Source organism: Vigna unguiculata, chromosome 1 (assembly GCF_037176805.1).
Source record: "Vigna unguiculata cultivar grain cowpea cultivar isolate G323 ecotype 2 chromosome 1, ASM3717680v1, whole genome shotgun sequence".
Taxonomy (NCBI): domain Eukaryota; kingdom Viridiplantae; phylum Streptophyta; class Magnoliopsida; order Fabales; family Fabaceae; genus Vigna; species Vigna unguiculata.
Window position 1 is genome coordinate 2830399 of NC_140792.1, and position 72089 is coordinate 2902487.

The 72089-nt window shown below is 32.9% G+C and overlaps 4 protein-coding genes and 1 pseudogene across 5 annotated transcripts; 3 read left to right on the plus strand and 2 right to left on the minus strand.

The window, feature by feature from the left end:
- Positions 1 to 19997: 19997 nt before the first annotated feature.
- LOC114194488 (DNA-directed RNA polymerase subunit beta (Protein of unknown function, DUF642)) lies at positions 19998 to 22429 on the plus strand. The gene is made up of 3 exons (XM_028084747.2): positions 19998 to 20257; positions 20679 to 21173; positions 21720 to 22429. Exons 1-3 carry the CDS (start codon positions 20170 to 20172, stop codon positions 22238 to 22240), a joined length of 1104 nt encoding a protein of 367 aa, XP_027940548.1. The 5' UTR covers positions 19998 to 20169; the 3' UTR covers positions 22241 to 22429.
- Positions 22430 to 30827: 8398 nt separating this feature from the next.
- Positions 30828 to 31809, plus strand: LOC146888596 (uncharacterized; annotated as a pseudogene).
- Positions 31810 to 35244: 3435 nt separating this feature from the next.
- Positions 35245 to 42319, plus strand: TOPII (topoisomerase II). The gene is made up of 19 exons (XM_028083407.2): positions 35245 to 35868; positions 36475 to 36767; positions 36852 to 36918; positions 37013 to 37283; positions 37362 to 37561; positions 37785 to 37994; positions 38082 to 38195; positions 38298 to 38405; positions 38507 to 38671; positions 38805 to 39146; positions 39242 to 39375; positions 39469 to 39817; positions 39919 to 40105; positions 40195 to 40244; positions 40337 to 40774; positions 40860 to 41040; positions 41223 to 41284; positions 41357 to 41435; positions 41522 to 42319. The coding sequence occupies exons 1-19, from the start codon at positions 35308 to 35310 to the stop codon at positions 42151 to 42153; spliced, it is 4443 nt and encodes a 1480-aa protein (XP_027939208.2). The 5' UTR covers positions 35245 to 35307; the 3' UTR covers positions 42154 to 42319.
- Positions 42320 to 43974: 1655 nt separating this feature from the next.
- On the minus strand, positions 43975 to 47326 carry LOC114193582 (cation/H(+) antiporter 28-like). 2 transcript variants are annotated; one of them, XM_028083443.2, is made up of 4 exons: positions 46950 to 47326; positions 45829 to 46827; positions 45094 to 45690; positions 43975 to 44757 (listed from the first exon to the last, which is right to left on the minus strand). In XM_028083443.2, the coding sequence occupies exons 1-4, from the start codon at positions 47127 to 47129 to the stop codon at positions 44155 to 44157; spliced, it is 2379 nt and encodes a 792-aa protein (XP_027939244.1). In that variant the 5' UTR covers positions 47130 to 47326; the 3' UTR covers positions 43975 to 44154. The 2 variants fall into 2 exon arrangements, with proteins under 2 accessions (XP_027939244.1, XP_085521313.1); XM_085665187.1 differs by having other exon boundaries at positions 47072 to 47325.
- A 2689-nt stretch (positions 47327 to 50015) lies between these two features.
- On the minus strand, positions 50016 to 50690 carry LOC114182233 (uncharacterized). Its single transcript, XM_028069052.2, has one exon. It carries the CDS (start codon positions 50688 to 50690, stop codon positions 50016 to 50018), a length of 675 nt encoding a protein of 224 aa, XP_027924853.2.
- Positions 50691 to 72089: the final 21399 nt, after the last annotated feature.

A 72089-nucleotide genomic window follows, 5' to 3' on the forward strand; every position in this document is an offset into this window, starting at 1 on the left:
TTTAGAATTGGAAAAAGAAATTTAAGTTTATAAATACATTATAAATAAAAAAAAAGTGTGCATTAAGTTTTGTGCAGTAAAATTAGTTAAAAAAATATTATAAGATCATATATGAATTTAATATAATAAAATTTGTTGGTGTGAAGATCTAGAAAATAGTTTAATAATAGATATGAATTTATAAATGATCATTAAATATTTTGTTTAAAGATTAAAATATAAATAGAATTGATTAAAATGAGTTTTATTTTATAAAAACCTTCATTTATGTAAAACTTCATCTCTAAACCTCTTATATCATCTATCTAAGATTATGACTTCATCTCTCATCTCTCTCAAAATCTACACGTACCTTAGTACTCTTAGCATTGAGAATAATACATATGTCTGATCATATTTGTGATTAAAGTAAGTCCCCTTTTTGCTTTTCTTTTTCTTGAGCCAATTTTGATCATATTGCATGTGACCTTTGATATTTGTTTGTGACTTTAGGTTGTCCAATTTGTTTCTTTACTTTTTTGTGGTCATGAAGGTGTGTTCAGATCATTTATCTGAGTTTTCTTTGTGTAGTTAGAGCTACTTGTGATGATTGTTTTGTATGAAGTCTCTTTGAGAGATAACTCTTATTTTGAGGTGAGAGAAGCTAGTTTAATGTCAGAAATATGATGTCTTGAATTATGTGAATGATGAAGATAGTTTGTGATGAGAAATATGATATGATGAGAGTGCAGTGACTTTAGTTGAGTTTATGGTGTATTTGAGAGGAATTTGAGGATATTATCTTGACTCTTAATATTCAACCCGCATAGGAAAAGATATTTAGTTGTGAGAGTCGAGGGAGACTCCTATAATATAGTGCTTCAATATTAAACATGATCGAACCACACAAATATAAGAAATTTACTCTATCATACCTCAAGGGAAATTGATCCTAGTTTATTGTTCTATAGGAGCGGACCCCTTGGGAGTGTGACATGATATGATAGGTGCAAATTTTTTTAGTTTACTCAATATACATGTTTTTTAGAAGTAGAGTCAAATGTCTAAGTCTTCTAAATCATGAAGCTTGTGATTATATTTTATTTGAAAGTATTTGATGAAAATTACACTAGTTTACCTTGTGTTTGGTTTATCGCTTGTCCAATTGTTGTAATCCTATTTTATACGTGTGTAGAGAATGTTGTAAGTGCGAATATGAATCAACAATCAAACTGTGAATGGATTGTCAAGAGTCTAGTTTACTTTTTTATTTACATACTTGTATTTTGGATGCACTCATCTTAATGTAAATGTTTTTATTTAAAAAAAAATAATACTAATGATATTTTGAAAAACACTAGAAAATTGTAATACAATGTATAAATTAAATGAATATTTATGTTTAACATTTGAATTGCAATACTCTAATTAGTAATGCTATTTATACTAATATCGGGAGTTACAGTGGATCTACATAAAATCATTTTACATTTGAAATGTATTATTTTCAACGTAAGGAAGATGAAAAATATTTCAACATTATCTATAAATATGACAAAAATAAAATAAATACCTAGTAGTTTTATAAATTGAGTTAAATTTAAATTTAACTTTCTATCAAGATATAAAAAAAATTGTAATGCCAATCTTAAGTAAAATGGAATATCAGTTCTGTGACTTATTTGTAACTCTTCATATATATTTGTAACATGACTTAAAATGGAATATAAGTAAAGAATTATTTTAAGGAAATTAAAAGATCATGTTGTAAGAATCATGTTAAAATATATACTAGATAAACTAATAAATAAGTAATATTAAATTATTTTCAATCTCGTGTTTATATATTATTTAGTTAATTAATATATTCTTTTTTGCTTCGGAATTCGGGTATGACTATTAAAATTTACAATTAATAAAAATGGACCACTAAATTTCTGTCTATCGATATCTTTTTCTCTATCTATCTATTTACCTATTTATCTATCTATCAATATATATATATATATATATATATATATATATATATATATATATATATATATATATATATAATAGTCTTACTTATTCATTTACGATTATAATATAACTTTGACACCTTACTATATTACAAACAAATATTTAATCAAAGTTATTGTCAAGTTATTCCTGTTTTCGTTGTTTAATATATTTTTTTTTCTAGCAAGATTGTTTAAAAACAATCAATAAGTTATTAACTCAAGTATATAATTATATGGAACTTAATTATTTTTTAAGTTTCTTCAGCACAAATTAACCTATTCGTCGTTTTCAAAATAATTTTGTTATAAGTTAGCGTAAGTTAGAGTTTATTTTGTAATTTATTTTGACCAATTAAGTATATTTTTAAATAATGTAACATATATTGTCATTTCTAGAATTTGACACGTGGGTTAAATTTGTAATTTTATAACTAGACCATTTGATATTTAATTGCATACAGGTTTCAAATTTTAATTTCAGTACTGGTAAAATAAAGTTGTTCCTTATTTTCAGTCTTTCTATTTTAAAATATGTCAATTTTAGTTCTTCAAGATTAGTTAAACTATTTTATTTTCTCTATAAAAAGTAAAAGGTAAAAACAGGATTTTGAAAAAGTTAATGAAAGTTACCATTTACAAAATTTAGTGAATAAATAAGAAACATAGTTTAATAAAATTATGGAAAATCTCTCTTTCTTTGGGATACGAAATGGAGACCACGTGACTTGTCTCCTTTAAACAGAATCAGAGATATATACCATCTTTTATTTTGATAATATATATATATATATATATATATATATATATATATATATATATATATATATATAATACAACTTTATATTAAAGTAATAGAGGAAAAATTAATTAGTGTGAAAATTTGTGAATAACTTAATATAATAAAATAAAATAAATCTATAAATTAATATATTTAAAAACAATGAAATAATATTTGTCTTAAATATAATATAACTGGATATTAAAAATAATGAAATATTTATCATTCATATAAAATTAAATAGTTTATTTGGTGATAGTTAGTGCTGTAAATTTTTAAAATAATTTAATATAAATGAATAGCATTATAAAAACATAGATTAAAATAAAAATAAAAAATCATTATAAAATATGAGTAAAAATATATATTTCACGACAATAAATTAAAATATCTTATGAAATAAAGAAGAATAATATAAGAGAACAATAGATAATAGAGAATAGAAGAAACAATAAAAAAAATGAGAGAATAGGAAATAACTTTCTTGTGTGTATTATTACTGATAGGAAGAGTCATATTATATATACGACATGGTAACGAGAAAGGATATAAATCAATAAATCAAATAGTTAATACAAAATATTACATAAAGAGTAATAAATCATTAGAGTATCAATTATATCAATCATAATAATTGTATCAAATCAATGAATGACCATTAATTCATAACACTCCCTATTGGGGTGTCCATTGATAACAGAATCTGCCTTGTTAAAACCTTACTAGGAAAAACTCTTTAAGATAAAAACCTAGTGAAGGAAAAAAAGTACATAATTCTATATACTATTGTTATTTACATATTGTATTTCTCCTCCTCATGTAAACTTACATAATTAAGATGACAGAGTCTAATCTTGTGAACCAATTGCTCAAAAGTTATCCTTGGCAAAGACTTTGTAAATAAATCTGCTAGATTTATGCAAAAATGAATCTTTTGGATCTCTACAACATCATTTTAATTGAGCAATGCACTATTGTCTTCATATATGATGGTTGATTCCATTCTTCTCAATAATAGACCACAAGTTTGTCGCACATGTTGAATTATAGACATTAACTAAACATATTCACGACTTATTCCATGTAATGCTAAAAATTCATGATTTTGACGATGTTGCTATTATGGTCTCTTTCACATATCGTCATGAATCATTATGCTATCACATGCGAATAATATCTTGTTTGTGATCTACCATTGTTACAGTGTGAGAATATAATAAATAACATGCATTTGCATAATCCATTAAATCTGATTTTGAATCATTTAAGTAAAATAAGCTCATATCCATAGTGCCCATAAGGTAATGAAGTATTTGTTTTACTCCATCCCAATGTCTTCTTGTAGGTGAAGACCTACAGCAAATGCAATATCACGTCAAGTATAATTAGCAAGATATAGTTGTGCTCTTATAACACTAAGATATGGTACTTCTAGATCAAGAAGATCTTCATTATTTTCTTGAAGTCTAAGAAGAGTCTTTATCATCTAATGACCTCACAACTATTGGAATGCATATACCACCTTTTGTCTTTATTTTGATAAAAGAATATATATATATATATATATATATATATATATAATAAAAATTTCTATTAAAATAATAGAGGAAAAATTAATTCATGTGAAAATTTGTGAATAACTTAATATAATAAAATAAAATTATTCTATAAATTAATATATTTAAAAACAATGAAAATATATTTGTGTTAAATGTAATATAACTAGATATTAAAAATACTGAAATATTTATCATTCATATAAAATTAAATAGTTTATTTAGTGATAGTTAGTGTTGTAAATTTTTAAAATAATTTAATATAAATGAATAGCATTATAAAAACATAGATTAAAATAAAAATAAAAGATCATTATAAAATCTGAGTAAAAAATATATATTTCACGACAATAAATTAAAATAAAGTTTTGTACTAACATTACTTATTATGTAACGCGTACATAAATATTAGAATAATTACTTATATTAAATTGGTCATGATAAAAATTTTATTTTTTATAACAGTTATCTTAAAATGATTGGTGGTTTAACAACAATTTCTTATTGATTCATAATTTAACTCTTTTAGATAAATAAAGCATACTAATTATTCTTTGATAGAGTGCACATAAACCAAGATATTCCACACAAAAATGATTTTAAATAAATAAATCTAAATAAAATCCTTGTCCATATAACGAGAGAATATAGAAAATGATACTTTATAATTGATAGAGTGTTTAAAATAATAAATACTCAATTATTTTAATTAAAGTGTTAAAGTATAAATAGAAACTTTATAAATGAATTTTATTATTTATAAACACACATTTCTCTAAAAACTTTTTCTTTGAGCTCTCTTCCTTTTCTAGATTTCTCATTCTTGAGTTTATACTTTTGAAGATTAAAGACGGCTAAGGTAATCCCTGTGGCGAGATCTCCACTCATGTTCAATCAATTTCTCAAATTGAGTAAATTGATTGTCTGCATTTTCCCTTGATCTAATGTTAATCTTTGTGCATGCGAGTGATCTTGTCTCGCATGTGACTTATAAGTCTTTCTCGTGAGTTTCTACTAATCAGTGGTTCTAATGATGTACCCTGATCATGTTTGTAATGTTCCTAGGTTGAGTGGTGCATCCTAATAGCTGGAAGGGAGGTTTGATATTCCTTGAGTAGTTTAAGTCATCTTACAAGTAAGGGAAGCTAATTTAATTATTTTTAAGTTATAAGAATATTGAATTGATAGATTGTATGATGATAATAAGAATGGTGGGTGTGTTTGATCTTAGGAATGATATGTGATTGTGTGAAGTTGATGTGTTAACTTAAACCTGAGATTGTTATATGCGAGTAGCATTTTGATTGGTCTTGCATTTGATAGTTTTTGGCAGTATTATTTATGGTTGATTCGAGTTTGGTATGTGTTTGGCATCTATGAAGGTTCTTGAGTTACTTAGAATTGACGGGGAACGCGTAATTTTTCAGAATCACGATCTGTAGAACTATGCAGCTCGCTGGTTGAGGGATAGCTCGTTCATCAAATCCAAAGTCAGAGGCTCAATGACTTGGAATTCACTGAGCGAGAATTCACTCACTAAACGAATCTAAAGTTAGGGGCTCACTAACTTAGAAGTTGCTAGTTGAGTACCTACTCGCTTAGTGAATCCAAAGTCAGAGAGTTTATTGGCTTTATAGTCGTTGGTCAAGAACACCCTCGTTGAGCAAATTATTGAAGGATTTTCATCTTGTAGTTCTAGTGATATACTCGTTGGGCGAGCCATCTGGTTGTTGGACAAGTGGACATTTGTGCACTTTTCGCCTAGCGAGGAGATCGTTTCGCTAAGTGAGTGGATCAGAACCTGAGTAGTTGTTAGATGATCAATTGTAGAGGATTTGTGATTTCTATGAGTGATTACTTAATAAATGATTGATCCAAGAGATGTAATTGAGATTTGTTTATCCTAATTCGAGAAGAATTAGTGGTAAATTGTTGTAGTGTATGCATTGATATAGGGATTCACTTGGAAGTTATCCTGGTACTCTAATAACCATTCAATTCTCAAGTAGAGAAGAACAATATATGTGGTGAGAGAAGTAGGAGGTCCTAGTCTAGGGGTTTTATCTTGAACAAAGGCGTTAACAAGACTAACCTTGTGTGTGGTAGAGTATAACTCTTTGTCTCTTACTTTGTAGAGCACTGGATGTCACTACAAGTGCACAACTTACCAGTGTCCAATATCAATGCATGTATCCAGTTAATTGAGTCATAGCTTTAGGTCTTTGTATGAAATAAAATGATTGATTTATGTATGACTTAAGTAATTTTATTCTTGAATTATCTATTTTTTTATACATTAGCTTACCTTCCTTTGTGACTTGTTTGTCTATTTTTGTTTTTATTGCAATCATCACTTCATTGGGGTGAACAGATGAGGAAGTCGTAACTGGACCAATGCAGGGAGATGATGATGCAACTATTTAGATGATGATGTATAAGACTCCTTTGTATAAATCTTTTCGAAAAACTCCAAGCTTTTAGACAGTCGTGTATAAATATGTATTTCAGCTTATCTTATAGATGATTGTAATATGATAAGTACATTTTAGTATTTTATACTTTGTGGCTATCGGTTATGAAATGTTTGGTTTAATGATTTTAGACTATTAAATATGATGTTACATATTTTTTTTTAATCTAATTATTAATCTTTGTTATTCATATTATATTTTAAAAATATCAATAATGAAAATAGAAAGTAAATTGATTATATATATATATATATATATATATATATATATATATATATAAACATTATCCTAATGTACAATGTGACATCCCATTTCAATAGATTAATCTACTAAATAAAACATCGCATAGTTATAATATTAAGGAGCAAAGCTGACAGAAGAAACCAGAGTTACAGAATGTACTTTAACAGTCATCCAAAGGAGTGCTTAGAAGGAAACTTGGGCATACAACCATGCCATAAACAAAAACAAATCTAGAAAAGTTTAACAGTTGTACAAAAGAAATGCTCTAAGAGCATGGAATTACAAGGCACTAGGGCCATAGAACTTCTTCGTAAGTCATATTAACGGGCCCACTAGGCTGCACTGTTACCACCATCCGGCCTACCTCCAGAAGTATTCCCATCTGCTCCCACCAATGGTGATCATCGCAAAAGAGAAAACACAACAGGAACACACACAAAATGCAAGGGGTAAGCTAGTGTAATTTGAAACTTATCATAGTGTAAAAGAACAAGTACATAAACATTTCCAGGCATACAACACAGAGACACATAAGTCATGTTATGGCAAACAAGCAAGACACTATGACTCAATTATCCGGATACATATACTAGGATCGGATTCACTGGATGCTTGCACTCGTGGTGGCCTCTACTGCTCTGTAGAGCCATTGCCAATGGGTTTCACCCTACCACACACGAGGTTAGCCTTTAAGCGTCTAAGGCCATTATCCTGCCAAAGACTAGGGCCTCCCGCTACTCTCACCACTTGGGTCAGTTTGCTCTACTTGAGACTCACTGACCCTTTAGAGTTTCGGGATGCGATCCTTACTTGAATCCTTATCCTATTATATACACTACTCACCACCATGAGATCTCCCCACGAGACTCATGGAATTACGCCTATCACACACCAAATTCATGTTTCATACCATATCCACCACCTTTATCTCAAAACATCTAATTCTCATGCAAGTTCCCAACCAACCAACCTCAATCCATGTATTGTTCATGCCAACATACAACTTTTAGTTCATGGAAATCAGACAACCATATATATATATATATATATAATCACATGCTTTAGGTCTTGAAAAGTGAAAATTAAATAAATCACACAGATCTCCTCTCAAACCAGAGAGAAAACAGAATTTAGGCAACCTGCTGTGGCAGCTTCGCTCAGGCTAGGAGCCATCGCCCAGACAAGAGAAGTTGTCTCGCTCAGGCGATGAGCTCTCGCTTAGGCGAGCCTACAACAGTAGGTCCTGGAAGATTTCACGATTTCTCGCTTAGGCGACGCTGTCTCGCCTGAGCGAGCTGGCCTGTCGCTCAACACGTAGCCCCTCGCCTGGGCGAGTGCTCGAGGCATAACCCTGAGCGAGCTTCTGGTATTCTCGCTTAGGCGAAACGAGCTCGCCTAGGCGAGAATATCAGCTCTCCCCCACTGTTCCACGCATTCTAGGCAGAAAAACAACACAACCAACATCCAAGAGCACATGCAACTCAGTTTCATTTGATAAAACATACTACTCAAGCATATAAACACAGATCAACCCAAAAAGAAACACACAAAATAACTCGGACTGTGAATCTAGCTTCCCTTACCTTTTTAGACACTAGCGCAAGGGGAAGTGACCCAAGTAAGCGCAAACAAGATTCTGGAACAACCTACAACGCTGAGAAGGAACACTCACGAAGTTGAGAATGGAGATTAGGGAGAATGTAAGACAGAACCGAAGTTTCTAACTGGAGGAGGGGAAGGATGAAGTTAGAGCTCAACTTACCTGAGAATATTAAACCGAGAAGCTAGCTGGAAAAGAACAGAACCTATGCCCTAGCAGAGCTCTTGCTTCAGCCAAGAGTGTTTAAGGAAGATGAGTAGCTCTGGAAAACAGAAGAGTGAGGAATGAGTGAGTTGGAAGGGTATTGGGGTCCTACAGTAGGGCTGGCCTTGGGCCTCCGAAAAGGCCAGGCCCACAGCTTCATAACACTGAAAAAAAAAGGGCTTACATACAAAACCACCGGCTCATGCTCATGCTTTTTCTTCCATTTCTCTATCTCACTTAAAATTGGTTTTTCACTTTTTAGGCTGTAAATCCAATCATGTGGACGTGGACAAGGTTAATTATGGTTGTTACACTTCATGTGGCTTAAGTATCTTATTTAAGATTTAATTTACAATATACAGCCAAAATCTGGTTACAATATGATGTGTTTACAAACGGATTCTCCATTGATTTTTTAAAGATGTCCTTCTATTGGATTTTTAAAATATAGTGATGTATATTAATTTTGATGCTCTAAAATATATAATTTTTTTTAAAATTTCAATATATCTATACTTTTGAAAATTTAGGAAAAAAATAATAAAAAAACTCAATAAAAAATCTTGACTTGTTTAAATGCATAAGGCACGTTAACTCACTAATTAATGATGTTACCAATAACAATAGCGTTATGTTTCTTCCCTCTAATCATAGATTCATAGGGGTCATTTTTCAATGGCTCAGCTACCAAAGGAAGAAGCTGGCCAACATTTTTATAAATATATTATGTTCTGTTTTTAGAGACATATTAAAAGGTAAAAGGTCTAAGATTCAATTTTTATATAGCAAATTAATTTTCAAGCTTTTAAAGTATATATTGAAAATATAGGTATATGTTAAGACACTTTAAAAAACAATATTTTGTTATAACAATTGAATGGAAATATTTTATTCTACATAGAATGAGTTAAATACTTTACCAAAATTAGTTGAATAGTAAGTGCTGGTATCTACTTTCTAAATATTCACAGTGTTTATTTGAATAGTGAAAGGACAAAAAGTGAATGATAGTAATTAACCATCACCTACTCAATATTTATAACCAAAAAGAGAAAAGAAAAAGTAGTTAATAATTTAATAAACACAATTAGAAAACGAATGGTCCATGCAATATAAGACATGTGGTCCCTGGAAGATTGAGTTTGGATTTGAAGTTTGAAAGGAAAAGAAGGTTGATGTGTTGAATATAGATTTTGTTCAATGAATGAATGAATGAAGAAACAATAAATTAGAAATGAGTGAGGATGGAAATCAAGTAGTGGTTAGATTTCCAGCACGAATGGCCTCTCGGTCGTTTTCTACCTAGGTAAACAAAAGTTGTTTAGTTTTAATTTTTTATATTAAAAATTATTTTATTTTACTTCCTACGCATATTTTTTATGTGTAAACATTGTTAAGAAGATTGTAAAATTTTACACTTTTACATAAGCTTCCATTCGGAAGTTAATTGCATAACAATAAGTTGAAATTAATATGAAAAAAAATGAATAGAGATTTACACAAACTATTTTTATACTTCAGCTTGATAACTCAAATTATGTTTAACTTTTTATCATTATTATCAAGTTGCATTATGATAGAGTAATGCTACGAAATATTATCTGAACTTTTGTAGTCCTAGGTTAAACACAAATATTACTTGAAATACATACATACTTGGTTAAACACTAATCATTGAAATGCAATTATTTTTGGGGAAATATAGAGTATTACATTATAAAAATATAATATTACCGATATATTTGTGTTCTTACGAAGTTGAAGTATATTCTGTAAAGTCTCTCAAACATAAGTGGCTCGCTATGAGCTCTTACTCACTAAAGTTAGGCCTATAAACTTGAAATAAAAGTGGGCCTTACATTTTTCACCAAGAAAAAAATTTATCAAACAAAAAACATATATAAAATACTTATGTTTGTTAGATGAAACACTTATTAAACAATGTTTGCATCTGTCCAATCACTTATTAAACAATTATTGGGAGAAAAGAGTGTGAACTGCTTGGGTACAGGAGATAGATTGGAAAGTAAGAAAGTAATTATACAGGTTCCTGGTATCACCAGTGGCTCGCTATGGGCCCTTACTCACTAAAGTTAGGCCCATAAACTTGAAATAAAAGCAAGCCTTACATTTTTCGCACAAGAAAAAAAATTATCAAACAAAAAACATATATAAAACACTTATGTTTGTTAGATAAAACACTTATTAAACGATGTTTGCAACTGTCCAATCACACAACTTGCAATTATTGGGCTAAACTAGACAATCCACGGGTAACATGATTTGATATGCGTTAAATTATGTTTTACACTTAATTATTTAAGCACACAAACAAAATCAAACATAATGTCAGTTCAATTTGGATCTAACATACTTGGATGGTTATACACACACACACACACATACACACACACACACATATATACATATACACACACACACACGTATATATATATATATATAACTTTGAGTATAATATTGAGATAAATATGATGCTTTTACAATATTGGTAACTCATTTAGGTATGATTATCATTAGAGTTGGTATTATGGATGAATTGGTGTATGTTTTAGTTGTGTTTTTCATTGCCAATTTTGTTGTGAGAATAGGTGCTCTCAAGCTGGATATCACGTAAGTGGTAGCTCACAACTCAGGCAATCTCCAAATTGCGTGTAATGACTACCTTCACTACTTGAAAACCAACGTGGATGCTTAAGCTATTGGATGTATAACTCAAATGGGAGCTTGTAGATTAAACGTAAGAGTCTGAGACAACTTGATGCTTAAGCACATGTTTGTCCCTTAAACGTGAAGTGTGACAATGTTGCTTGAATTTTGGAATCTTCGAGATGATGCAACATTACAAAAGAGGTAATTAAGAACAAACACACGTAAGCTAATGTGAAAAAAAGAATTCAGGTGAATCAAATATAAGTTACAAACCTCATGCCATAAGTAACACACTAGTTTATCTATATACATAGGAACATTTGACTCTAATATCAATTATCCAAATACATGCACTTAATATCAGACTCATTAGGTGTGTGCACATGTGGTGGTTCTCAAACTTTGCAAACTTTGGCCTCAAGAGATTATCACCCATCCACTCACAAGGTAAGTCCCCTTAATGCATATGACCTAATCAAGTCCAGTGACTAGGACATCGTTCTTCTCTTCATGACATAACCTACTATGCTCTACATGAGCGTGAGTAGCTATTAGAGAAAGGATACCAGCATATTGAATCTTATGCCAATGCATAAACTAAATTACCACTACCTAGAGTTTCTCCTTGAAATCCTTTCAACCACCATCATAATACATGCTCACAACAACCATATAATTAATTCAATTTATAGTAATAACAACCATAAATTCCGGTTCAAGCATACTTAAGACCTTCAGAGAAATCAAAACAGTAAAACAACAAAACAGGTAATATGGTGCTCAACGCCATTTGCCTAAAAAAACAGCACTCAACCCTAGATGACACCCCTCAACGTCTTGGAGCTAAAATGCTCCTAGACTTGCAAAGGTCTCTAGCGCTTAGGCAACACTCGGGCATCACTCAGCATTAAACGATTCATATTTTTAGCGCTCAGTAGTGAAGGCTACCACTTAGCATCACTCTAGATATCAACACTTTCAATTTGTGGTTCTTAAGGAATCTAGACCTGTTTCATGGTTCCAATCGGTACTTCTACCTTAGGTACTGGTCTAAATAGTTATTAAATCATTGTAGTTAGTACCAATTGGATCAATGACTCAATTTTCATATTCCTCAATTGCCACCATATCAAACAAGTAAACAAAATTCAAAAGATCAAACCAAATTTCACCCATCATCCACATGCATCCCAATAAATCTAGAACAAAAACATAGTTACTATCGGAAACAAAAAATCAACCACAATATGTAACATCAAACTCACATACACTAAAATCACTAGCCTCTCTTACCTTGACAACTCAACTTCAAGATCATAAGACAATAATCTCTCTTCAACATACATGATGCTCTATCTATATATAGAAACATCACAACTATGATCAGACCATACCCCTTATGATCATTGATCATCAAAGACTTAAAGAGAAAACTAAAGGAACACATGTGACCTCAAAGAAATACATGCAAAAATTGATCAAAATACCCAAAAGAAATAGTTGAAAACCAACTTACTCAAATGGAGCAATTGATTAGATGGTGTTGGGTATTGGGCTCCCTTTCCTATGTGGAGAAAAGACCCAAAACTTGAAAAGCTCATCTCTCACTTAAATTAGTCGAGAGGGGCCTATAAAATAAAGAGAGAGGCAGAACAATAGAGTCAGAACACACTGAAAGCCCTAACACATAGAGGGAGAGGGAAAGGTAGAGGGAAAATTTTGTTCACGTTTTTCACATAGCTTTCACCGTAAATTCGGCACTGCGATTCGTTCACCGTTGGATCGGGCTGAAATTTTTACATCAGGTTCAGAACTCATTGCTCTTCATTCTGACCGGTCGGATCGTTGATACGAGATCTGAGTTGGGAGATATTAATTTCGCACTGCAGTAGTGATATTATAGGTTTTCCTCTTGTTCTTCTCTATTTTGAAAGCTTTGTTGCTTTGTTATTTGGTTGGGTGTTGACACTAATTTGTGCTATTGATTGAGACTCTTTTGTACTCTTGTTGATCACAGTGAAGCTATTTCTTTGGTCTGGACGACTCGTGATTTTTACCCTTGATTTGAGGGGTTTTCCACTTTAAAAATCTTGGTGCCTTTATTTGTGTCTTTGGTGATTTATTATTGCTGCTATTTGATTGTTGCTCCTCATAGATTCTTGCAAGTTAGGAGAAATTATATCCGCTGCATTTTCCGATATATTATTTGTGTTGTTATTTTCCCCATCAGATGGACTTGAAGATTTTGTCGTAAGGATTACACCAATGTTCTTCGATCTTCAATCAAATGAATAAATGATTAGATGACTTAAAAAAAATAGAGAATTCTTAAAAAAATGTTTTTAAAGAAATAATGTATTTTCTATTAACAAGATTTTTTTGTAAAATTTTCGTTTATACATAAGTTTTTTATTATTTCTCATTATTTTAAAACACAATCAACAACCTAGTTTTGTAGGTTCTCACATTATTATATAAAAATAGTTAAAAATTATACTTATATGAAAAATAAATAAATTCGTTTACCTTACGATTACACCCCACCTTATTTTTACATTCAACTATTCATTTTAATAATATTTACATAACAAATTGACAAAATAGTAAAAAATAAAATTTTTAATTATAGATACTGAAAACTAATTTTAAATTTGAAAGATAAAAATAAAGTTAACTCAAACTTTACCACATTTTAAGGTTTTTTTTTTTCTAATTTATTAAAAGTTTTAGAATAGTGTCCACTACTCCTCAACACTTGGCGGCAGCAAAACCAACAATGGACCCACTTAAAGTTTAACCACAGAGTAAGAGACACGTGGCCCAAAGAGAGCAACAGAACATGAAGCATATTGAACTAGGCTTTATCTTATAAATTTTAAATAACATGAAATGAACCCTACTTTTCATTTTTTCACTTTTTTTCATAATTGTTTTCTGATATTTCCGTTTAAATTAATATTTTTTGGAAAATAATATAAGTGAAATTTTCTTAAAAATTTTCCTTTAAGTGAAACACATTTCGTTTAAATAAATAATATATATATATATATTATATAATTAATGAACATTTTGTTTAAATAAAAAAAATCCATTTTAACTTTTATATACCAATTTATAAAGAAAAATGGAGTCGCATCTCATAGAGACACTTTGTCACTTGCCCTAATGTGAACTAAAGAAATGATTAACTTGATTATTGCTTTCACATTTTGTTTTGGGATTTGACGATTAACAACTGCATTAAATTTCATTGTATTTCAGAAAATGCATATAAATTTATCAACTGAAAGGAAATATTTCAGAAAAATGTCAAAAAAATTATGTAGTATGTTTTTTTTTCTCACTAGCAGATTTAGCTTAATATAGTAAATTAGTGACTAATTTTTTGTAACAATCGTAAAACCCTTTTATTTTAGAAAGTCTGTTTTATTAAAAAATGTTAGATTTTGTACCAAAATATCAAATAGGTCATTAGATTTTTTTTAGTTTCAATTAGATTATGATTTTGTAGCACGTGTCAACTCCTTATTTTTTTAATTTTTTTTAATTTTAATTTTTTTTTGAAGTTTATGAATTTTATTTTAAAATTATTTATGTCATGTGTATGTTAAAAAATTGTGCCACGTGTCAAGTATGTATGGTGACACATGTCAAGTCATTATCTGAATATCAATTTGGTCCATATATTTATTAATTTGATTCCATTTTAGTCCATAATTTTTTAAAATTTTCAATTTCATTCCCTACAAATTGAGATCAAATTTAACTTTTATATAAATATTATAATGATATTTTTATTATAAGTGATATTTTTATTATATATTTTAACAATATTAAATTTATTTAAATTTATATTTTACATTAAACTCTGTTTATTTATTTAGGATTTTAAATATATTTATTTTAACTTGTTACAAAATTGTTTTAAAATTTTATATTTAAATTTATAAAATTGGTATTTTTAAACTAATTCTAACATTTGTATATAAATTATTTAAAACAATTTTGTTACAAGTTAAAATAAATATATTTAAAATTTTAAAACAAAATATAAATAAAGCTTAATGTAAAATATAAAATTTAAATAAACTTAATATTATTAAAATATTTAATAAAAGTTAAATTTGGTCTTAATTTGGAGGTGAAATTTGAAAATTTTTTAAAAAATTATGGACTCAAATAAAATCAAAATAATAAATATATGGACCTAATTGAGATTCAGACAATGACTTGATATGTATTATTATACTGACTTGACACGTGACACAATAATGATGTGACACGTGACATAAATAATTTAAAAAATTCAAAAAATAAAATAAATAAATAAAAATTCAAAACAAAAAAAATTAAATTAAAAAAAATGAGGAGTTGACACGTGGCACATCCTTAACACCATTAACACCATACTAACAGAATGGACCTAATCGTTACGCATTTTAAAAAATATGGACCTAATTGAGACTAAAAGAAAATTGATGACCTATTTGAGATTTTGGTACAAAAATATGGACTAATGGAATATTTTAACCTAAAAATAACCAAAGTAATTTTTTCTAACCAACAACTCTCATTCTTCATTTTCCATCCTTTTTGTTTTTCTCAACTTTCAAATAAATCATTCTTTCCTTTCTCATCTGAATTTTTATCATTTCTTGAATCAAAGGGTAGATTTGGGTTCGTGGCGGAGTTCTCTTTGAATTCACTTGAACAATTTCTTCTTCCTTCGAGTAAGTTTATAATCTGACCTCCACCTCATTTTTTCCTGTTTTTGAGGTTTTAATTATGCTTTGATCATGATCAAAGCTCTAATTCTTTTTTGTGTTCTTGGGTTTTGGTTCCTTTAGATTGAATTGGGGTTTTACAGCTCAAAGATAATTTTGGGATTTTTTTTCGTTGTCTCAATTTTGATCTACGTTTGAGATGAGGGAAGTTATTATCTTCTGATGGAAATAAATTTGTCTTGCATATTATAATTTGGTAGATTGAATTGCTTGAAATTGTTGTATGTTGATTTGATGAGCGCATGTGAAATGTTAATGGTTTGGAGTTCTGGTTTTTGCATGTTGAGAATAGATGAAAATCTGCGATTTTAGCTTAAGCAGGAGTCCATGTCGCTTAAGTGATAATTTCTAACTTAAGCGAGAAAACCACTAGAACTTTTTTTGTTTCTGTTTAATTTTAGCTCAAACGAGAATCTTTAGCTTAAGTGAGAGTCTTTGTCGCTTAAGCAAAAATTTCTAGCTCAAGCAAGAATTGCTGCAGAACTTTAAATTCCTTATTTTTTAACTTGTGATTAACTAAGTTAATTTTAAAAATATGATTCATGAAGTTATGCGTGAATGATGTGATATTTTTGAGACTTGACTTGGTATGTTGTTGCAAAATATGTGATTGTTTGATATGTGAATATGAAAATATGATTATATATGTTTATGATAGTGAAAGTATTGTTGTGAAATTGTGATGATAATGAGTTTGTGAATATATATATATATATATATATATATATATATATAAGCATTGTATGTGTTTGACGTAATTTCATAAGTCTCATGGAGAGATTTTATGGTGGTTTTATTTTAGTGTATGTATTGGACTATGGATTCAAGTAATGTGACATCCTGAAACTATAATGATCATTCACACTCAAATAGATTAGAATGGTTCATGTGGTGAAAGTAGCAGAAGGTTCTAATCTAAAGTAGGATAATGACCTTAGATGATCATTGATTAACCTTGTATGTAGTAGGATGAAACTCATTGACAATGGATCTGCAGAGCAGTAGAGGCCACTACGAGTGCAAGTCTCTAGTGATTCCAATTCCAAATATATGTCTCTAATGATTTCAATTCCAAATGTATATTGGGTTTAGTGTCAATTGTCTGAGTGTAATTATGTGAAATATGAAAGTTTGTCTATGTATGGCTTATAATTAATGTTTTAATGGTCTTAGGACGACTCTTTTGTATACTAGCTTACCCTTGCACTTTGTGATCTTGTGTTGTTTTTCTTCTTTTGCGATGATCACCATTTTTGTAGGAACATATGAAGATGTAAGTTTAAAGACAACTTTTAGGGATGCGATGAGAAGTCTGTAGCTAGAGTTGTGAAATTACAGTAAATGTATGAGTAATTATATATTCACTATAAAGATATCCTTTAAAATTTAGCATTGTTGTATAAATAATATGTTTTTATAGTCTGAACTCTTAAGAAACTATATTAATATATATGTTATTTCGTAAAATTCTTTTTAAATATTATTATAAAATGACTTATTTTATTTGTTTTACATTACTAAAATGGATTACAAAAATGGAATATTACAAATATCCATATCTAACTATGTTTTATATATATTAAATACGAAATTTCTTTAAATAGATAATCTGCTTTGAGGCAAAAGATACAATACCTAATCACTTTACTATACATTTGTTTGCTTTTTTTAGAGGCACTTTAAAAGTTATGAAAAAAAATCATTCATTTTTATAAAGCTGAAACTAGTTTATGTATAAATTAAAAAATGATTTGATAGAAATTGAATTGTATAATTTATTAAATGTTAACTTTTTATTTATTACTTAATTTTCTCCTAGAATAGTTAATTCAACCGCCCAACAAAAATCTGTATACTTTAACCAGATTTAGAGTTGCATGGTTGATCAATAAAATTATATTTTATTTTTAATATGTTATACGATTAAAAAGGTAAAATAAAAATCTAATAAATTTTTACAAAAGCATAAGTTTGTAAAAATGTTTAAAAGTAAAGATTTAATGTCATAATAACTACAAGTATAATTATGTAAATGTCACTTGTTATATTGCCCAACTAATAATACACCAATCAGTCAAAGAAATTAGTAATCCAACAAACAAAACCTTATCTAGCTAAATAAGAATTATTAACACATATAATTTAGTTGAGGAAAATTAAAAATTAAAAGCATGATATAATAAAAGAGGTATTTTGGTGTAACAATTAAACTCATATTAAAGAATTTACAACAACCAACTCACCTAACTCAATATAGAAACAAAAATATGAGTATAGATTTGTCAAAATTTATTCCTCAGAATTTATACAAGATAAATAGATAGTCATGCTAAATTTGTATTTTACAGAGTCCTAAAGTATTGGACAAGTTATTGTTATATTTTTTTATTCAAATCATAATTTAATAGTTTCTAAGGAAAAACCAAACACATCACGTGGATCACAAAACAATAAATGAACAATGATAAGAAAAATAATAATAATTAACTCACTTAGAAAACCAAGGAAGACTAAAAAAATAGATCTAGAACTATCGTCAAACAATTTCGGATTCTTATCTCAGATTGAAACTGAAAACTTGCTAAAAATATATGATCACCGACATCATAACATAAAACTAATTTGTTAATGAAACACGATATGTTTTACATCATTATGTTTTTAATTAGAGAAACATATTCCATAATTTGAAAATAATGAAATATAGTATTACAAAGTTAGTTGGTGTGTACATTATTTTCAATTTTACTCTTTAAATAAAAGTAATTATTTTATCAATTTTACAAACTTTTCTTTCAATTGTAATCCTTTTCTTTTTCATTTAACAATTTCTTTTAAAATTTAACTTTTTTTTTATAAACTAAAATAACTATTTACAATAAAACATTATCTAAAAAATTAAAAATTATCGATAATAAATTATGAAAATCATTTAAAATTATTTTTACAATAATAATAATAATAATTTATTATTCTTTATTATTAGAAAAAAAAAGTGAATAAGTATTTATTAGTATAAAATAAATTAGAATGATTTTTTCACACTAACTAATATAAAATATTCAAACTTTATTTTCGTTGTAAAATATGTGTGTAATATAATATAAATCACTTTTCTTTCTTTCAAAAATTAAATGTTTAATTAATTAGATGATATCCACTTTTAAAATAAATATTTAATTGAGTCCGAACTTTTATAATAATACCTCAATTAGATCATTTTTAGCAAAAAATTATTAATACCGTTAACAATATTGATATTTAAAATAACTAACAAAATTAAATATTTATATTTATATTAAAATTTAATGGTAAAAATTATGAATTAATAATTTTTGTTTGAAAATAACATGATTAAGATATTTTTTCAAAAGTTGGAACTAAATTGACAGATTTTTAAAAACGAATATCAAACTAATACATATGAACTAAAATGGATACCATCCCACTAATTAACATAAAATTAAATCAGCTCTTTCACCGACTTTGATGGAAAAAAACAGTATAAAACCTGTATCTAGTTTTTGTTAAATTATTGTATAAATAAGATTAGTTTTTTTATATTAAATAACACAGTATTTTATGCTTCTATCTAACTAAGAAGAAATTGTAACATCAATTCAAAGGTGTCCACAGCATGAATCGTGGAGAAAAAACCGGGTGGAGAAAAAAAAAAAATCAAAACTTCAAAGACAAATCATGTGTGTGTTCCCCCCTAATGCACTTTTCTACGTGATTTTTGCTAAGTACCATCCATTTTCTCTTTCCATTATAAAAACAAGCGAAGCTTCATCCACTTCACTTCCACACCAAGTTCTGCTCTTTCTGAGCAACGCGCAAACCCTGTTTCCTTCTCTTCTTCTAGCCTCAGTTTTGCACTGAAAATGGCACAAATTCTTTCTTCAGCATTGCTTTTGACTCTGCTGTGTGCTGCTTCAGTTGTTGCTGCCATTGAGCCAAGAGTACCAGAAGGTATGTTGCTAATATCTGAGACCCTTTCATTTTCATACATAGTAATGTGAAAAGAAAACACAAAAAACACTTGATCTGTTTCTTGCTTAACTTGAGTTTATGTTCACTTTGTCTATGTTTACTTCAAACCCTTGTTCTGCATTGTCCACTTTTACTCTGAATTGTTTGATGGAATGCCTCTATGGGTTACTTGCTTGAACATTTTTTCAGGCTAGCCTTTAGATCTGTCCATTATGTTGAGATTTAGCTCTTGTCTGTAGCAAAAACACATCAAGTTTATGAAATGTTTTGATTCAAGTGATAAGTGAATATACCGTCTCATCACTGTCTCATTTTAAACATATGGATCTAGCAATGTAGACTTAGTAACCCTGATTCTGAAGTTTTGTTTTTTTAATCTTTGTAATTTTTGACTCCGTAGCTTACCTTCAAAATGGCAACTTTGAGGAGCAGCCGAACCCCAAATACCTCAAGAAAACAAAGCTCGTTGGGAAATTTTCTTTGCCCAAATGGGAGATCAATGGTCTGGTTGAGTATGTCTCTGGGGGACCCCAACCTGGTGGCATGTTCTTCCCAGTTACTCATGGAATTCATGCTGTGAGACTTGGCAATGAGGCCTCAATCTCCCAAACTATCAAGGTCAAGCAGGGTCAACTGTATGCTCTAATTCTTGGGGCCTCAAGGACTTGTGCACAAGATGAAGTTTTGAGAATCTCTGTGCCTCCACAGACTGGTGATGTTCCTTTGCAGACCCTTTATAGTCTCAATGGTGATGTTATTGCTTGGGGGTTTAAGGCCACTTCTAATGTTGTCAAAGTGACTTTCCACAACCCTGGAGTTCAAGAAGATCCAGCTTGTGGGCCACTTCTGGATGCCATTGCTATCAGGGAGTTCTACCCTCCAATGCCTACTAGAGGTAATGAAATATAGACCATGCTATGCTACTCTACTCTTAGAACCTATCATTTGAATTTTATCAAGTACTACTTGGGTATATTATATGGGAATCTTTGTTGTCTTTGAATTGATGTTACAATTTCAAATCTATATGCAACCTTGATCTTTCTGCAGTTTTTAACACATCAGAAAGTTGTAGGAAACCGTTTTGCTGAGTTTCCGGGTGATTAGTACCTCCATGCTCTTTGGTCTCTCATGATGCCATCACATTTTCAATGTGTCCCTACTTGGACATATTTTGTCAAAAATGAATAATTAGTCACAGTTATTATATTATTATAGAATATAAAAAGTTGGATCTTTACCTTAGCCAAGCACATGGGTGGAGCCTGATAGCACATTAGATACATATTTTGTTTTTCCCACATCTAAGCTTTTTCCCATTACCTTTTGTGGTAACAAGGAGAGAGAAACTTAATTACTGTTATTTAGATGTGGAATATGAACTATCTGATTTTACTAAGCCTCATATTTTCTGATAAAACCATTATATGGTGTCTTGCAGTTAACTTGGTAAAAAATCCTGGCTTTGAGGAGGGTCCATTCCCCATTTTCAACTCTACCAACGGTGTTCTGCTCCCTCCTCAACAACAAGATAGGTTCTCCCCACTACCTGGTTGGATCATTGAGTCCCTAAAGGCTGTGAAGTTCATCGATTCAAAGCATTTCAATGTCCCATTTGGGCTAGGAGCAGTGGAGCTTGTGGCAGGCAGAGAAAGTGCCATTGCACAAGTCATCAGAACAGTTACCAACAAAGTCTACAACATCACATTTTCAGTTGGAGATGCCAAAAATGGGTGCCATGGATCCATGATGGTTGAAGCATTTGCTGCTAAAGATACCTTCAAAGTTCCCTTCAAGTCTGAAGGGAAGGGCACATTCAGGACTGTGAGTTTCAAGTTCAAAGCTATTGCACCCAGAACCAGACTCACTTTCTACAGCTCCTTCTATCATACCAGAATTGATGATTATGGTTCTCTTTGTGGCCCTGTTGTTGATCAAGTTATAGTGTTCCCTGTTGCCTAAAACATGAGTTCCTTCTACTCTACCTTTATACTAAAATATGTAGTAACTGAGATTTTTGCTATCCCTTGAGTCTGTATTTTCTATAATTGCAAGAAGATGAAAGATATTCTCAACTGTTGTTTGGTCTTGTAAATTTCTATTCTCCTTTTACAGGGAAGCACATCAATGCGAGAGACCAGTTTTAATGTATTTTGAATTTTTCATCATAAAATATGGTTGAAATCATTACTAAGATGATATTATACCAGTTCAATTTGAAAGATCTCATATAGAGATGGCAAATAAACCCGTCCCCGTGGGTATTGTCCGAACCCGTCCCCGTTTTGACGGGGAATCCCCGCATTGACTGGGTATGGGTATGGGTATGGGGAATCCCCGACTTTTTCAGTTGGGTATGGGGATGGGTATGGGGATGTACATATACCCGCCATAATACCCGTTCCCGCCATGTCTCCATTCTCGTTTAAATTATTAAAATATTCACAATTAATCAAGTAACCCCTATATATATATTTTTTTTTCTATTTTTTATTTCTTTTAATTATTTCATTTGTCATGAAACTCATTCTCATCTCCAATATATTTTTTATCTTATCATAACCTTTATGTAATTATGTTAAAATGATGTATGTTAATTAAAAAAAAATTATGCCTCACATTTGAATATTTATATTATTTTTTAATATTTTTATTTATTATAAATTTTTCTTTCACATGAGAATGTTTATACTCTCAATTTAAGATAATATAAAAAAAATTCTTTACTTATTATTATTATTAACTTTTGTTTAATTTGAATAACTCTTTTGTTTCATTAAAATAATTTTCGTTATTTTTCAACCATTAATTATATGTTAATATTTGAAAAGTTTTCTTAATTCTCTAAGATATTTTTCGTCTTATCATACCTTAGTTATACATTTGATTTTCTTTGTGTGATTTTTTTCGATAGTCTCTCAAATTATTTCTAAAACACACATTTGTTAGTTTTTTAATATTTTTATTTATTTTTTTTATTTTCATCATGTAGAATAATATTTCGATATATTCTATCTAATTATTTTTTATTTTATAACTCATTATTAATCATAATGTAATTTTTTCACTTTAAATTCTGTTTGAAGTGGTTAAAATTTTATATATATATATATATATATATATATATATATATATATATATATATAATGATATTTAGGAATAGTATATGATAATTCACTACAAGAAAAACATGAAATGGTGACTGATTTAGTCAGTAACCCATATCAGTCACTATTTTTCGTCATTGGTGGTAGTAGTTGATTTATTGTCTGAATCAATGACTAAATTAGTGACCGATTCAATGATCGAATCTGTACTTGATTTAGTGACCAATTTAATTACTAATTTATATGTAATTTAATGACAAATTTTTTGGTCACTAATGATATTTCTATTTAATTTTAACCACTTCAAACATAATTTAATAATTAGTTCTGTAAGGTATTTTTCATTTTATCATACCTTAATTATACATTTGATTTCCTTTGTGCGATTTCTTTCGATAGTCTCTCAAATTATTTCTAAAACACACATTTGTTAGTCTTTTAATATTTTTATTTATTGTTTATTTTCATCATGTAGAATAATATTTCGATATATTCTATCTAATTATTTGTTATTTTATAACTCACTATTAATCATACTGTAATTTTTTCCACTTTAATTGTATAAATAACTTTTATTTACTACAATATAAAAATTTAATGTAATTGCTATGAATATTTTTTTGTCACTATCCAACATATATTGAAGTTCAAAAGATACAAAATCTATGTCAAAATTTTATTATTATGTTTATTATTTGTTCTTTGTGTCATTTTGATCAAGTGATGTATTATAACTTTTATTAGTGTATAAAAAAGAGATTCATTATAATTTAAAAAATTGAAGTAAACAAACATTTAAAATATATTTTAATTTGAATATTTGTTTTCCTTTTATTATTATGTTTATTATTTATTCTTTGTGTCATTTTGATCAAGTGATATATTATAACTTTTATTAGTGTATAAAAAAGATATTCATTAGAATTTAAAAAATTGAAGTAAACAAACATTTAAAATATATTTTAATTTAAATATTTGTTTTCCTTTTATATTTTTTTGAAATATTTTTTAATTTTATCAACTAAGTTCATCAATGTTGTAGTTTGCAAATTTAACAAATGTTTTGGTTCACATGAAATTTTATTTGGTATTCTAATATAAAATGTAAACAATTATAATTTATTTTAAGGTATTTGGCATCGAAGAAAATCCTCCTAATATTGAATATTTCATAATATTATGTTTTCTTTACCGTAATTTTTTTTCTTTTATAAAAATTAATATTGAAGTAGTTAGAACACGGGTACGGGTATGGGTACGAGATTATACCCGTTACCCGGTGGGGATGGGGATGGGAAAAAAGTTTGATACCCGTTAGGTTTGGGTATGGGGATGGGGATGAATTTTTTATGCGGGGATGGGTATGGGATAGCGAAACCCGTCCCCGCCCCGCCCCGTTGCCATCCCTAATCTCATAAAGTATATGCATGGAAGGAATCTCCAAGTGTTACATTTTGAATTATATTTACTTGTAGATGGTTCGGAGTTTGTCCCAATTTGCAAATGCAATATTCCACTATTTCTATTTTTATTTGTATTAATCAATTATATTTATGGGGTGAAAATACGGGCAAGTCCAATTCGATTTTGCTCATTCCGCCTTGGTCTATAAAAATGGGTTAGGTCAACCTGGTTGTAAAATAGGTAAGAAAATACGATCTCTTCAGCCATTAGACAAGCCGACAAACTGGTCATGCCATTTATTTTTATATTTTTTATAAAATTTATTTGTATATAATCTTATAAATAACTATTTAAAACATATTTAATCTAATAAATATTTTTAAAATTTTTAATTAATTAATATTTTAAATTAAATAAATTAAAATAATTATTGTATTTAAATGTTAAATTATTCTATTATAACTAATAATTAAAGTTTAGTTTTTAAGAGTTAGTGATTTAAATTATAATAATATTGTATATTTATATCTTTACAAAAATTTAATATAAAAAAAATAATCTTTTCAATTATTTTTAATTTTTAAAAAAATAAATAAATGAAAAACGGATCATGGACGAGCTGACAAATCTTTGACTTGTCAATTTGACATGTTAAGTAGATCAAGACAAAACAAACTGACAGATTGAAAATGCTAACTCGATCCATCCTATTTTGACAGAACGATGGACTGGTTCCTCAAACCACTTTGCCATCCATAATTATATTACTCTAAAATCCAATAAACTTACATACTTTTAAAATAAAATTTAAAATACATGCTAAAACTCAAACAAAAATTATATTTTCTTTGAGTGTTTTGTTGTGACCAATATGGATGAAGTTTTGATTAGTGCAAACCCACTTAAATACAGAAGGTAATATCTTATTACAAAAAAGGACAAATATTAAGGTTTATTCACTAACTTAAAACAATCTAAGCGTGAGAAATAAATATGTGACTTAATGAAATACATAGTTTAGAAAAATTAACGACATTACTGAAAACATTAGTAGAGTTAAAAATTGAAGCCAAAAAATTATGTTTAGGTTTTAAAGGGATTAAACTAAAAAAATATTTTAGAGGTTGTTGTAACACAACCCAATTTGGAGGACCTAAAGCTTAATTATCCTTTATGATATAATTATTGTGAGTGTATGAAAGAATTTATAAAAATAGTTCATTATTTTTTTTAATTATAAACTTAATAAGCTTATAACTTAAATAAAAGAATAGTTTAATTTCATTTTACGTTCAATATTATATTATATTATATTATATATATATATATATATATATATATATATATATATATATATATATATATATATATATATATATATATATATATATATACACGAACTTATTGGCCAAAACCATAATTATTTATTTAAATGAAATGCTTAAAGTTTTAAGTTGTCCATATACGGATACAAAATTGTGAATAAAATATTCTAGAATTACTTTTTTTCACTTTTGATACTTGAGTCACTTGAATATATATATATATATATATATATATATATATATATATATATATATATATATATTTAATTATTTATTCCTAGAGAACGGTTACATTTGGGATTAAAAAACTCTTTTACAAAAATGGTTTTATAATATTTTATCGAGTTTTAAATAAGGAATGTTTTAGATTATGTAATTTGTAAATAGTTTTTTAAATTATAGATTACTTGATGGAAAATCTTCATGGATGTTCCATAATAATTGATTCATCGAAGAGAAAAATAAATGGTCTTTTTTTGTGTTATACAATTTGTTCATCAATCTCACTGAAAAAACATCATTTGTCAACTATCAAGAAACAAAATACATACTTGGTAAAACATACAAAAAACCAAGCCCCAAACATCACGACCGAAACTCAAAAAACACAAATACAAAAAACTCAAACACAAAAATCAAAGAAATGACATACCATGAGAAACTGGAGGGACAAAGAAGAAGAAATGCAAAAGAATGGGACCATCAAACTCAACCCATATTTAAAATGCAGACGACAAAATCATTCCAAAGTAACTGAGCTAAAATGATTCAAAACAATTGAGAGAATCCAACCAAAAACTCAGACACACAAACAAAGAAAAAAAATGGCATACCTTAGGAAACTGGGGGAACGAAGAAGAAGGAATGCAGACAACGAAACCACCCAATACTACTTTATTTAAAATGCAGATCATCCCAAAGTAAATGATCTTAGATCACTAATGCATGCAACATCAATCAAATCATGCACAATATTCCCGCCATCCAACACTCAAATAGGCGGGAAAGTTGATATTACTTTTATGGCTACACAATTAAACGAAATGGATGCTTCATAACAGGGTTAGATTGGTCAAAAACTGGTATGAAAATAGGCAGATCATGGGCCATCTAGAACAGAAGGGGAAGTTGCTAAAAAATCTGTAAAGTGAACAGGTGTCACTCATTTAAGTTGGGATATTTGAGTAATATCTGGGGGTCATTGTTTTTTTATATTTTAGATTTCAAATGTATTCTGAAATATATTTATAAATTCAAAAGTATATTTAGATTTTTACAAAATATAAAATTTAATATTAAACATTGTAGATTACAAACAAAATAATAATATCTTAAATTGTACACTATAGAAATATAGAAATTTTACAAATCAACCTATTGATATTCATCAAGAAGTAACTAAAAATAAGACTAAGAAGAAAAAGTGAAAAAACTTAGCTTAACGATCAACAAAAGTAAGGAACTAAGATTTTGAATTGCAACACAATTTCTAATATAGCGTAAGTGAGAACTACGTAAATTACTTAGGGCCTGTTCGTTTGTGAGGATGGTACTATTAAAATGAATTAGGGAGCGCGGATTGTTGAATTTATTGTGTTCCATTGTATGAATTGAAACTGATTAGAGAGCGCAGATTTAAGGGATGTGCGGGTTTTTCCATCCACCCTTTTATGAGAAGATTACAGAATAAAGAGGGTTATTTCTCCATTTTGCCCTCGCTTTTGACATGCGCGCACATGACAATATTCGTTTTGCTGAAATGATTCCTGAAAGATTCCTGCACCTCCTGAAAGATTCCCGAATTTATTCTTCTTCCAGCACGATTTAAACTGGTGCACACAGCGAACTGCTCCAAGGCTCCAAGGGCTGTTTGGTTTTGTGAAGCAGAGGTTTTGTGAAGCTCCGACAGGTGAGTTATTTGGGGTGTGGTGGTGTGTTGTCTTGCGGGAGGGCGGTCAGCGGGGTGGTGGAGTGAGTGGTGATAATGGTTGTGAGGGTGGTGAGGGAGGCACCGGTGCCCTCGCATCTTGGAGTTTCTGAATGCACCGGTGTGGGCACCGGTGTTGGCAGTGTTTGTGCAGCCTGGGGTGGTGAGCGGATGGCACAAGTGAGGGTGGTGAGTGAGGTGTTCAGTGGCGGTGCGGTGGTGGTGAGGTGTTCTGCTGTGGGTTGGCACCGGTGGCACTGGTGTGGTGCTGTGTTCATGGAGTGATGGCACCGGTTACGTAACCGGTGCCTTGTTTCTAAAAGGGCAACACCGGTTACGACACCGATGTCGAGGCATATTATTATTTTTTTTCATGGTTTTGTGTTTTGTGCAGGTGGACGTGGTGGAGGTGTTTGAAGTCGTCGGAGGTGGCAGCTAGTGGAGGAGCTGTCACTGTGGAGGTGAAGGTGGGCGACCGGACGTCCGTTGAGTTTGTTTGAAGGTGGAGGCGCCGAGAGTTGCGAGTTGCAGTGTGACACAGCTGTTCAGTGTTGGCCGGAGGTGAGGAGGCGCTGCGGGAAGTTGGAGTTCGCCAGTCCAGTGGTGGTGATACAGTGTTGGCCTGGCCGGAGTTGACACACTGTTGTTGGCCGGAGGTGAGGTGATATTGGCCGAAAAAATGACATATTATAGGGATGTTAAAATATAAATAATTTTTTAGTCAAAAAAATAACATATTATAGGGATGTGAAAATATAAGTAATTTTTTAGTGGTGATGGTTGATTTATATATAATGTTTGATTCCTATAATGTTTCCAAGGCTTGGTATTGGCTTGTCATTCAGTTAATTGCTCTGAATTGCGGTGTGGTCCTCTTCATTTTCATTTTGTTACCACTTGAAGTTTGGTGAGGTAATTTTTTTACTCAAATGTAAAATATTACATAGTATTGATGTTTTAGTTAGTAACATTGATAAGGTAGTAGTATTGATGTTTAACGAAAATTAGTTTATTTAATTTTTTTTAGTTACGATGGTAGTAATTTAAATTTATTTTTATAATTGGGTCATTTAGATGGAGGAAGAATTAGATATGAGTTACTTGGACGATGAAGATATAGTCGATGATGTAATGGGTGTGGACTTTAATGTAGTTACACATTTACGTCATCAATTACAACTGCGTTCCGCCTTAGCTGCAGTAACAATGCTATGCATTGTTGCACATGCATTGTATATACTAAATATGGCAATAGAAACAAGTAGTATTCATGAGTGCCTGTTAAACAAAGATCGTCGAAGAGAGCAGCTAATGTCATACTTGGTGCATACCAATCGCTGTCGTGACATTATCCGCATGGGACCCGAGGCATTTATTAACTTATGTAATCGTCTAAGATTAACCGGGTTAGTGAACGATGCGGTTAGGTCAACTGTGGAGGAACAAGTGGCCAAATTTCTCCACATTATCGGACATAATGTGAAGAATCGAAGTGTGGGATTCTTTTTCCATCGTTCTGGTTCGACTGTGAGCAGGCATTTTCACAATGTGTTGGATGCAATACTATCTTTGGAGTCTGAATTCTTAATTCAACCAAGTGGCGCTGAGGTTCCTCCTCATGTTGAAGGTAGTAGTCGATTTTATCCATACTTTAAGGTAAATCTCTTCAAAGACGCATTCAATTCCAGTAATGACTCCATATTTAAACAATGTGTTAATATATTAAATTTGTCAAATATTAGGATTGTTTAGGCGCCATTGACGGAACTCATGTTCGAGTCCGAGTCCCAAGAGCTGATGCTCCAAGGTTTCGAGGAAGAAAAGACTGGCCAACACAAAATGTCTTCGCGGCATGTGACTTTGATATGAAGTTCACGTATGTATTGGCTGGGTGGGAGGGAACAACATTCGATTCAAGGATATTGAAAGATGCTCTCTCTAGAAATGATTCTTTAGTCATACCTGAAGGTTAGTGAATAATATGTTTCTTTTGACATGCAACATATACAAGTCATAACCGATGTGTGCAAAATAATGTAGGAAAATATTACCTCGGGGATGCTGGATTTATGGTTAAAAGATCAATTTTGACCCCCTACAGAGGTGTCAGATATCATCTTAAAGAGTACAGTCGGAGAGGACCACAAAATCCCCGAGAGTTGTTCAATCATCGTCACTCATCACTCAGAAATGTTATAGAAAGAACCTTCGGGTTGTTAAAAAAACGTTTCCTAATTATAGCCAGTGGAACCGAACCACATTACTCTCTTGAAACAATGACACATATTGTGTTGGCATGTTGCATCCTACACAACTTTCTGCGATCTGTCGATCATGATGCAAGCTTGCTTGATGAGGTAGATAGAGAGTTGGCTGAAGAACATCAAGATGGTGGCAGCACACATCAAAGTGAGGATGATTATCGACTTGGATGTAATTTAAGGGATGAAATAGCTCATCAAATGTGGAATGATTATGACAACAATTAAGTTGATGTACTCATGTATGTTACTGCAATGCAAATATGAATGACTAATGTCTGTTATATAGTAATAGTTAGGTAATGTGTGAACTTAATTTTATGGATTAAATGTTATGTTTTAGTTTCCTTTGCTTCCAATAGGTACTAAATGAACAGGGGTAAAGGACTTGCTGTCTCTGTGAGCCGACGTGAATTCACTAAATGGACAGACGACATGGACAACCGACTCCTGAATGCCATGTTAGATGAAGCGTGACTTAGCAACAGGGTGGATGGTAGTTGGACAACCCAAGCATACAATAACATGCTAAGCAATCTACATGAAGCAGGGTTTGTGAACCTTAACAAAAACAACGTTAAGAATAGACAAAAAGTCTTGAAGGAAAAGTGGCGTGAGGTGCATGACTTATTTTGTTCACTTAGTGGATTTGCGTGGAACAACATATCAAAGGTCATTGAGGCTGAAGATGAAGTGTGGGCAGAGTTGTTGCAGGTAATGTCAAACGCTATAAATGTAAATTTTTACTCCCAACACACGAATATCAATCTTACCGTTTAATGTATAAATATGTTTACATTTTCAGTCAAAGCCGCACGCAGCGAAGTGGCAAAGTACCCATATAAGGCATTACGACCTCATGGAGGAATTATGGTCATCCGATCGTGCAACTGGTGAGGGGGTCAGAACTGCTTCACAAGCTAGACGGATTCGCCAACAAAGGCGTTTATAAGTTGATTTGAATGATGAATTGGAGTACACGCCTGAGCCTCCAGGCCATGAACCACGCGAGAATGCTTACCCATCCTCACCACCATCTATGGATGAGTATAGCCCAGGCCCTACCCAAAGTGTTCCTTTTGTACCATCTGGTGGAACCACATCATCTCAGGGATCTAAAAGAAAAGCACCCATGATTGACATTGTTGATTCTCAATTCGACAAACTCACAACCAAGCTGGATGGATTCATGGAGGTTATGGGTGCCGGAAACTCACACTTTGAGAAGATGTCAAACATTGCCGAGAGACAAGTCATTGCCATTGAGAAACGTAACGACATTCTAAACGAGCAAGTTGGGATGATGAAACGGAGTTCGACTTTCCAATATACAGAAAGTGATATTTGGGAAATGCTTGCAGGGATGAACATCCAAGAGGAAAGCCTTATGGAACAGTGCTATGATTACCTCTGCTCAAATCTGACTCATACGAAGCGACTTATGGGAATGCCACAACATCTAAGATTGAATAAGTTATATAGTATGATGGTTGGTCGTACTGGATAGGGTTTGTAGACAATGCGCTTTACGTGTGTATGTTTTATATCACTTGTGAGTTTGTTGATTTGCGTGGTTTTAATTATCATGTTATTGTAATGTTAAGATGTTATGTTCCCTCCATTATAAAGTGTTGTATGAACTGAACCTCTCACTTCCATAATGCTTAGGCTGAGACACATATTTATCTTTACCATTAGTAATTTGGGAATGCCATTTCTGTGCCTAATGATTTTCATTTTTTTCGTACAAGTGTGATTTTTCATGGCTTCATCATCATCAAAGTATAGACCTAAAATTCGTAAGGATAAATCAACAGCGATAGAAGAGGAACCACCCCTACAAAGAAGGCTAACCGTGGAAGACGTACTAGATCAAAAACGATACTTCAGCACTGTCAAACAAATGGAAAATTATGGGAATCACTTTTACCATAGAAGAATAATAGAGCCAAAGATTATGAACTTGGAGTCATTTATGGATTCTGGGCTTTACTTCCATCAACATCTTTTATTCCAAGGCCTTTCAAATTACGTCACATTATCGTATTCGTACTTTCTGGAACTAATTAAGGTGTTCTACGCAAATCTACAGATCTCCGATAATGGTTATTTGATGAGTGAGGTTAACAAGAAGAAAATTAAACTGAAACCATCTGACTGGTTTCAAATATGTGGTCTGAAATATCAAGGTCGAAAGTTATCATTACCAGAGGTGCCACCTGACCTGAACTATAACCGGGACATGGCTTTAGCCTCCATGGTAAGACCAGGTGCCCGTTTTAAAGCAGTGAAGACGGTTGGTGCCCTACAGATAAATGATAGACTATTACAATATGTTATAATGTACTTTTTGACACCAAGGATGACCAATATCTCACATGTTTTACAAGACGACATTTTCATGATATGGGCTTTAAAGAATGACATCTTAATTAATTGGCCACATGTCATCATGCAAAATATGCTTAAGTGCAAGAGTACTAAGACAGGTCTTCCATATGGAATTTTGATAACTGCAATAATGCAATATGCTGGAATGGATCTTTCGGTTGATACAATGACGACTGTATCTTTAAGACACCGCTTTTCAGTGCAGAATTTGAGGAAGATGAATATAGTTCACATAAACGGTGAATGACAACAACTTCGTGGCCGTTCTGATGATGCACCACAACGAAGAGAAGAAAGTCCCATGGATGAAGACAGTAATGACAGAGATAACGACCGTGAAGAAAATATGGTGGAACCTCCAACCCCAACAACAAAACAACTATTAACTCAAATATGGGGAGGAGTACAATCCATAGAAGCCAGGTTACAAACATTGACCATTGATGTTGACAGACGTTTCAACGAAGTCAATTCCACTGTCAACCAGATTTATGACCTTCTTAACGGGGATGAAGACTCAGATGAGTGACTTGTATTCTCCTATTCTTTCATGGAAATAAATTAATTCATTTATTTACTATTTAATATTTTATACAATAATTGTTATTCTTCACTGCTAACTCCAACTCATTATTGTGTGCTTAAGTAGATGGAACAGAGAATAATGGACCTCCTAGAGGAATCAAGTCAGCTTAATAGAAGAATGAATGTTGCAATAGATCGTCAAAGAGTTGCACTTCAAGCAAGAAACCACCTCATAACAAAATATAATCGTCTTACTCGTTGTCAGCCTGAATTTCAATATAGCGAACAAGACATATTTCAGATGTTATCAGCTATGAACATTGAAGATGTCAACCTATTCACACGGTGCTATGAATACCTTTGTTCCCACCCATTACATACAAGACGTATTATGGGTATGCTTATACGTTTCCGGATGAATAGGTTACTTCGTTATATGAATGAAGGGGTTTGAACATAATGTTTATTGTGTGATGTATTTTCTTGTTATGTATGAACTTCATTACATGTGACACTTTTTCCATGTAACTTTATTTCGATGTCATTTGCCATGGACTAAATCGAATTTCCATTATTACAATTTCTACTTTTTAACCGAATTCGAAAATTGATTTCGTAACTTCTATGCTTTACAATATCTGGTATTGTCAATATCAACTTAATTTATTAAAAAAAAAATCTTACAAATAATTTCAATTTTGTTGTACTATTTTTTCACATTAATGAAAATTCTTTTTTTCTAAGTTTTAAAAAAATTTATTTATTTATTATGACAAAAGATAAGTCATTTCAAAATTAATTCAACACCATCATTTCAAAAATTCATCTCTTTTTACACAAGGGTATTATGGTAACTTCATAAATATATCTATTTTAACAATTAATTTTATCTATCACATCAATCAAATCTTTCACTAACTTTCATAAAAATTATCTTCAAATCCACTCAAAAAAACACAAATATTCATCCACCCAAATCTACACAAATCCATCTTCACACTCTCTTCCATATCCATCATCACAAAGGAACACACCCTTAGAGATTATATAAATATAAAATGCCTTAGGGTGTGTTCCTTTTTATGGATGGATATGGGGGAGAGTGTGAAGATGGATTTGTGTAGATTTAAGAGGATGGATATTTGTGTTTTTTTGAGTGGATTTGGAGGGTAAAGTGAGTGGATTTGGAGATAATTTTTATGAAAGTTAGTGAAAGATTTGATTGATGTGATAGATAAAATTATATGTTAAAATTGATATATTTATTACTTTACCATAATACCCTTTTGTCAAAATTCCACACTGACAGCTCCTCCGCCAGGCGCGGCCTCCGGCAACTTCAAACACCACCAAGTCCACCTGCACAAAACACAAAACATGAAAAAAAAAATTTATATATGCCCCTCGACACCGGTGTCGTAACCGGTGTCGCCCTTTAAGAAACAAGGCACCGGTTACGTAACCGGTGTCATCACCCATGCACACAGCACCACAACGGTGCCACCGGTGCCACCCCCACACCACATGTGAAAAGCGACTGAAAAATGAAGGGAAAATGGGTAAAGCACCATCTTTATTCGCTAATCTTCTCCTCAAAGCGTGGATGGAAAAATCCACAAATCCCTTAAATCGTCGCTCTCAAATCAACTTCAATTCGTTCAATGAAACACGATATATTTTACGATCCGCGCTCCCTAATTCATTTTAACAATAATATCCCTACAAACGAACAGGTCCTTAAATATGTAATTAGGATGTACGAAAAGAATATAAGAAGGTAAGTTAAAATTTATATATTAATACGGGGTATTTATATATCTTTGACCACACCTAAGAGGTGCAAGAAGTAATAGCCGTATGTGTGTCAGAACACCATAGCAAGGGTGCTCCTTCACACGGAACCCCATGATGCGATGTAAAAATCCCGCTCAAATTCAAAGCTCACAAGATTTCAAATTCAAACCTATACGACCGTTGCCCCAAGTTCCACTTAAAACCTTCTTTCTCTACTTTGAAAACATTTGCTAACGCAAACCCTCTTTCGATTCTCTTCATTTCTCTTTCTCTCTCTAGACACTCCCTCCGTGTCATGGAGCCCCAGACGAAGCGCCCTCTCCAGAGCAGCAGCGCCGCCAACGTGGCCGCCGCAGCAGCGGGGAAGACCATCGAAGAAGTCTACCAGAAGAAGACGCAGCTGGAGCACATCCTGCTCCGACCAGACACCTACGTGGGGTCCATCGAGAAGCACACGCAGACGCTGTGGGTCTACGAGAATGACGAGATGGTGCAGCGCCCCGTGTCCTACGTCCCTGGCCTCTACAAGATCTTCGACGAGATCCTCGTCAACGCCGCAGACAACAAGCAGCGAGATCCCTCCATGGATGCCCTCAAGGTCACCATCGACGCGGAGCAGAACACCGTCTCCGTCTTCAACAACGGCGATGGCGTACCCGTCGAGATCCACCAGGAGGAGAAAGTCTACGTCCCTGAACTCATCTTCGGCCACTTGCTCACTAGCAGCAACTACGACGACAACGTCAAGAAGACCACCGGTGGACGCAACGGTTACGGCGCCAAGCTCACCAACATCTTCTCCACCGAGTTCGTCATCGAAACCGCCGACGGAAAGCGCCAGAAGAAATATAAGCAGGTGCTCTTTTCAGCCCTTCGAGTTTCTCTCCATTTTCTGGGTCTCATCCTTCGTTTAACAGTCCTTGGATTTTTAGGCCCGAAACTTTTGTTTTGTGATAATTCGAGTGATTGTATTGCTTGAGTAGCATGCATTGGGTTTTTCGTTGATTTGCAATGTTAATCATTTTTCATTATTCAATTTTGGGCCCTTCTTGCGGGTGATTTGCTCGATTTGGCACGGTTATTTTTTTTCGGGTAGAATTTGGTTTCTTACATCTGTCTACTTACTTAAATAATTAATTCTGAAAATTTGTTGTTACACTTTTCTTTAAATGGAGGAATTTTGTAAATTTGTGTTTTTCGCTGGTTTATTTTTGGGAATTGATAACTCTCGTGCCCTTGGCAGAAGTTGTATCTGAAGCTGGTTTTTTCTTTAACATGAATTGGAGATAAATTTTTTGATGTAGGATTCTGCTTTGGTTCTTCTGATACTTTGATTTATATCACTTGGTGTGATGTTCTGGGGATTGGGAATTCTATTTTCTGAGTGAAAAATGGTATATGAAGCTGGATATGGTAATGTTTATGGGTGTTTCTGATTGGGTTTTTTGATTGTGGTTGAAAGGTTTTCTCCAACAACATGGGGAAGAAGTCTGAGCCGGTGATAACAAAATGCAAGGCTGGTGAGAATTGGACCAAGGTAACCTTCAAGCCTGACTTGGCAAAGTTTAAGATGGACCATCTTGAAGAAGACGTTGTGGCTTTGATGAAAAAGAGGGTGCTGGACATGGCTGGGTGCCTTGGTAAGACAGTTAAGGTTGAACTAAACGGACAGGTGATCCGCATGAAATCATTTCGCGACTATGCTGATCTTTACCTCAAATCAGCAGAGAAATCCAAACCAGTGCCACTTCCAAGGTCTTTGAAACGCAGTTTGAGAAGACAGAGTTTTTATCCTTTCCTGTTTTTGCTGTACTAACTTGTTTATGTTGTTGACTACAGGATTCATGCAAAAGTAGGTGAAAGGTGGGAGATTTGCGTGAGTCTAAGTGATGGCCAGTTTCAGCAGGTGACTAGTTAGCTGATGAAGCAAAATTGCTACTGGTTGATAGTTCGTTGATGTTATCTTTGTATCTTATACTCTGCTAATTTGACTTTACCAGGTCAGCTTTGTTAACTCCATTGCTACAATCAAGGGCGGAACTCATGTTGATTATATCACCAATCAGATAACAAACTTTGTGATGAATAAAGTAAATAAGAAGAAGAAGGATGCCAGTGTCAAAGCTCATAACGTGAAGAATCATTTGTGGGTGTTTGTCAATGCACTTATTGACAATCCTGCCTTTGATTCTCAAACTAAGGAAACTCTCACAACTAGACAGGCTAGTTTTGGTTCTAAATGTGATGTTCCAGACTCAATGCTGAAGGAAGGTTTGTTTTTCTCAATAATCTTACGTAATTCAACCATAAGTATTGGTCTCTTACACATACATGATGCATTGTTTGCAGTCGGAAATTCTGGAATAGTGGACACCCTTCTATCATGGGCAGATTTTAAGCAAAGCAAAGATCTCAAGAAATCTGATGGGACAAAGACTCAGAGGCTTCGAGGAATTGTGAAGCTAGAAGATGCGAATGATGCAGGTGGCAGGAACTCAGAGAAGTGTACCTTGATATTGACCGAGGGAGATTCTGCCAAGGCCCTTGCTGTAAGTTTGTTATTAGAAAGAAGAACATTTCAATCTTTGCCGTAAGTTATTTTTTTACAAAGATGAATAAAATTCTAAACTTCAATTTGAAACATAGAAGCCAATGATTTTTAAAAGAACACAGAATTTCAACTTCTTTACACTCATGGCCTCAATACCCTTTTTACACCAGTCGCAAACTATTAAGAATTAGGAGTAGTGACATTATTTTTTATTTGTGAAGATGGCTGGCCTCTCTGTTGTGGGCCGAGACCATTATGGGGTGTTTCCTTTGAGGGGTAAGTTACTCAATGTTCGGGAAGCCAGCAGTAAACAGATAATGGATAATGAAGAAATTCAAAATATAAAGAAGATTCTCGGACTGCAGCAAAACAAAGAGTACACAAACGTGAAGTCTTTGAGATATGGTCATTTGATGATTATGGCGGATCAGGTGGGTGTATATAGGTATTATAGTTGTGTTGCTTTGTCTATTGCATTGACGGACTTTTAATGGTTCAACTTTCTTGGTGTTTTTCAGGATCATGATGGTTCTCACATCAAAGGGTTACTGATAAACTTCATTCATTCGTTCTGGCCATCACTGCTAAAAGTTCCAACTTTTATGGTTGAGTTTACCACTCCCATAATAAGGGTTAGTATGGTTTAGTACTAAACGAGAAAGAAAATATTTACTCTCACATACTAGTTATATAGCACATCTTACATTTCATTTTTGAATTTGCTGTCCCTGCAGGCTTTTCATTCAAATGGAACAAAATTATCTTTTTATTCCATGCCTGAGTATGAATCGTGGAGGGAAAGGTTGGGGAATGCAAGTGGTTGGAAGATAAAGTACTATAAGGTTTGTTGCTGTAAGGATGGAGAACTTTGAAAGTTGCTTTACAGTTCATTCTGCTTGTAGTTAGAGTGTTTACTTCGTATACATTTTTCTGTCACATACAGGGTTTGGGTACAAGTACTCCCCAAGAAGGTCGAGAGTACTTTGGAGATCTTGGTAAGCATAAAAAGGATTTTGTTTGGGATGATGAGCAAGATGGAAGTGCAATTGAGATGGCATTCAGTAAGAAAAAGGCTGAAGACAGGAAGACTTGGATCCGTAATTTTGAGGTGTTAAGATCAGACATCTGTGTACATTTTATTGAGAGATATGACGAGTTGCCATTAATTTTAATTTAGGTGTGTTGTTTATTTAACGAGGTTAGTGTTCGATAATAAAAATCAACCACTCTGTTCTTTGCAGCCTGGCACTTTTCGGGATCATTCAGCCAGATATATAAACTACAGGGATTTTGTTAACAAAGAGCTTATATTGTTCTCTAGAGCGGATCTTCAAAGGTCTATTCCGTCCATGGTTGATGGCCTCAAGCCTGGTCAAAGGAAGATTCTGTTCTGCTCATTTAAGAAGAAATTGTTCAAAGAAATAAAAGTAGCCCAGTTTATTGGTTATGTGTCTGAGCATTCTGCTTACCATCATGGTGAGCAAAGTTTATCTAGCACAATTATCAATATGGCACAAGATTTTGTGGGTAGCAACAACGTCAATCTTCTTAAACCAAATGGTCAATTTGGTACTCGTAACCTGGTGAGTCGAATCTGTACATATGACTTTGAAGATCATCATCTGTGTTTGTTGTGCTTTGAACTTGTATTTAACTGTGTATTTTGCTCTTTCAACAGGGAGGCAAAGATCATGCTAGTGCCAGATACATTTACACTGAACTAAATAGTATTACGCGGTGCATCTTTCATGAAGATGATGACAAGCTTCTTGAATACTTGAGTGAGGATGGGAAGTCAATTGAGCCCAACTGGTATTTTTTGTTTATTCCTTCATTTGAGCCTTATAGTTTATGAACAGTAATTGGCACGGTGGTTTCTCAAATTATTTTTCTCCTACCTCACAGGTACATGCCGGTTATACCGTTGGTTCTTGTCAATGGTAGTGAGGGAATTGGGACAGGCTGGAGTTCTTTCATTCCCAATTATAATCCAAGGGAAATAATTGCAAACATTAGGCGTTTGTTGAATGGGGAGACGCTGGTGCCAATGAATCCATGGTACAAAGGATTCAGAGGGACAATTGAGAGAAGCCCAAAGGAAGGTGGATACCTAGTGAATGGTTTAGTGGAAGAAATAGATGAACAAACTTTCAGAATCTGTGAGCTGCCAATTCGTAAATGGACCCAAGATTACAAGCAGTTCCTTGAGTCTATAATTGATGGGTCTCCTAATGTGAAGGATCCTTTAATTGATGTAATATAACATGAACCTAACTTTCTTACTATATGCACACTAAATTATTAGCCTGTCAATTTTTCATGATTTTTTTTTTTTTTTTTTTAATTTTTGTGCAGGATTTCCGACAGAACGGTGATGATGCAATTGTAGACATAGAAGTCAGGATGAAGCTAGACAAAATAGCGGGCATCATGCAAGACGGTCTGCTTAAGAAGTTTAAACTATCCACCTCTTTAAGCACAAACAACATGCATCTCTTTGACGCAGAAGGGAAAATTAAGAAATATGACAGTCCCGAAGAAAGTATGTATACCTTTTATTCGGCGAAGTTCTGAATAATATCCTTTATCTGATAATGTTTAAAACATTTTTATATTTGATTTTTTGTGCAGTTCTCGAAGAGTTCTTCCCACTTCGGCTTGATTATTACGAAAGAAGAAAGGTGGGTTTGTTGTGTTTGTAATGGAAGGTTCTTTAGATCTCAAAAAATCCTATACTAGTGAGAACTGAAATGCAATTTGTGTATGCATGCAGAATTACATACTAAACAACCTTGAACGACTTTTGCTGGTGTTGGACAACAAAGTTAGGTTTATATTAGGGGTTGTGAGTGGAGAAATTATTGTGAACAACAGGAAGAATGCGGATTTGGTGATAGAGCTGCAGCAGAAAGGTTTCACTCCAATGCCAAGGAAAGGTAAATCTGCAGAACCTGTAGTTGCTGGGGCCAATGATGAGGAAGAGCAGGAAGATGACAACTCTACGGAACAGGAAACAGGAAATCTTGAAGCAGCAAAACGAGGCGACTATGAGTATTTGTTAGCCATGTCTATTCGGACTTTGACCTTTGAAAGTGTTCAGAAGCTTCTAGCAGAGAAAGCTGAAAAGGAAAAGGAGTTCGAGATTTTGAAAGCAACACCATCAAAGTCTATGTGGTTGAGGGATCTAGATGAGCTCGAAAAGAAACTTGATGTACGAGAAATTTACTAATTCACTCTATTGGAATAAGGATGATATGTTTCCTTATCTTTTAATTATCATGTTTCGCGTTTTTCAGGAAATAGATAGCAAAGAGGCAGAGGAAGAACGAAAACGATCAAGTCAGGCAACTAGGAAGGCATCCAATCGTGGTGTTCCAGCAGCAACAAAAGCAGCTAAGAAGCCACCTCAACCACGGAAATATACTAAGAAGGCCAAGAATGTCGAGCCAGATAATGATAATTCTTCAATGGAAGTCGGTAAGTCTGAATTACGTTTCTTATCAGCATTTTGTTGGGATTCAAAAAAATAGTTACCATTCAAATGAAGAGAATTTTAAAAATAGTCTATGAAACATTTATTTACTGGAAGAAATACTATGATCTATTACATGCTATTCCAATTTTGAAAATGTTGAAACATTTCCTATTTCCTATATCAGAGAATGTTGACGAAGTTACTAAACCAAAAGGCAGAGCAGCAGGTTCTGCGAATACTCAGACGGTATGCTAGTTGCCAAATCTTCAAATATAGTTTGTTTGGTGCATGTTTGTTGAGCATAAGTTTTGTTATCAGGTTGGGGATGATGAAATTTTATCACTTCAAGAACGGCTAGCCGCATATAACTTTGCCGCATCTAGTGATCAATCAACAGGTAAGCATTTTAGCACCACAATAATTCTGAATCCTCCAATTAAGTCCCTGATGTAGATTGATGTGAGCACTTGTTGACCTGCACAGGCATGGAAACCGAAGAGCCTCCTGCGCCTGCTGGGAAGACAGCGCCAAAAAGAAGGGGTCCTGCTGCAAAAAAGAAATCAAGTACCGTAGTGTTGGATGAGACAGATAGTGATCATGATAATGATGTTACAGCTGACGATGACTTTGAAATCATGCAGCCGTCCACAGGAGCAGGAAAAAAGAAAGCAGGGAGAAAACCTGCTGCTCAAAATGCGAAAAAGGCACCGGCTGCTACCAGGAAGAGGAACGTAGGTGGCAAGCAAGCTCAGTTGTTGGGTCAAAAGCTCATAACCGATATGATGGAGAAAACAGGGATATCACCTGAGAAGAAAGTGAGGAAGATGAGGGCTTCTCCATTTAACAAGAAAAGCAGTTCCGTGTTGGGCAGGGTTGCTGCTGCTGCTGATAAAGAAGAAAGTGTAAGTGAAAGCTTGTCTGGTGGTTCTGCTGGTTCAAACCCTTCTCCAAGCACCTCACCGGAGGAGGAGGTGGTTGAGGTTGCGCCAACCTCAGCAAGAGCTAGACCTCAAAGGGCCAATCGTAAGCCAATGACGTACGTACTAAGTTCTGAAAGTGACAATGATTCTGATCAAAATGAAGAGTATTCTGATTTTGAGGAAGACGAAGACTAGGCCTTGGTGTGTTGTGCTTTTATTAACAATTTGGAAGAAACGTTGATCTGCGTCTTGTGGATTTTTATCCTTAGTGAATAATTGTGAACTTAACTTTTTTATTTCATGAATGGAATAGATTTGTAATTATGTGTAAGATTTTCGATTTAGAAGAGTTTTATGATGACGATAGTTGCACCTGAGTTTATATTACCTGACATAGTTGAAGCAACAGGTTGTAATTATGATGATGCCTGTGCTTGTACAAAATGATTACCTAATAATTAGTAAATACATGATAATAATCATAAAATTGAATAGATATTGACTACATAATGGGATTAGAACATTATCTATTTGCCAAATTGATATTTTTCATATTTTCTCTTGAATTTGTTGCATATATATATATATATATATATATATATATATATATATATATATATATATATATATATATATATTTATGTGGAAACAAACCTAATTAACTTTCTATATTTTAAACTATGATGTTTTACTTAGATAAAATCATTTGATAGTGAAATAACAGTCCTAATGTAAATTGTATCCTCGATATAGTTAAGTGTTATTGTATGATATTCGTTCGTTATCACTGATCAGTATGCTCCCTCGCCTTTACTTTTTTTTATGATTATTAAGACGTCGTGTTAGTGTAAATTATTGTTTTGTTAATATATTTTTTAATCTTGAAAAAAGAACTTATTAAAGAATGATACGTGATACACTATTTACATAATCATAGTTTTTTCCTCAATTTTAATTTAAATGTTATCGGTTAATTTCTTTCATCGACAACTATTAAGTGTGTTGTATATTTGCATCGATAAAAACTAGATTTGATGTAGTGGCGAATTTGCATTCATCGTGTTTCACTAGAATACTATGTGTTCTAGGCAAATAACATTCAAATGAAATCATTCCTCGTACTAGTGAGTTTAGGACTATTTATAGATAATAACCAAGAAAATGATGCATGCTAAACATGTCTACTTTTGTTTAATTCCACCTTTCATGCAATCAGTTTCATTAAGCATTTAATTCTCTTTATTGGTGGTTTTCTAGCATAATCCTTCTAGTAATTTGATTTTGATTTTATTTATTTTTGTCACCATCCCTATGTTTACTTCTTGCTTATGATTATTAGCATTTAATGGATGAAAAATAGTCTCAAACTCGCAATCTTTTGATCAAATATTCAGTCAACTTACTTTTAGTGCGTCCTGCTGCAAATTTGGTATAAATTTTCCAATCTTCTTTATGATTGTCTGGAATCTGAAAAAGTGTTTTACCTTATTCTAGCTTTTGATGATAAGAACGCCAGACTTCACTTTCGAGCTTAAAATTTCTGAGTGAGTCCTAGAAGAACCTTGGCAATGTTTCCCAGATCTGTGGGGGATCCAAAATTTGAGAATTCCTATCCTCTGATCCCATTTCATTTTGTAAAGGTCTATATCAATGTAAATTCACAAATTTGATCTTCTACGTGATGCAATGGTGAGAAATTGCAGAATTTCTTTGGGATTTAGCAATATCAGTTTCATATTTGGTACTTTGGGTGGTTATTTGGTATTAACACGAAATCTGTCGGAAATAATTCAGGTTTAAGTCTAAATCTTATATTTGATAAAAATGACAAAGTTAAACACCGTAAAAGGAAAAAACTCATAAGTCTAATGTTTCGAAGTTTTAGATTAAGAGTAGTGTCAATCTCTCGTTTGATTGGATCGAAGTCGTTTAAATTCAATCTCTTCCTAATGAACTGCAGACCAAGATGATGAAGTTTTCAAGGATTAATGATGTACATCGAAGGTGTAAGGTGAAGAAAGTTATGTGGTTTAAAAGCCTGATTAAACATGAAGATAGTACATTCCTATTGCTAAATGGAAAAAGAAGATGATGTTATCTTTACAATTTTGACTAAGTAACTCTAGAGTTATCTGTTTCCTTGCTACAATTAGTATCTACTTCTACCCTACCTATCCATCTATCTACCTAACTCATTTATATGATAGAGAAATCTTCATCCAACCCATCTATTTCTCCTCTAAGTCTATGTTGTTGGATGATCAAAACAGAAACTGTCATTGAGAAGTCTGTTCCAGAAAGAACATCCCCTATTGGTCCCAATTCTGGGCACTGTTGCCAATCATTCATGCCCCTTGTCAAAACTGAGTTTGTTCCTCCTTCCCTTCCAACAATCACCAATGAGTATTGTCCTTCAAAGGATCTCAGAGTGGAGAATGTCTCAGCAGCATTTGCAAAATGCTTCTCCATGTAGGAAATCCGACCCCCAATCACATTCCTTTCGTAGAAATGTGTAAAGCATTCATCATCCAATTTCATCTCTTTCTCCTGCTCTGGAGAGATGATCCTGTATAATGCTGCAGACTCCACACTGCTATCTACCAGGAATCTTAGAACTGTCAGCTTAACTTGTGAATGCCGCGCTACACGGCTAGCGTAGGCAAGGGCTTCTCTATCATCTTTTCCACCAATGAATATCACTGCCACATTTACTGTTGCTTCACATTTTGTTATACCTTCAACTGATCCAAGGCCTCTATCTACTAGAATCCCAACAGAACAAGGGGCACTTCTCAGAACCTGTTCAACAAAAAAATGTGTTTGAGTGCTGTTGAAAACCTTTTGAGATTTTATCAAATTATACTTACAATCTTGTTTTTTCACTATTACTATGGTGTTCTTTATCAAGGGATGTAAGTGTAATGGTTTTAAAATTTAAGGGTCAGGGGCAAAAATGAGTGAACATACACTGTTCTTAAGAAAAGTTGGAGCTTTGTAGGAATTTCAGGTGAGTGTAACTTAATGAGAATTTGATGCTTGTTGGAACTATGCCAGAGTTAAGACAATCTTCCATTTTCTTTTTTTGTTAACAGTATCAATGGTGTATTGAGGTTGTAGTTGTGCAGACATTGTTACCTTTCGGTTGACGTATCTGAACCCTGGATTACCACTATCCAACCTTTTATCATCACGCTGGCTCCTGTGGAATGGCAATATGATGAGGGCAATCATCAAGTCCTCTGCTAAAATGAAAATGTCTTGTGGCATGTTAGTGATTGTTGAGAGTGTCATGGTTCTTTTGAGTGTGATGCCATCATCATTGTCTGCCACATAGGCTTGGAATGAGTTGGTTACTTGGTCTCTCCTCTCCATGACTGCCCTGTCTTTCACTGTTGCTGTGTGCAATGCTTCATCCCTCTCCAATGAGTCTGATATTTCAGCAGTGAGTTCAATCATGTCAGTGACATACACCACAATGCCGGTTTCAGCAGTTCCTTTTGTGATCTCCACCAAGTTGATGGAAGCAGGGGTATTTTGAGGCCCTTGAACACACAGGAGGATCCTTAACTCACTTGAGGGGTCAAGCATTTGAAGTGCCAAACGATGAGTAGGTGCTCTTTTCTTTGCTCTTCTAATGATGCTTGCTACAATTCTTGATGCAGGTAAAGCTGTTAAAAAGGTTCCCAGTACCATCACAATGCCTGTGCTTGTACTTAGACCACCACACCCTATCTGGTAAATAGCAAAAACAACAAGATGAGCCTAGGAGCTTCAAGTAACCACCCAATGACAAACATGATTTCAGTTACTTTGTGTGTTATGACAGAAAAATGGTGTCATTATAGAAATTACTGAATTTGGAAGACTCACCACTTTTATAGCTAAGTAGATTTGCAAATGGCCCTTAGTAACAAGGAGCATTCCTATTGCAACAGATTCAGGCCAGTGAACACCAGACATGGCACCATAGATGACTACTCCAACAACTTTTCCAGCTACTGCAACAACCAAAAGCACACTGAGTCTTACCCATGTTGCAGGATGGTGTAGTTCAAACTGCCTGAAATTAGATTCATAGCCCATCCACAAGAAAAAGATGGGAAAGAAAATAGTGGTCAACATGTAGTTGATTCTGGTGATAAACCATCTGGAAACTCTACCCTCCCTGGGAACACAAAGCCCTACCAGAAAAGCACTTAAAATTGGATTATAATTATACATAGAGGTGGAGGCACACATTAAGACCATGAAGGCAATGGACAGTACCAAGTGTGGACCTTTCATGGGTCTACCCTCAGGGTTCTCATTGCTAACCCACTTCATGAGCATTGGTGACACCATGGCTGCGAACCCTACCTGCACCACCACTGCAAACGCTACATTAACAGTCCTCTTAATCTCAAACTTTGCTAGCAAATTTTGACAATATGCTGGCATTGGCACAGCTATGAACCCAATGGAAAGCATCAAACAGCACACAAAATCTGTGTGCATCCCTGCTCCAATGATGAGCTTCCCAATATCTGATTTTCCTATTTTCAGCTGGGTTATTAAACGGGTCAAGACTGGTGAGTCGGTGCTAGAAATCATTGTGGAGAAAGCTAGGGTGAACTCTAGCAGCTTGTTTTCATCTGGGAAGAATTTGAACATTGGGGTTGCAAGACCTGCCAGAACGAAGGAGCATATAATTCCTGCTACAGCAGTTTTGGTATGCCTATTTGGTTTTGCAAACAGTACATAAGGATCCATCTCTATTCCCAGGGTAAACATGTAACATGTCATTCCAAAATCAATGATGAATCCAAACGTCAGGTTAAATTTCTCAAACAGCCTGCGTACAAACCCTATGTTCCCCACCAACATTCCCACCTGCACAACATCATCATCAAAAACAGCATCATTTGATTTTTCACATTTTCCATGATTCACATATCCATATCAATAAAACCAAACATCTACTCTATTCATTAGCTTTGGAGAAAGAAGCTCACAATTATGTCTGAAGTAATGCGTGGTTGTTTATAAGGCTTTAGTAGAAAATGTAAACCATTGCACGCAAGCACCATCCCAATATAGACAACAAAGTTTTTAGCTACTTCCATTATGAGGTTACCTAACTTGTCTCCACAGATAGTTGGCTCCATGGACTTCATTGGCAAGCCAAAAGCCATTTTGACAACCCACAAAATTGCACCCTCTTTTTCTCTATCTTTCTTTTTCTTTCTTCTTCTTCTTGTTCTTCTTCTTCTTCTTTGCCTTGATGACCAAGAACAACATTTTTTCTTCTTCTTAGTTTTGTTTTGTTAATGAATGATTAACACCAGTGGCTGTGATTCGTAGCTTTCTTTCAGGAGACAATAGAGACAATATAGGAGCACTCTTAGAATAACAAGGCTTATATGGCTTGTGAATTATTAACCGAACAACATGGATAAATCACAAATATTAATCCCCTCATTTAACAAATTCTTCACTATACATCTTTAAATCTCAAAAAAGTCATCTTTCTTAAAACAAGTATCCCAATTGCAATTTTCTCCCTTTTATTTAATCTTTTTGTGTAAACAAAAATAATAACATTAACCAAATTAATTTGAACACAGTCAGTCTAAAAATATTCTTTTTTTTTTTTTTTACATTATTTCTCTGAATCCAACACAGTCCCAAGTTTCTTGCTAGATCTCCATACTTTAATATAATATGGTATAAATTAATTTAGTTAAAACTATGATACTTGTTTACATATGTTATAGTATTTGACAAATTGCTTGCATGGGTTTTGCCTTTCTTAATCATTGAATAAATATCCAACAAAAATGTTGAAAGAGATTGGTTAGTAGGTTTATAATAATTCCAAACGTCATGGAAAACATATGTTTTTCTTATGAATAAATTACCATACTGATTAGGATCATTATAGTTTAAGTAATCTTCAATGATTACACAGAAACAACACCATAGATTAATTCCGGTTATACATTTTAATTTTTGTAAGATAATTAATATTATAAATAACGGCATACACGGGCGTTATCGCATTTGTGTATATGCATTTTTTAGATATGAATGATAGTATGTTAGTAGGTGATAATAGTGTAATGTTATTAAATTAATATATAAAATAAATTTATATTTGTTAAAAATAAAATGAAATGAATAGAGAAATTAATTATTGATGAATAAAAAAAAAGAAAAAAAGAAAAACAATTTTATAAGAAATAAGTAAAAATAACCGTTAATTTTAAATAATATAATAAATAATTATATTGTAAAGGATAGAATTGATATTATGAAAGGTGAACACACAAGAGGAAATTCTATTTATATATTGTTATAGATTATGACTCGTTACAAGGTAACGAAACATATGCAAAAAACTATAAAAACTTTATCATTCTGTATATTTTATAAAATTAAGTAGAAAATAATTTTAGACCCCATATTCTATTTTTTTTACTTAATGATTTTGTATATGTAAAATAATTATCAATATATAAAAATAAGCAAAAAATTATTTGGGTTTTAAAATTAATAATTACAAACCATTGCAATTTCAGATTAAAATGATATTCTAATAATATGCATAGTTTTTTAGTGCTATGCCAATTATGGATGTCAATAGGGCGGTAGAGTACGGGTAGAAGTTCCTTCGTATCTTATCCTTTGGATAAATATCCACTCTATACCTTTTTCTATAACCATGTGAGTATCCATTATGTGAGAATCCATTGTGTGGGTACCTGTATATTGTTTTTTAATATCCACAGATATTTATGAGTACCTTGTAGGTATTTAGAACAAATAATTTAAAATATTTAACAACATATTTTAATCATAAATTCAAATAAAATACAATACATAACATTGATAAATTTCAAACAAAGTTTAAATAACTCATTTAAATAGTATTGAAGCTTACAAAAAAATGACTTTTTTTTAAAATCAATTGATAGAAAATAACTCATTCAAAATCAATCTGTTAATATTTTAATAATATTTTTTAATTTTTTTAATTTAAATTAAGGTATAATTATAAAAAATATTCGTACTTGTTATCCACGTGCATATCCGTTGACATCCCTACTGCTGATATTTATTATGCAGATTACTGAAAAAATTACAAATAACACTAAAATTGATCAAAGTGTTATTTGAAGTTTATATTTGTTAAAAATAATTATTTAACGATTTTTATATTTAAATTAGTTTTTAAAAATATTTTAGTTTTAAACATATCTTTTAGATTTAAAAATTAATTATAATTTAAATTTAAAAAATAAATATTAAGATATTGTAAATATATAATATTTGATATTCTAAAAAAATTTACAAATAACACTGATCAAATATATGAAACTTATATTTAATGAGAATATTTAGTGAATATTTTTGTTTATTTAAATTAACTTTTAACATATATTTTAGTTTTAAAAATATCTTTCGGATTTTAAAATTAACTATTATTTAAATTTAGAAAATTTATATTAAAATAGTGTAAATATGTGATATTTGATATAAAATAGATGAAATAAAATAAAATAATTAATTCTTTCACAATTAATTTAAATGAATAAATAAAATAGTAATAGGTGATAAAGTTAAAACTTTTTTAACTTATAAAATTAATTAATTAATTTTTTAAATGAATAATGATATTTTGATTATTTTTTTTACTCACTCTTAATTTATCACTTCAATCATTCTTAGATTATTATATGACACTACTATAAAAAAAAATTAAAAATAGATAATTAAAATGATAAGTTATAAATGAATAAAAAAATAGATTAAAATATTATTATTCTTTTTAAATAATATTAAATGTTTCTAATCAGAGAACCCTAAAACTTTTAACTGGAATATGAAGTTGATATTCTAATAACTAAAGTTCAGATTTACTACAAAAGTTAGAGATACACTAACATTGATCAAGTGCTATTTGAAGCTGATATTCTAGTGATCTTTATAATTATTTAGTACTAATCTTTATCAAACCGATTTAGTACAAAAATTACAGATAACACTAAAATGGATCAAGTCCTCCATTGATAAAGAATTCAATCCCTTTGAGTAGGCAACTGAAAGCGACACAAAGGACAAGAATTGCCTCTTTGCAACCACTCACTGATGCAGTTTTTGTGAAACATGTGCAAGCAAGGCATACGAACACCAACATCAAAATCCTCGAAACAAATGGAACACCTTTCCGAACCCTTCTCTTCAACCATCTCCAATCCTTCAACAATTGCCTTGTCTGCAGCCACTAATCCATAATCGTCTTCATCATCGTCTTCTTCGAAACCATCGTCGTCAACTTCCTCAAAACTATCATCATTGTCGCTATCACTGTCGCTTATTTCATCTTCTGTTGCACGAGTAATGTTCATTTCCACATGCATGCCAAGAACATGCGTATCTGTGTCACGAACCATGTCACGTACACATCGTAACACTTCTGCGACCACGACACTGTGAGAATTCCGAGGCACACCCATGTGGGAAAGCCATGACACGATGGTTGTTTCTTGCATTATTTGATTCTTCGGAATGTTTGGAAAGTTGTGGAGTGAAACTTTGCAAAAGGCGTCGAATTTCCTTGCACTGAAAACGTACATTTCGGAGTACTCAAATTGTACGTTGAAGTGTTGTTGATCATTGTGAAAAAATGGAGATTCTGACACACGATCGGAGGCAGAAACTTGAGGGTATGCACGACAGTGGCATTCATCCATTTAATTGATTTGAAAAGAAGAAAGATCAGAAAGAAAAACAAGGCATAATAGAGACTAAAACGGTGGAAGAAACAAAAATATTAATGTTTGAGACTTATAAGAATAGAGGAAATCCTAGATATATTTATTTATCAATACATATAATTAATTTTTAAAATAATTATTCGATACTAATTAGAAAAATAAAATATATATACATAAGATATTTTAAAAATAATTGTTAAAGATAAAGGAATTTTTTTCAAATAACAGTTAAGAAGATTTTTTTAAAATAATAATTAAAGATAAGTTAGAGGAATGAAAAAATAATATAGAAAAAAATTAATATTTTAAATATAAGTTATTTTGTTTGTTTGTATAAAAAAATTTGTATTATTAAAAAATATTATTTTAAAAAATTAATAAAATAGTTTTATAAATTTTATTTTATCAAATGACCAAATAATTAAAAGTTATAAAAAGATAAAACCAAAAATTCAAAAAAATATATAAAAAATTAATACTTTAAATATTAGTTATTTTTTAATAATTTATTAAATTACCAACCAAATAAAAATTATGAAAGAATAAAATTATGAATGAAAAAATAGAATAGAAATATATTTTAATTTTTGGAACAAATTAATTTAAAAATAAAATAAAATGGATAAAAAAGTAAAATAATATTTATGTACACGTGATTATAAAATAAATATAAATAAAAAAATTAACAATGACTAAAAAACTAACTCTTAAAATATTTGTCAACAAAATTAATATAATATAATAATATTTTATTTTCTATTTTGTTTAAGTAATAGATAATAGATAATAATAAATAATAGATAATAGATATCTTTTATTTTTTAAGATATGAGAGAACTTGATAACGATAAAAATATTATAAATAAAAATAATAATTTATATAAAAAAAAAAACATATTGCCGCCCTGCATTATTTTTGCGGGTTTGTGGGCCGGTCCGACGAGTCAAGTTCATATTGCTACTCCTATTTTGAAGATATCATCACTACTTTGAATTGTGAGTTTGAAACTTCATTAATATTTAGGTTAAAATACTTTGTTGCTTCTCATTTTTGTACCAAAATCTCAATTTGGTCATCGTATTTTTATTAGTCTCAATTAGGTCCTCATTTTTGTAAATTAGTATCAATTAGGTTCTTTCCGTTAATGTAGAACTAACACCGTTAAGTAGGTGCCACGTGTCAGCTCCCCATTTTTTTTGAATTTTTTTTAGAAAAATACTTATGCCACGTGTCACGTTTGTAATGTGCCACGTGTCAATCTAATATGGTGACGCGTATCAAATTATTGTATGAATATTAATTTGGTCCTCATATTTGTTAATTTGATTTGATGTGAGTCCCAAATTTTTTAAAAAAATTTCAATTTTAGCCACTCCAATTTAGACCAAATTTAATTTTTATATAAATGTAATGATGATATTTTTATTACAAGTGATATTTCTATTACATATTTTTAACAATATTTAATTTATTTAAATTTATATTTTACATTAAATTTTATTTAAATTTTATTTTAAAATTATAAATATATAGATTAATAAATTTATATTCGAAATATTTGTATAACATTCTATATCAACAATATTTTAGAGTTGGCTTAAAAATAACAATTTTATAAATTCAAATGTAAAATTTTAAAACAATTTTATAACAAATTAAAATAAATATATTTAAAATTTTAATATTAAATACAATTAATATTATTAAAATATTTAATAAAAATATCAATTTTAATAAAAATAATCATAACATTATATAAAAGTACAATTTGGTCTAAATTTGGAGCGCCTAAAATTAAAAATTTTAAAAATAAATTGGGACTCAAATCAAATCAAATTAACAAATATGAGGACCAAATTGAGATTCATACAATAATTTGACACGTGTCACCATATTAGATTGACACGTGACACACTACAAACGTGACACGTGGCATAAATATTTTTTTAAAAAAATTTTAAAAAAATTAAAAATTTAAAAATTTAAAAAAAAATAAAAATTCAAAAAAATGAGGAGCTGACACGTGGCACCTACTTAACGATGTTAGTTCTACACTAACGGAAAGGACCTAATTGATACTAATTTACAAAAATGAAAATCTAATTGAGACTAATAAAAATACGAGGACCAAATTGAGATTTTGGTACAAAAATGAGAACCAGTATTTTAACCTAATATTTATTGTGGATAATTGAAAAATAATATAATAATAATTTATATATATATATATATATATATATATATATATATATATATATATATATATATAATGGTAATAAAAAAATTGTTTATAGGCAATATTTTAAAATTTAAATAACTACTAATAGAAATAGCTATCTATAAAATAAATAAATTACTTCTAATAAAATTATAAATTTATTTTTATAAAATTATAATAATATATTTTTTGCTATAATAAGGAAAAGTGAATAAACATACATAACAAGGTTAAGTTAGAACTTAAATTATTTTTTCTAATAATTTTGAAAATATATATTTTATCTTTTTTTTATGAATTTTTTTTTGGATTTGATTACCATAGGATTTAGGTCTCAACAATTGTTCCTTTGCACTAAGACAACAATAGCTCTTGTTATAATAAAGAAAGTAAATAAACATACATAGCAAGCTTAAGTTCAAACTTACATTATTTTTTATAACAATTTTGAAACTATATAATTTATCTAACTTTTTATAAAAAAACAAAAAAAAAATCTTGAATTGAATTCCATAGTATTTAGGTTTCAACAATTGTTCATTTCTATTAAGACAACATAATCATTCTTTGATATGTTTTTTTTAACAACCCAATATATTGTTGGGTATTAAAATAATAGCACTAGTACTCACAACTACTAGTAGACAAAGAATGTAATTTTATTAAAAAAAAATACATACCATTCCGGGAAACAGTAAAACATGAAACTAACTTTTTCTTACTTAAAGGAGAAACTAATATTCTAACTTAATTTTTCTTTCAAACTATAAAGTAAAAGGAATGAAAGGGAATAATTGACTCCTTTTATAACATGAAAGTAAGCCCTAAATAAGTTCATAATGATGTGAGACTTATTTTCTAACATCATCCCACTTGAAGATTTCGATGAAATTAATCAAATCTTCACACTGTGTGTTATTCTTTGCCATTATGTCGCAACACTCAAGGTTCCTTTGATGTATCTCAGGATCCTCTTAATAGTATCGCAATGCTCTCCACTCGGATATGTCATGAACCTACTAACCACTTTTGCTACTTGTGCAATGTCTAGTCTTGTATAAATCAAAGCATTCATAAGGCTACCCACAACCGAGGCATACGGTACTCAATACATCTTTATCCTCTTTGCTTCACTGATAAGACTCATATGTGAGGAACAATTAATAGAAAATGGGTTAGAAATTGACTTGCAATCTTGCATGTTGAAGCGCCACAAGATTTTCCGCAAGTATTTCTTTTAAGAGGGCCAAATCTTCTTATCTTTTTTGTCTCGGTGAATCTGATTCCCTAAATCATCTTTGCTGGTCCCAAGTCCTTCTTATCAAGCTCCCTAGCTAATTGTGCCTTTAATTCCTATATTTGAGCTTTGTTGGGGCCTACCTCCAACATGTCATCCTGATAATGTTAATTTTTACCATTATCCAAGCTATATTTCATTAGCAAAATCATCTCTTCCAAAACTTTTAACCTACTTAATCCTCAATTTTACTTTACTTTTGTACATAAATATATTTTAGGTTACATTGATCTAAATATACCACTAATCCCAATTTTTGTGTCCTTTTTGTAGATTGGAAGCTTTGCTCCAAAAGTGCAGACAAATGAGTGACCCGGAATAGCAAGGAAAAGAGCAAAAATGTCAATAGGAAGCGCCCGACAACACAGAGCCAATGTCAGGCACAAGAGGCTGCTAGCGCCAGCCAGGCGCCACTGCCGCTCACCGCCTGACGGTACCTGGACGCCGCCAGGCGATAGATGAAAACTTTGGCCCTTGTTTGATGGCTAGCGCCTGGCGGTGAGAGGCTTCCGCCAGGTGCCAATTTTCGTTGATGTGTCAAGTAGCCCTTTTTCTTCTGTTTTCGCGAGGGGAAACTCATCTTGGACATTTTGGAGCTCGAGCAACACGTCTTAGAGCGCTTGGAGGTCTGTTAGGGCTAGTGGGAACTACCCTTTCTTCCTCTTTGTATCTCCTCCCTCTTCCATTTCCATTTTGTAAGCTTGAGCTCTCCATGACAATGGAGAGCTAAACCCATTTTTGTTGGGGTTAGATGTAGCCACTAAACTTTCATGTATTTTTGAATGGTTTGAATATATAAATGCTTCTTTCATTGATTGCTAGTATCTTTGTTCATGTTCTTAAAGCTTTCTTTGTTTTGATTATTCATTGCATGATATTTGGGTCATTAGGTATTGGAAAATATCTATTGAAACCTAGAATTGGAACAAGATACCTAATGGAACTTGTATCTAGGAATGGAACTTGACCCATTAGTTGTCTTAAACCCTAATTTGTAAAGCGGGTTTGTTTATTTAGGGATTCAAGGAATTGACTCTAAATAAGGAAACCTAGGCTCATTCAACTAAGGGATTAGGGTTTGAGTAGACTTGTGGGTTGACATTAGTAATTAATGGAGAAGAGTTTTATTGTGTAATATACATGAGAGTGAAGTAGGTGATGTAACATCCCTAAGGAATATTACTTTAAAAATATCACAAACAATTAAATAAATGAGACTAAATACGACAATATAAAAATTTTCCTCATTTATATATGTAGATTCCCAAAACGCGGGAAATTAAAGTCGTACTATCAAAACATTGTAACCGTTCACAATTCAAAAACATTACAACTCATAAAAGCCAAAACAGCTAATGTCCAAAACATAAATACATCAGAAAGTTTAAATCTTCAAAAAGCCCAAATCATCCCTCTCTCTGGTCTCAAGCGTCTCCCGGCTCACCTGTCAAGTCATTTGCTCCCGAATAACGAATCATCCGATCATCGCCATGCACACACAGATAGGGTGAGTTATGCATATTAAAGAAATTAAATATGATACCCTGCCGCCAGGCGCCTAGCGGACACCACCCTGCCGCCAGGCGCCTAGCGCTAACAGTGGCCACTGCCACTTGTCTTTCACTCTACCGCCAGGCGGTTCACCTCGCGCCGCCAGGCGCTATACCAGTAGCGCAATACTACTGGTTTTTGGCACTTTTTACAGGTCTTAGTAGACCCACTTTTACATAATATTTCCATCACTCATTCATTCATAACTTTACAAGACATAAAATCAAACCAGAATGTAATATGTACAATTAGCTAAACCCGAATCTCAATCCTCTCATTTTGATATGCCTCACATAATACAGTACAAGAGCATGCCCTATGGTGTAACTAGTAAGCTCATCACTCACCACAATACAAAGTACAAGTTTGCAGTACTCTTCTCTAATTACACTTACACCTAAGTCATACCACAAATAAATCCTTAGTCCTCCTATGTTAGTATGTTCACTTAATTCATGAAAAGAGATTTACTGACTTTTATCCCAAATCTTCCAGAAATCCCGCCCCTTTGTGACTCTCCATAACACATTTTTCAGCAACATCACCAAAACGTTCTCCCCTCTGATGCGTCGCCTGGCGGGCACTTGGGTGACCGCCAGGCGATTCATACCAGTTTCGCACACTGCCACATTTTCCAGCATTCACAGTGTTCACCACTAACCCAAATTCCTTTTGCATTAATTCTAACATATCTCCACCTCCACACAACAATCAACATTCATATCCTAATCACATTAATGTCTATTTTCAATCAACAAAACTCACCATCGCGATCAACCATGTTTTCCAATTCTAATTCCTCATGAACCCTAAATACACAATTCCATTATAATTCATGTATTAATCCACCAATTATAAATTTTACAATCAACAATCCATCAAATCAGTTATATTCAAATCACCAAATTCTCCCCAAACCTCGCACACCACAAAAATACCAAGAATCAGAAGAAACTGGGTAACCTAGTTCGTGTCGCCTGGCGGGCTACCCTTAGCCGCCAGGCGGTGCATATCAAAACCCAGAAAACAAGCGCTGGTGGCATGAGCAGCCTGGCGGTCCTTCAACCCCGCCAGGCGGTTTCTGGAATTTTTCCAGAAAACGCAGAAAAGAACAGTGAATCATCAATTTACACATTCCATTTAGTCCAGAAAAACACGAACGACATATACATACATATATATATATATATATATATATATATATATATATATATATATATATATATATATATATATATATATATATACAAGCAAAACAACTCCCCTAACCTGGATTAAAGCTTTCCCCGATATTCTTCTACTTCTCTCCTTGAACTCCAATTGATCTCCCTTGCCTTCTCTCAATTCAGCCCCCACTAATCCACCCACACTCTCAGTTCCTCACTGAATTTCGCACTCTTTGTCTACCTCACAATACCCTCTATAGAAAACTTTCTTTTCCCTCACAATTAGGCTTTTTAGTGGTGTTTTAATGGTGAGTTAAAACCTTAAACGAAAAACTGCATTAAGAGGGGGAAATGACCTTTCAAGCTCACTAATTGGCTTGCTTTCCAGCTACCCCTAACTGATACTTCTGCTAGGCTTTTCCTTAACCCTTGAACTTCAAATTAAAACCAAAAATGACAAAAATGAAGTTTCCTTTGGTTCTCCCAAGGTTTGAACCCACACCCATGCACATGCCAACTCAATGCCTAACCAATGCAACCAATTCATATTTCATACTACCCAATACAATTCAATAATCATAAAAACCCCCAACACCTTTTAATATACACAAAATAATACAAATTTAATAACACACAAAAATTAAATACATAGGACTCGAACCCAAGTCCTCTCACACAAACCAAGTACTCTTAACCAATTAAGCTAATACTTTTCCATGTTATACACTCCGCATTGATTACTTTAAAGGTTCTCCTTACCCACATTTATCCAATAATTACTTAATTAATTATTTAATTTTTCCCGGGTCTTACATTCTCCCCACCTTCAAAAGTTTTCGTCCTCGAAAACAAGACTTACCAGGAAACAGATGTGGATAGGATAACTTCATGCGATCCTCCATCTCCCAGGTCATCTCCTGAGTTGCCTCATCCCAAAGCACCTTCACCGTCTTTATCTCCTTACCCCGTATATGTTTGACTTAAGAGTCAAGGATGCGAACCGGCCCAGCTGGTATGGTCAAATCTTCCCGCACTTGTACATCATCATCCTCTAATGCATGGTTTGGACTTGCAACGTATTTCCTCAACTGAGAAACATGGAATACGTTGTGCAAGTTTTCTAGATGAGGTGGCAAGGCAATTTCGCAGGCTGCCGACCCAATTCTTCGCGTAATCTGATAGGGTCCTATAAACCGTGGTGTCAACTTCCTCGATTTTAGAACCCTTCCAACTCTCGTGGTTGGGGTAACCCGTAGAAACACATGATCACCTTCATCAAACTCCAATGGCCGCCTTCTTTTATCAGCATAGGACTTTTGCCGACTCTGTGTGGCTCTCATCCGATCCTGGATTAATATAACTTTTCCAGTTGTCTGCTGCAGAAACTCGGGGCCGAGCACAAGGGCTTCCCCATCATGATACCAACACAGCGGTGTTCTACATCTACGACCATATAATGCTTCGTACGGTGCCATTCCAATACTAGCATGATAGCTATTATTATATGTGAATTCCACCAAAGGTAACACATCGTTCCAGTTTCCCAAATGGTCTAGCACACATGACCGCAACAAATCTTCCAACGATTGTATAGTACGCTCAGACTGACCATCCGTATGGGGATGATACGCTGAACTCATCCTCAATTGGGTTCCCAAGACTGCTTGCAAGGATTGCCAAAACTGTGACACGAACCTCGGGTCCCGATCCGACACTATGCTTTCTGGCACCCCATGTAACCTCACTACTTCTCGTACATAAGTTTCTGCTAGTTTATCCATCAACCATTTCTGATTTATAGGTAAGAAGTGCGAACACTTAGTCAATCTGTCCACAATTACCCAGACTGAGTCATGACCTCTGATCGATTTCGGCAAGTGTGTCACAAAATCCATGGAGATACTATCCCACTTCCACTGAGGTATTTCCAATGGTTGCAGGATACCTCCCGGCCTTTGATGTTCAATTTTGGCCTTTTGACATACCAAACATTGAGCAACAAAGTCGGCCACGTCAGATTTCATTCCGTTCCACCAAAAGGACTCTTTCAAATCCTTGTACATCTTAGTCATACCAGGATGTATGCTAAGACGACTTTGATGACCTTCCTTTAGAATTTCCCTCCTGAACACGGGTCCTCCAGGCACGCACACCCTACCTCTGAAACGTAGAACACTGTCTTCCCCCATTTGGTAATCCTTTCCTTTATCGGTACCCAGCCATCCTACAATTTGTTGTAACTCCGCATCATGCCCCTGAGCCACTCGTATCTCATTCAAGAAGTCATTAGTAACTTTCAACATACTGCACCGTATGACCCCTTGACCAAATTGCATTTCCAAGTTCATGTCTCGGAGTTTTTCAATTAGCTCCAACTCCTTTACCATCATGCAGGAAACATGCATTTTCTTACGACTCAATGCATCAGCTACGACATTTGCTTTGCCTGGGTGGTAAAGCAATTTAAAGTCGTAGTCTTTCAGGTACTCCATCCACCTGCGCTGCCTCATATTTAACTTCTTCTGATCGAACAAGTATTTCAGGCTTTTGTGATCACTGAAAACTTGGAACTGAGACCCGTACAGGTAGTGTCTCCAAGACTTAAGAGCAAATACAATAGCTGCTAGCTCCAAGTCGTGAGTCGGGTAATTTTTCTCGTGTACTTTCAACTGACGAGAAGCATATGCGACCGGTCTCTTGTCCTGCATCAACACACACCCCAGCCCCTGATAAGACGCATCACAATACACCTCAAACATTTTCTCCGGATCAGGAATCACTAACACCGGGGCGGTAGTTAGACACCTTTTCATGTTCTCAAAACACTCCTCACACTTTTCAGTCCAAGAGAAGGGTTGATTTTTTCTTGTGAGCTGTGTCAATGGATTCACTTTCTTTGAGAACCCTTCCACAAACCTCCTTTAATATCCTGCCAGACCTAGGAAACTCCTCACCTCGGTCACCATCTTAGGCCTCTCCCACTTAAGGACCGTCTCGATCTTAGCCGGATCCACCGCAATACCTTTGGCCGATATGACATGCCCAAGAAATTGTACCTCGTCCAGCCAAAACTCGCACTTGGACAACTTCCCATACAACTGATGATCTCTGAGTATCTTCAATACAACCCTCAAATGATCAACATGCTCTTCTCTAGTCTTTGAGTAAATAAGTATGTCATCTATGAAGACGACGACAAACTTATCTAACCAAGGTCGAAAGATTCTATTCATGTAATCCATGAATATGGCCGGTGCATTCGTTACTCCGAATGACATTACTACATATTCGTAGTGGCCATACCTCGACCTGAAAGCCGTCTTTTGTACATCTTCCGGCTTCACCAAGATCTGATGATACCTGGATCGCAGATCTATCTTAGAGAATATTTCTGCCCCCTTCAACTGATCTAGTAGATTGTCAATCCTCGGTAACGGATACTTATTCTTGATTGTTAATTTGTTTAGCTGCCGGTAATCAACGCAAAGTCTTGAGCTCCCATCTTCTTCTTCACTAATAATACTAGAGCTCCCCACGACGACGCACTGGGCCGAATAAATTTCTTCTCAAGTAGATCCTCTACTTGCTTCTTGAGTTCTGTCAATTCGGCAGGTGCCATTCTGTTCGGCGTCATGGATATCGGACCTGCACCAGGAACTAAGTCGATAGTGAAATCTATGTCTCGACTTGGGGGCAGTCCCGGTACTTCATCTGGAAATACATCTGCGTACTCATTGACAATAGGAATATTCTGAATCGTCTCCAATGTGCTTTTCTTTTCTGGTTTAGTCATTACCATAAAACATGTGGCCCCTTCTTGCAGCGCTCTCACGGCTTCTCGAGTTGAGATCAACTCTAACCCTTCATGTTCTGGGAATACCAAACTGCGTCGTCCACAATCAATTATGACGTGATTATTGGACAACCAGTCCATTCCCAATATTACGTCCAGTCCCTCCAGAGGCAAGCACACCAAGTTCACCCTGAATCTGCGACCTGTCACTTCCATCACACACCCCACGCAGACTGAACTGGTTGCTACCTGACCTGAGGAAGGAGTTGACACCAGCAACTCACATCCCAAATCACGTTTCTCCAAATTTAGTCTCCTCACACAAGCATTAGAAATGAAGGAATGCGTTGCTCTAGAGTCAAACAACACCAAAACTGACTGGCCAATTAACGAACAGTGCTCAAGAATAAGGTTACCTGACTGGGTAGCCTCGGTGGAAGTCATAGCGAACACCCTTCTCGCTACTCTAGCTCTCTCAGCTGGGGACGCTGTTGACTTTTTCACCCCGATACTCTTCTTCTCCGGGCAGTTATTGGCAAAGTGGCCCAGCTTGTCGCATATGAAGCATTTGCGACGATCTCCTGACCCTCCTACCCCACCGGTTATCTGAGGGCAATTCCTCTTTAAATGGGGCCCACCACACTAGTAACACGTAGGGCTCTGAGAAGTCTGGGGTCGACTATATGGTTTCTTCATCTGTCTTGCCTTTGCGATATTCTTCTGATGTCGACTTGCTGGGTTCGGCCCTCTTTCTAGGTACTCTGCACTCTTGGCTTGTTCTACCAAGATTGGAAACCTTCTTTCTCTCAGAGGCGTGACCACCTTCTTTAACTCATGTTTGAGCCCCCGCTCGAATTTAAGGCATCTCCACTCTTTAGTAATTGCCTGGGAATAATACCTTGCCAATTGCTCGAATCTGTTAACATATTCTTGCACCGACATGTTTCCCTGTTGTAGAGCCAGGAACTCTGCTTCCCTGTCCTGCTTAACAGTATCTGGGAAATATTTTTCTAAAAAGCGGGTTCGGAAATTCTCCCAGGTTACTGGCTCCTCCCTAACCAGCATTTGCTGTTTCATGCCTGCCCACCAGTACTCGGCGTCATTATTCAGCAGGTACACAGCAAAGGCCAGCTTCTGCTCGTCAGCACAATTCATCACTCCAAAAATCTTTTCGCACTTGCGAAGCCAGGCATCAGCTTCGTCTGGGGTGGCCCCACCCGTGAATTCTGCGGGCTTATGGCGCAGAAAATCCTCTATTGTTGGCGCTCTTGCTGGTGCTAGGGCCACTCTCGGCTGTGCTGGAATAGGTGGTTGCATTGCATCCACCATGCGATGAATGGCTTCTGCAATGTCATCAGCACCGCCAGCATTCCTTCTTTTTCTGTTAGCTGCCATTGCCTGGATACGCCACATATTCAACTGTTAAACATCATTCCATTAGTTTAACACAATCTTACCTCCTTAGATTTAAACACACATAATATCATGCACACACATAGCAATTTCACTCCCCAAAAGCCCCAAAACTTGTTTTTCAAAACATTTTCGAAACTTTTGCTCTGATACCAACTGTAACATCCCTAAGGAATATTACTTTAAAAATATCACAAACAATTAAATAAATGAGACTAAATACGACAATATAAAAATTTTTCTCATTTATATATGCAGATTCCCAAAATGCGGGAAATTAAAGTCGTACTATCAAAACATTGTAACCGTTCACAATTCAAAAACATTATAACTCATAAAAGCCAAAACGGCTAATGTCCAAAACATAAATACATCAGAAAGTTTAAATCTTCAAAAAGCCCAAATCATCCCTCTCTCTGGTCTTAAGCGTCTCCCGGCTCACCTGTCAAGTCATTTGCTCCCGGATAACGAATCATCTGATAATCGCCATGCACACACAGATAGGGTGAGTTATGCATATTAAAGAAATTAAATATGATACCCATCCCAATAAAAATTTACAGATACATGTTAAGTACAAGTTATTCACCACGATCTCAGATTCCTTCCTGAGTCCCATGCATGAAACTAGGTCTTGGGACTTTCACTGTGCTTCCACGAAACTATCCCTTTCGTGGTCCAACCCTACGAGCAAATCCTGCTCAGAGTCCAACCCTACAGACTCCTCGCCTGTAGTAACGCATCCAAGCTTACACAACTTGGACCCTAGCACGCACGCAATCACCATACTATGGACTCCTCGCCCGATAGTAGCCGACGGGAACATCACAATTCCTTGCCCATCGTGCGCCCAACGTATGCAATCACCATACTAAGGACTCCTCGCCCAATAGTAGCCGACGGGAACTCATCTAGTTCCATGCCCATCATGCGTTCCACCACTCAAGCACGTCCCATACCTCTATTGGACTTAGTCCATCAACCCAAGCATAAAAGAAGTGAACTTAGTCCTTCGAGTTCACTAATCGAGCAAAAGAAGATAATTGTACAGCCACACAAACCACCTAGTACCGCTTAGACACCGCTAGGCGGATACTGGCAGAAAACTGCCCGGCGGTCACACTTTCACCGCCAGGCGCTGCGGCCCAGATTGGACCCGAAATTCTCCGTCACCGCCTGGCGGACACCACCCTGCCGCCAGGCGCCTAGCGCTAACAGTGGCCACTGCCACTTGTCTTTCACTCTACCGCCAGGCGGTTCACCTCGCGCCGCCAGGCGCTATACCAGTAGCGCAATGCTATTGGTTTTTAGCACTTTTTACAGGTCTTAGTAGACCCACTTTTACATAATATTTCCATCACTCATTCATTCATAACTTTACAAGACATAAAATCAAACCAGAATGTAATATGTACAATTAGCTAAACCCGAATCTCAATCCTCTTATTTCGATATGCCTCGCATAATACAGTACAAGAGCATGCCCTATGGTGTAACTAGTAAGCTCATCACTCACCACAATACAAAGTACAGGTTTGCAGTACTCTTCTCTAATTACACTTACACCTAAGTCATACCACAAATAAATCCTTAGTCCTCCTATGTTAGTATGTTCACTTAATTCATGAAAAGAGATTTACTGACTTTTATCCCAAATCTTCCAGAAATCCCGCCACCTTGTGACTCTCCATAACACATTTTTCAGCAACATCACCAAAACGTTCTCCCCTCTGATGCGTCGCCTGGCGGGCACTTGGGTGACCGCCAGGCGGTTCATACCAGTTTCGCACACTGCCACATTTTCCAGCATTCACAGTGTTCACCACTAACCCAAATTCCTTTTGCATTAATTCTAACATATCTCCACCTCCACACAACAATCAACATTCATATCCTAATCACATTAATGTCTATTTTCAATCAACAAAACTCACCATCGCGATCAACCATGTTTTCCAATTCTAATTCCTCATGAACCCTAAATACACAATTCCATTATAATTCATGTATTAATCCACCAATTATAAATTTTACAATCAACAATCCATCAAATCAGTTATATTCAAATCACCAGATTCTCCCCGAACCTCGCACACCACAAAAATACCAAGAATCAAAAGAAACTGGGTAACCCAGTTCGTGTCGCCTGGCGGGCTACCCTTAGCCGCCAGGCGGTGCATATCAAAACCCAGAAAACAAGCGCTGGTGGCATGAGCAGCCTGGCGGTCCTTCAACCCCGCCAGGCGGTTTCTGGAATTTTTCCAGAAAACGCAGAAAAGAACAGTGAATCATCAATTTACACATTCCATTTAGTCCAGAAAAACACGAACGACATATACATATATATATACAAGCAAAACAACTCCCCTAACCTAGATTAAAGCTTTCCCCGATATTCTTCTACTTCTCTCCTTGAACTCCAATTGATCTCCCTTGCCTTCTCTCAATTCAGCCCCCACTGATCCACCCATACTCTCAGTTCCTCACTGAATTTTGCACTCTCTGTCTACCTCACAATACCCTCTGCATAAAACTTTCTCTTCCCTCACAATTAGGCTCTTTAGTGGTGTTTTAATGGTGAGTTAAAACCTTAAACAAAAAACTGCATTAAGAGGGGGAAATGACCTTTCAAGCTCACTAATTGGCTTGCTTTCCAGCTACCCCTAACTGATACTTCTGCTAGGCTTTTCCTTAACCCTTGAACTTCAAATTAAAACCAAAAATGACAAAAATGAAGTTTCCTTTGGTTCTCCCAAGGTTTGAACCCACACCCATGCACATGCCAACTCAATGCCTAACCAATGCAACCAATTCATATTTCATACTACCCAATATAATTCAATAATCATAAAAACCCCCAAAACGTTTTAATATACACAAAATAATACAAATTTAATAACACACAAAAATTACATACATAGGACTCGAACCCAAGTCCTGTCACACAAACCAAGTACTCTCAACCAATTGAGCTAGTACTTTTCTATGTTATACACTCCGCATTTATTACTTTAAAGGTTCTCCTTACCCACATTTATCCAATAATTACTTAATTAATTATTTAATTTTTCCCGGGTCTTATAGGTGAAGTCTAACTCCAACAATATCAATCCATTGCATTTCTAGTCTTTACCATTTTCTAGAGTCTTCAAATATCCAAGTTCAATTTTACTTGTTTATGAAATATTTACTTTCTTGCATACAAAAACCCAAATTATGAATTTATTAATTAGTTTAAATTAGTCACTAATTATGTAATTATTTAGTATACACGAGTCTCTTGGGAAACGATATCCCGGTCTTACCGGTTACTACTTGCGCGACTTGGTACACTTGCCAAAGTCTTAACACATCCACATAGAACATCAAGATGAGAAATCATCCTTAGCAAACCTATTGTAATAAGTACAATGGTCTGAATGTAGTTAGCTATAACCAAGGCTAACGACAAAGGAATCAAATCTCTTGTACAAACACTTGGGCACTCGCTTTAAATCGTACATAGATCTGTTCAATATGCAAACCATGTTTTCTTTGTTCTTTAACACCTTCTGGTTGGAGAATTGAATAGTAAGTAAATCTGTATCTCAAATTACATGTCGCACCTACAAATTTGTCTACATGGTTAATTGAACACCTTTCCTGATAACGTTGTTTTCTACCTTTTATTGGTGTTAAGTTTCGTGAATAAAATCAACTTCTCCATAGCTTTTATCTTGTTTAATTCTTAGGTTTATGTTGTTTTTGCATTGTGTTTGTATTTTAGTTGTTTGATGCTTTTTTATTTCTAATATCTATTATGAATGTATGAAATAAGTCAATAGGAAACAATTATAGTGGAGGAAAACAAGCTGGAACTTAAGGAAGCATGATTGGACAAGAAAAATTGATTCTTAGACAAATACTCATGTCAAGAGGCACCAGAATCACGCCCAACACTGCAAACATGCAAAAAGGACTCACCTATAGGTATATATTGCCTTAGACCACCCTCGGAAGACAAAACGAGCAACCATTGGGCGCTCTCAAACTTCCCCACTACTAATTGGACGTCTTCCCCACTACTAGTGTCGAACCCCACCTATTCCCATCAATACTCCCAGTCTTTGACCATTCAGTTTAAGTCTTTTGAAAATGCTAACGAATAAAAAGGTGGCCTTCTCAGGGAACCAATAGAAAGGCTCTCAAGTAGGGGTGTACCAAGCCAATCCACTTCCCTTGGATCATGAGTAGTGGTCAAAGCCCTTAAATCTTGGCTCATAGCCTTCTTCAAACCTTATTGACACGGGTCAAGTCACTATGATTCACTACGAAAATAGAATAAAACTACACCAGCGCATTCAACATCAAAGGACAATATCTCGTATGGATACGACTATCTTCAAGTGTATGACAAAGGGTTTGAGGAGTATCCAAGGTGAGCTGAACGCAAACTTTTGGAGTAGATAAGCAGGTTTACCTCAAAGAAGATCATGGATAGGGATGGCAACGAGGCGGGGCGGGGACGTGTTTCACTATCCCATACCCATCCCCGCAAAAAAAATTCATCCCCATCCCCATACCCAAATCCAACGGGTATCAAACTTTTGTCTCATCCTCATCCCCACCGGGTAACGGGTGTAATCTCGTACCCATACCCATACCTGTTTTCTTACTACTTTAATATTAATTTTAATTAATTTTGATAAAAAATTACAGTAAAGGAAACATAATATTATTAAGGTTTAATTAATCGTAAGGTACCCAGTTTGGTACTAGAGTGTCAAATTGGTACCCGCTTTTAAAAAGGTGTCAATTGCATCCCAACTTTTGAAAATTGCTTCAATTAGGTCCCTTTCAGACAGAGTTGACTAACGCCGTTAGTCAACGTGCCACGTGTCAATCTGTGGTTTTTTTGATTTTTTTTAAACATAATTTTAATTTTTTTTTTAATTTTTAAAAAAAAAAATTTAAATGCCACGTGTCAAGTCCCTGTGTGTGACACGTGGCATTGTCAGTGCCACGTGGCATTGTAATGCCATGTGTCAGTGTCACTATCAGATGCCATTGTGATGATTTCGGTTTAGTCCCCATTTATGTTTTTTTGTTTCAATTTAGTACCTACTTATGTGTATTTGATTCAATTTTGACCTAATAATTTTTAATAATTAATATATTTTTTAATAAAATTAAAAGTAATTAAGTATAAAAGTTTAAAAAAAATTAAGTATTTGATATTTATATTAAAATTTAGTGGTAAAAGTCATTTTAGTACTTATAAATAGCATAACATTCATACAAATAATAAATTTGGTCTGAAATTGAGAGAAACATTATAAATATTAGTACTTAATTTTGTAAAAATATTTATATTTAATTATTTTTAATCTTATAAAAAATGGATTACAAAAATATTTTAATTATTAAAAAAAAAATTGGGACAAAATTGAATCAGATACACATACTTAGGTACTAAATTGAAACAAAAAGCCATATGTGGGGACCAAATCGAAATCAACACAATGACATCTAATAGTGACACTGACACGTGGCATTACAATGCCACGTGGCACTGACATTGCCACGTGTCACACACAGGGACTTGACACGTGGCATTTTTATTTTTATTTTTAAAAAATTTTAAAAAAAAAATTAAATTTTTTTTTAAAAAAAAATAAAAAAAACCACAGATTGACACGTGGCACGTTGACTAACGATGTTAGTCAACTCTGTCTGAAAGGGACCTAATTGAAACAATTTTCAAAAGTTGGGATGTAATTGACACTTTTTTAAAAGTGGGTACCAATTTGACACTCTAGTACCAAACTGGGTACCTTACGATTAATTAAACCTATTATTAAATATTCAATATTAGGAGTATGGTTGTTTCTTCGATATCAAATACTTTGAAATAAATTATAATGTTTACATTTTAGATTATAATACCAAATAAAATTTGATGAGAACCAAAACATTTATTAAATTTGCAAACATTAAATTTTAAAAATATTTTTTTTAAATATAAAAGGAAAAAATATTTTTAAAAAAATATAAAAGGAAAAAAATATTTAAATTAAAATATATTTTAAATGTTTGTTTACTTCAATTTTTTAAATTATAATGAATCTATTTTTTATACACTAATAAAAGTTATAATACATCACTTGATCAAAATGACGCAAAGAACAAATAATAAATATAATAATAAAATTTTAACATAGATTTTGTATCTTTTGAACCACAATATATGTTGGATGGTGGTAAAAAAATATTCATGGCAATTACATTAAATTTTTATATTGTAGTAAATAAAAATTATTTATACAACTATAGTAAAAAATATTAAACAATTTGTAGACTATTGGAAGGAATCACACAAAGGAAAACAAATATATAATTAATGGTATGATAAGATGAAAAATATCTTAGAGATCTAAGAAAACTTTTCAAATATCAATATATATACTCAATGGTTGATAAAAAAATGACACAAAAAATAAATAATAAACATAATAAATTTTTATCATCTTGTATCTTTTAAACTCCAATATATGTTGGATGGTGATAAAAAAATTCATGCCAATTACATTAAATTTTTATATTGTAGTAAATAAAAAGTATTTATACAATTATAGTGAAAAAAATTAAAGTATGATTGTAATGAGTTAGAAAATAAAAAATAAGTAGATAAAATTTATCGAAATAATATTCTACATGATGAAAATAAACAAAAATAAAAATATTAAAAAATTAACAAATGTGTGTCTTATAAACAATTTGGAGACTATTGGAAGGAATTGCACAAAGAAAAACAAATGTATAATTAAGGGTATGATAAGACGAAAAATATCTTAGAGAATTAAGAAAACTTTTGAAATATCAACATATATACTCAATGATTGAGAAATAACAAAAATTGTTTTAACGAAATCAAAGAGTTCTTCAAATGAAACAAAAATTAATAATAATAAGTAAAGAATTTTTTTTTATATTACCTAGTAAATGAAATGTTTATCCTATTAAACACTTAAATTGAGAGTATTAAACATTCCATGTGAAAGGAAAATATACAATAAATAAAAATATTAAAAAATAATAGAAATATTCAAATGTTAGACATAATTTTTTTTTAATTGACATACATCATTTTAACATAATTACATAAAGGTTATGATAAGATAAAAAATATATCGGAGATGCGAATGAGTTTCATGACAAACCAAATATTTAGAAGAAATAAAAAATAGAAAGAATATATATATATATATATATATATATATATATATATATAGGGATGGCAACGGGGCGGGGCGGGTACGGGTATCATGATCCCATCCCCATCCCCATAATAAAAATTCATCCCCATCCCCATCCCCAAACCCAACGGGTATACAACTTTTGACCCATCCCCATCCCCACCGGGTAACGGGTATTTTCTTATACCCATACCCATACCCATTTTTTTATTGTTCCATATATCAATTAAATATTTTTTATAAAAAAAATTTAAAAATCACACCAACGGAATCATGATACTATCAAAATATTCAATATTAAAATAACATACTCTTTTTGACTTTCATGATGTCAAATATTAAGAAAAATATTATAATAGTATAAATCTCAAATTAAAGTATCAAATAACAACTAAATAAAATTCAAATAATTATATAAAAGCTAAAAAATTACACATTACTAAAATTTTATAATAACCAAAATATTTATTAATTTTACAAATGATCAGTGGTTTCATTTGCATTCGATCCACCTACACATAGAAAAAAAATGAAAAATTAGATATGATATAATAATTGAAATTGAAAATTTTAATTACTAGAATATAATGTACCTTCTTCATCAGATTCATTTTCACTCATGAGAACATCTTTTCCTTTTAATTTTTTAACACCTACAAACACCAAATGTAGAATATTAGATGAGAATTCACAAAAAATACTAACAAAAAATATTAATAAATTTGAGTAACTTACCTAGATGGTTTGAGTTCCATATCCAACTTCTTGTACACATCAAAGCCTCTATAGTAATATGATGAAGTCGACTACGATGAGAAGTTAATATCTGACCACCAGTACTAAAAGCAGATTCAGAAGCTACAGTTGTTATTGGAATAGCTAAAACATCCCTTGCAATTGCTTGAAGGGTTGGAAACTTTAACCCATTTGTTTTCCACCATGATAGGATATCAAATTCTTGTGTAACCGGCAAATTATCTTCTTCCAAGTAATAATCCAACTTTGTTTTCATAACTGTAGTTCTAGATTTTTTCTTTTTTGCCATAAACTCTACAAATTCATTCGCATCATTATCAACATCCTTTCCCAACTCCAATGATGTAGCTCTATAAGAAGAAGTTTCATTCTTTTTTTATTGATATTCCAAAACCAAATCATAGCACATTTGACGAATCCTACTAAGTTTCAGATCAAAATCATTACCATACAATTTATAAAAATAATATTCTAACATGTCCATCTTGTACCTTGGATCTAAAACTGAAGCAATTGCCAATATATCATGAATAACACTCCAGTAACTTTCAAATTTCTTTAACATTTGTATTGCCATATTTTGAATGGTTATCTCAGGAGATTTAACCCAATCATTTATTGCAATCTTGATCTCACAAATCTTTGGGAAAAAGATGTTGGCAGTTGGGTATTTGGAGCCAGAAATGATTTCTGTGATGTCATTAAATAATTTTAGCCTTCGACAAACATCCTTTGCAAATTCCCACTGCATATCAGTTGGCAAAGAAGTGTATTGAACTTCACGTTGCAAATTATATTATATTATATATTATATTACTATGTATATATATATTATATGTGTGGATATCTTATGTTTATATATATATATATAATTATTTATATATATTATATTATATTATATATTATATTATTATTACTATGTATATATATTATATGTGTGGATATCTTATGTTTATATATATATATATATATATATATATATATATATATATTTTTATAGATATATATTTATTTTAAGTATATATTATATTATATTATATAATAATATAAATATAATAATATATATTATATTATTATGTATATATATTATATGTATATGCGTAGATATTTTATGCTTATATATATATATATATATATATTTCTTTTAAATTTTTATAAATTTGTCATGTTATAAATTTGTTTATAAAAGATCTCACTAGTTAAATGATTAATTTGTTTTATACGTATATATTATATATATTATATTATATTATTATGTATATATATTATATGTATATTATATTACATGTATATGTGTAAATATATATATATATAAGTATATTTTATTTATATGTATATATACTATATTATATTATATTATATTTTATGTGTAAATATATTATTTATTTATATATATTTTTTAGATTATTTAATAAATTATAAATAGTTTAGTAATTTAAGCGGGGACGGGTATTTGGGCGGGTATATATATATCCCCATCCCCATCCCCATCCCCAGTTGAAAATTTCGGGTATTACCCATACCCAGTCAAAGCGGGGATTCCCCGTCAAAACGGGGACGGGTTCGGGTGATACCCACGGGCACGGGTTTATTTGCCATCTCTATATATATATATATATATGGTTACTTAATTAATTGTGAATATTTTAATAATTGAAAGGATGATGGAGATATAGCGGGGACGGGTATTATGGCGGGGATATATTCATCCCCATCCCTATCCCCATACCCAATCGAAAAAATCGAGGATTCCCCATACCCATACTCATACCCAGTCAATGCGAGGATTTCCCGTTAAAACGGGGACGGGTTCGAATAATACCCACGGGGACGGATTTATTTGGCATCTCTAATCATGGAATCATAACAACACAGAAAGAGACACTCATAACTACTTTCGGTTGAGGTTGGTCATAAATGAACTCACACAATATAATTAGTATAT

What these genes read in the sequence shown, in the direction of transcription:
- LOC114182233 (XM_028069052.2), bottom strand. Translation starts at nt 50,690, where the DNA reads ATGGATGAATGCCACTGTCGTGCATACCCTCAAGTTTCTGCCTCCGAT.
- TOPII (XM_028083407.2), top strand. Translation starts at nt 35,308, where the DNA reads ATGGAGCCCCAGACGAAGCGCCCTCTCCAGAGCAGCAGCGCCGCCAAC. An exon ending in ATTCTGCCAAGGCCCTTGCT is followed by an intron (nt 37,562 to 37,784) that starts GTAAGTTTGTTA and finishes TTATTTGTGAAG; the next exon opens with ATGGCTGGCCTCTCTGTTGT. An exon ending in AATTTGGTACTCGTAACCTG is followed by an intron (nt 39,147 to 39,241) that starts GTGAGTCGAATC and finishes CTCTTTCAACAG; the next exon opens with GGAGGCAAAGATCATGCTAG.
- LOC114194488 (XM_028084747.2), top strand. Translation starts at nt 20,170, where the DNA reads ATGGCACAAATTCTTTCTTCAGCATTGCTTTTGACTCTGCTGTGTGCT. An exon ending in TGAGCCAAGAGTACCAGAAG is followed by an intron (nt 20,258 to 20,678) that starts GTATGTTGCTAA and finishes TTGACTCCGTAG; the next exon opens with CTTACCTTCAAAATGGCAAC. An exon ending in CCCTCCAATGCCTACTAGAG is followed by an intron (nt 21,174 to 21,719) that starts GTAATGAAATAT and finishes GGTGTCTTGCAG; the next exon opens with TTAACTTGGTAAAAAATCCT.
- LOC114193582 (XM_028083443.2), bottom strand. Translation starts at nt 47,129, where the DNA reads ATGGCTTTTGGCTTGCCAATGAAGTCCATGGAGCCAACTATCTGTGGA. An exon ending in GCATTACTTCAGACATAATT is followed by an intron (nt 46,828 to 46,949) that starts GTGAGCTTCTTT and finishes GATGTTGTGCAG; the next exon opens with GTGGGAATGTTGGTGGGGAA. An exon ending in TCAGATACGTCAACCGAAAG is followed by an intron (nt 44,758 to 45,093) that starts GTAACAATGTCT and finishes TTTGTTGAACAG; the next exon opens with GTTCTGAGAAGTGCCCCTTG.